Source organism: Pimephales promelas, chromosome 15 (genome assembly GCF_988280905.1).
Source record: "Pimephales promelas chromosome 15, fPimPro1.hap1.1, whole genome shotgun sequence".
Lineage (NCBI taxonomy): Eukaryota > Metazoa > Chordata > Actinopteri > Cypriniformes > Leuciscidae > Pimephales > Pimephales promelas.
The window spans coordinates 18,700,722-18,772,500 of NC_142783.1; the positions used below are offsets into that span (position 1 = coordinate 18,700,722).

At 39.6% G+C, this 71,779-nt stretch overlaps 2 protein-coding genes across 2 annotated transcripts in view; both read right to left on the reverse strand.

Annotated features, from left to right (window-relative positions):
- Nucleotides 1–24,890: 24,890 nt before the first annotated feature.
- On the reverse strand, nt 24,891–60,604 carry fmn2a (formin 2a). The gene is made up of 17 exons (XM_039670764.2): nt 58,540–60,604; nt 56,502–56,674; nt 53,679–53,777; nt 50,572–51,530; nt 50,264–50,408; nt 47,627–47,714; nt 42,669–42,730; nt 40,547–40,638; nt 40,320–40,449; nt 40,050–40,196; nt 38,651–38,710; nt 37,964–38,084; nt 35,246–35,338; nt 30,578–30,629; nt 29,921–30,070; nt 29,753–29,834; nt 24,891–25,789 (listed from the first exon to the last, which is right to left on the reverse strand). Exons 1-17 carry the CDS (start codon nt 60,602–60,604, stop codon nt 25,763–25,765), a joined length of 4,545 nt encoding a protein of 1,514 aa, XP_039526698.2. The 3' UTR covers nt 24,891–25,762.
- A 1,688-nt stretch (nt 60,605–62,292) lies between these two features.
- chrm3a (cholinergic receptor, muscarinic 3a) overlaps nt 62,293–71,779 on the reverse strand; it is a 113,413-nt gene continuing 103,926 nt past the window's right edge. Inside the window, exon 3 of the mRNA XM_039670739.2 lies at nt 62,293–65,899. Coding sequence (XP_039526673.2) covers nt 64,093–65,880 — 1,788 coding nt within the window. The 5' untranslated portion in view covers nt 65,881–65,899 and the 3' untranslated portion in view covers nt 62,293–64,092. The remainder of the gene's footprint in view (nt 65,900–71,779) is intronic.

Here is a 71,779-nt window from a genome sequence, read left to right on the forward strand (position 1 = left end):
CAATGAGACTTAGACCTGAGTGCAAAAATGGAGGCTCTAGCCCCTTCCAGAGCTGAGATATCGAAACTCAAAAATTCAGCCCGAAAAAAAAACGACAGTGGTACCCCTTACGTTTTTTTTTTTTCAGGCAAAAAATTAAGTTTCTCCAATCTTCCCAAAACTCCGGATTCTGATAGAGGGCCATGAGACTTAGACATGAGTGCAAAAATGGAGTCTCTAGCCCCTTCCAGAGCTGAGATATCGAAACTCAAAAATTCAGCCCGAAAAAAAAACGACAGTGGTACCCCTTACGTTTTTTTTTTCGGGCGAAAAATTAAGTTTCACCAATCTTCCCAAAACTCTGGATTCTGATAGAGGGGAATGAGACTTAGACCTGAGTGCAAAAATGGAGGCTCTAGCCCCTTCCAGAGCTGAGATATCGAAACTCAAAAATTCAGCCCGAAAAAAAACGACAGTGGTACCCCTTACGTTTTTTTTTTCAGGCGAAAAATTAAGTTTCTCCAATCTTCCCAAAACTCCGGATTCTGATAGAGGGCCATGAGACTTAGACATGAGTGCAAAAATGGAGGCTCTAGCCCCTTCCAGAGCTGAGATATCGAAACTCAAAAATTCAGCCCGAAAAAAAAACGACAGTGGTACCCCTTACGTTTTTTTTTTCAGGCGAAAAATTAAGTTTCACCAATCTTCCCAAATCTCTGGATTCTGATAGAGGGCCATGAGACTTAGACATGAGTGCAAAAATGGAGGCTCTAGCCCCTTCCAGAGCTGAGATATCGAAACTCAAAAATTCAGCCCGAAAAAAAAAAACGACAGTGGTACCCCTTACGTTTTTTTTTTTCGGCGAAAAAATTAAGTTTCACCAATCTTCCCAAAACTCTGGATTCTGATAGAGGGCAATGAGACTTAGACCTGAGTGCAAAAATGGAGGCTCTAGCCCCTTCCAGAGCTGAGATATCGAAACTCAAAAATTCAGCCCGAAAAAAAAACGACAGTGGTACCCCTTACGTTTTTTTTTTCGGGCAAAAAATTAAGTTTCACCAATCTTCCCAAAACTCTGGATTCTGATAGAGGGCAATGAGACTTAGACATGAGTGCAAAAATGGAGGCTCTAGCCCCTTCCAGAGCTGAGATATCGAAACTCAAAAATTCAGCCCAAAAAAAAAACGACAGTGGTACCCCTTACGTTTTTTTTTTTCGGGCGAAAAATTAAGTTTCACCAATCTTCCCAAAACTCTGGATTCTGATAGAGGGCCATGAGACTTAGACCTGAGTGCAAAAATGGAGGCTCTAGCCCCTTCCAGAGCTGAGATATCGAAACTCAAAAATTCAGCCCGAAAAAAAAACGACAGTGGTACCCCTTACGTTTTTTTTTTCAGGCGAAAAATTAAGTTTCACCAATCTTCCCAAATCTCTGGATTCTGATAGAGGGGAATGAGACTTAGACCTGAGTGCAAAAATGGAGGCTCTAGCCCCTTCCAGAGCTGAGATATCGAAACTCAAAAATTCAGCCCGAAAAAAAAAACGACAGTGGTACCCCTTACGTTTTTTTTTTTTCGGCGAAAAAATTAAGTTTCACCAATCTTCCCAAAACTCTGGATTCTGATAGAGGGCAATGAGACTTAGACCTGAGTGCAAAAATGGAGGCTCTAGCCCCTTCCAGAGCTGAGATATCGAAACTCAAAAATTCAGCCCGAAAAAAAACGACAGTGGTACCCCTTACGTTTTTTTTTTCGGGCAAAAAATTAAGTTTCTCCAATCTTCCCAAAACTCCGGATTCTGATAGAGGGCCATGAGACTTAGACATGAGTGCAAAAATGGAGGCTCTAGCCCCTTCCAGAGCTGAGATATCGAAACTCAAAAATTCAGCCCAAAAAAAAAAACGACAGTGGTACCCCTTACGTTTTTTTTTTTCGGGCGAAAAATTAAGTTTCACCAATCTTCCCAAAACTCTGGATTCTGATAGAGGGCCATGAGACTTAGACCTGAGTGCAAAAATGGAGGCTCTAGCCCCTTCCAGAGCTGAGATATCAAAACTCAAAAATTCAGCCCGAAAAAAAAACGACAGTGGTACCCCTTACGTTTTTTTTTTTCAGGCGAAAAATTAAGTTTCACCAATCTTCCCAAAACTCTGGATTCTGATAAAGGGCAATGAGACTTAGACCTGAGTGCAAAAATGGAGGCTCTAGCCCCTTCCAGAGCTGAGATATCGAAACTCAAAAATTCAGCCCGAAAAAAAAACAACAGTGGTACCCCTTACGTTTTTTTTTTTTCAGGCGAAAAATTAAGTTTCACCAATCTTCCCAAAACTCTGGATTCTGATAGAGGGCCATGAGACTTAGACATGAGTGCAAAAATGGAGGCTCTAGCCCCTTCCAGAGCTGAGATATCGAAACTCAAAAATTCAGCCCGAAAAAAAAACGACAGTGGTACCCCTTACGTTTTTTTTTTTTCAGGCGAAAAATTAAGTTTCACCAATCTTCCCAAAACTCTGGATTCTGATAGAGGGCAATGAGACTTAGACCTGAGTGCAAAAATGGAGCCTCTAGCCCCTTCCAGAGCTGAGATATCGAAACTCAAAAATTCAGCCCGAAAAAAAAAACGACAATGGTACCCCTTACGTTTTTTTTTTCAGGCGAAAAATTAAGTTTCTCCAATCTTCCCAAAACTCCGGATTCTGATATAGGGCCATGAGACTTAGACATGAGTGCAAAAATGGAGGCTCTAGCCCCTTCCAGAGCTGAGATATCGAAACTCAAAAATTCAGCCCGAAAAAAAAACGACAGTGGTACCCCTTACGTTTTTTTTTTTCGGGCGAAAAATTAAGTTTCACCAATCTTCCCAAAACTCTGGATTCTGATAGAGGGGAATGAGACTTAGACCTGAGTGCAAAAATGGAGGCTCTAGCCCTTTCCAGAGCTGAGATATCGAAACTCAAAAATTCAGCCCGAAAAAAAAACGACAGTGGTACCCCTTAAGTTTTTTTTTTCAGGCAAAAAATTAAGTTTCTCCAATCTTCCCAAAACTCCGGATTCTGATAGAGGGCCATGAGACTTAGACATGAGTGCAAAAATGGAGGCTCTAGCCCCTTCCAGAGCTGAGATATCGAAACTCAAAAATTCAGCCCGAAAAAAAAAACGACAGTGGTACCCCTTACGTTTTTTTTTTTCGGGCGAAAAAATTAAGTTTCACCAATCTTCCCAAAACTCTGGATTCTGATAGAGGGCAATGAGACTTAGACCTGAGTGCAAAAATGGAGGCTCTAGCCCCTTCCAGAGCTGAGATATCGAAACTCAAAAATTCAGCCCGAAAAAAAAACGACAGTGGTACCCCTTACGTTTTTTTTTTTCGGGCAAAAAATTAAGTTTCACCAATCTTCCCAAAACTCTGGATTCTGATAGAGGGCAATGAGACTTAGACATGAGTGCAAAAATGGAGGCTCTAGCCCCTTCCAGAGCTGAGATATCGAAACTCAAAAATTCAGCCCAAAAAAAAAACGACAGTGGTACCCCTTACGTTTTTTTTTTTCGGGCGAAAAATTAAGTTTCATCAATCTTCCCAAAACTCTGGATTCTGATAGAGGGCCATGAGACTTAGAACTGAGTGCAAAAATGGAGGCTCTAGCCCCTTCCAGAGCTGAGATATCGAAACTCAAAAATTCAGCCCGAAAAAAAAACGACAGTGGTACCCCTTACGTTTTTTTTTTCAGGCGAAAAATTAAGTTTCTCCAATCTTCCAAAAACTCCGGATTCTGATAGAGGGCCATGAGACTTAGACATGAGTGCAAAAATGGAGGCTCTAGCCCCTTCCAGAGCTGAGATATCGAAACTCAAAAATTCAGCCCGAAAAAAAAAACGACAGTGGTACCCCTTACGTTTTTTTTTTTCGGGCGAAAAATTAAGTTTCACCAATCTTCCCAAAACTCTGGATTCTGATAGAGGGCAATGAGACTTAGACCTGAGTGCAAAAATGGAGGCTCTAGCCCCTTCCAGAGCTGAGATATCGAAACTCAAAAATTCAGCCCGAAAAAAAAAACGACAATGGTACCCCTTACGTTTTTTTTTTCAGGCGAAAAATTAAGTTTCTTCAATCTTCCCAAAACTCCGGATTCTGATAGAGGGCCATGAGACTTAGACATGAGTGCAAAAATGGAGGCTCTAGCCCCTTCCAGAGCTGAGATATTGAAACTAAAAAATTCAGCCCGAAAAAAAAAACGACAGTGGTACCCCTAACGTTTTTTTTTTCAGGCGAAAAGTTAAGTTTCTCCAATCTTCCCAAAACTCCGGATTCTGATAGAGGGCCATGAGACTTAGACATGAGTGCAAAAATGGAGGCTCTAGCCCCTTCCAGAGCTGAGATATCGAAACTCAAAAATTCAGCCCGAAAAAAAAACGACAGTGGTACCCCTTACGTTTTTTTTTTTCGGGCGAAAAATTAAGTTTCACCAATCTTCCCAAAACTCTGGATTCTGATAGAGGGCCATGAGACTTAGACCTGAGTGCAAAAATGGAGGCTCTAGCCCCTTCCAGAGCTGAGATATCGAAACTCAAAAATTCAGCCCGAAAAAAAAACGACAGTGGTACCCCTTACGTTTTTTTTTTCAGGCGAAAAATTAAGTTTCACCAATCTTCCCAAATCTCTGGATTCTGATAGATGGCCATGAGACTTAGACATGAGTGCAAAAATGGAGGCTCTAGCCCCTTCCAGAGCTGAGATATCGAAACTCAAAAATTCAGCCCGAAAAAAAAAAACGACAGTGGTACCCCTTACGTTTTTTTTTTTCGGCGAAAAAATTAAGTTTCACCAATCTTCCCAAAACTCTGGATTCTGATAGAGGGCAATGAGACTTAGACCTGAGTGCAAAAATGGAGGCTCTAGCCCCTTCCAGAGCTGAGATATCGAAACTCAAAAATTCAGCCCGAAAAAAAAACGACAGTGGTACCCCTTACGTTTTTTTTTTCGGGCAAAAAATTAAGTTTCACCAATCTTCCCAAAACTCTGGATTCTGATAGAGGGCAATGAGACTTAGACCTGAGTGCAAAAATGGAGGTTCTAGCCCCTTCCAGAGCTGAGATATCGAAACACAAAAATTCAGCCCGAAAAAAAAACGACAGTGGTACCCCTTACGTTTTTTTTTTCAGGCGAAAAATTAAGTTTCTCCAATCTTCCCAAAACTCCGGATTCTGATAGAGGGCCATGAGACTTAGACATGAGTGCAAAAATGGAGGCTCTAGCCCCTTCCAGAGCTGAGATATCGAAACTCAAAAATTCAGCCCAAAAAAAAAACGACAGTGGTACCCCTTACGTTTTTTTTTTTCGGGCGAAAAATTAAGTTTCACCAATCTTCCCAAAACTCTGGATTCTGATAGAGGGCCATGAGACTTAGACCTGAGTGCAAAAATGGAGGCTCTAGCCCCTTCCAGAGCTGAGATATCGAAACTCAAAAATTCAGCCCGAAAAAAAAACGACAGTGGTACCCCTTACGTTTTTTTTTTCAGGCGAAAAATTAAGTTTCACCAATCTTCCCAAATCTCTGGATTCTGATAGAGGGGAATGAGACTTAGACCTGAGTGCAAAAATGGAGGCTCTAGCCCCTTCCAGAGCTGAGATATCGAAACTCAAAAATTCAGCCCGAAAAAAAAAACGACAGTGGTACCCCTTACGTTTTTTTTTTCGGCGAAAAAATTAAGTTTCACCAATCTTCCCAAAACTCTGGATTCTGATAGAGGGCAATGAGACTTAGACCTGAGTGCAAAAATGGAGGCTCTAGCCCCTTCCAGAGCTGAGATATCGAAACTCAAAAATTCAGCCCGAAAAAAAAACGACAGTGGTACCCCTTACGTTTTTTTTTTTCGGGCAAAAAATTAAGTTTCTCCAATCTTCCCAAAACTCCGGATTCTGATAGAGGGCCATGAGACTTAGACATGAGTGCAAAAATGGAGGCTCTAGCCCCTTCCAGAGCTGAGATATCGAAACTCAAAAATTCAGCCCAAAAAAAAAACGACAGTGGTACCCCTTACGTTTTTTTTTTTCGGGCGAAAAATTAAGTTTCACCAATCTTCCCAAAACTCTGGATTCTGATAGAGGGCCATGAGACTTAGACCTGAGTGCAAAAATGGAGGCTCTAGCCCCTTCCAGAGCTGAGATATCAAAACTCAAAAATTCAGCCCGAAAAAAAAACGACAGTGGTACCCCTTACGTTTTTTTTTTTCAGGCGAAAAATTAAGTTTCACCAATCTTCCCAAAACTCTGGATTCTGATAAAGGGCAATGAGACTTAGACCTGAGTGCAAAAATGGAGGCTCTAGCCCCTTCCAGAGCTGAGATATCGAAACTCAAAAATTCAGCCCGAAAAAAAAAACGACAATGGTACCCCTTACGTTTTTTTTTTCAGGCGAAAAATTAAGTTTCTCCAATCTTCCAAAAACTCCGGATTCTGATAGAGGGCCATGAGACTTAGACATGAGTGCAAAAATGGAGGCTCTAGCCCCTTCCAGAGCTGAGATATCGAAACTCAAAAATTCAGCCCGAAAAAAAAAACGACAATGGTACCCCTTACGTTTTTTTTTTCAGGCGAAAAATTAAGTTTCTCCAATCTTCCCAAAACTCCGGATGGATTCTGATAGAGGGCCATGAGACTTAGACATGAGTGCAAAAATGGAGGCTCTAGCCCCTTCCAGAGCTGAGATATCGAAACTCAAAAATTCAGCCCGAAAAAAAACGACAGTGGTACCCCTTACGTTTTTTTTTTCGGGCGAAAAATTAAGTTTCACCAATCTTCCCAAAACTCTGGATTCTGATAGAGGGCAATGAGACTTAGACCAGAGCGCAAAAATGGAGGCTCTAGCCCCTTCCAGAGCTGAGATATCGAAACTCAAAAATTCAGCCCGAAAAAAAAAAACGACAATGGTACCCCTTACGTTTTTTTTTTCAGGCGAAAAATTAAGTTTCTCCAATCTTCCCAAAACTCCGGATTCTGATAGAGGGCCATGAGACTTAGACATGAGTGCAAAAATGGAGGCTCTAGCCCCTTCCAGAGCTGAGATATCGAAACTCAAAAATTCAGCCCGAAAAAAAAAAACGACAGTGGTACCCCTTACGTTTTTTTTTTCGGGCGAAAAATTAAGTTTCACCAATCTTCCCAAAACTCTGGATTCTGATAGAGGGCAATGAGACTTAGACCTGATTGCAAAAATGGAGGCTCTAGCCCCTTCCAGAGCTGAGATATCGAAACTCAAAAATTCAGCCCGAAAAAAAAACGACAGTGGTACCCCTTACGTTTTTTTTTTTTCAGGCGAAAAATTAAGTTTCACCAATCTTCCCAAAACTCTGGATTCTGATAGAGGGCCATGAGACTTAGACATGAGTGCAAAAATGGAGGCTCTAGCCCCTTCCAGAGCTGAGATATCGAAACTCAAAAATTCAGCCCGAAAAAAAAACGACAGTGGTACCCCTTACGTTTTTTCTTTTTTCAGGCGAAAAATTAAGTTTCACCAATCTTCCCAAAACTCTGGATTCTGATAGAGGGCAATGAGACATAGACCTGAGTGCAAAAATGGAGGCTCTAGCCCCTTCCAGAGCTGAGATATCGAAACTCAAAAATTCAGCCCGAAAAAAAAAACGACAATGGTACCCCTTACGTTTTTTTTTTCAGGCGAAAAATTAAGTTTCACCAATCTTCCCAAAACTCTGGATTCTGATAGAGGGCAATGAGACTTAGACCTGAGTGCAAAAATGGAGGCTCTAGCCCCTTCCAGAGCTGAGATATCGAAACTCAAAAATTCAGCCCGAAAAAAAAACGACAGTGGTACCCCTTATGTTTTTTTTTTCAGGCCAAAAATTAAGTTTCACCAATCTTCCCAAAACTCTGGATTCTGATAGAGGGCAATGAGACTTAGACCTGAGTGCAAAAATGGAGGCTCTAGCCCCTTCCAGAGCTGAGATATCGAAACTCAAATATTCAGCCCGAAAAAAAAAAACGACAATGGTACCCCTTACGTTTTTTTTTTCAGGCGAAAAATTAAGTTTCTCCAATCTTCCCAAAACTCCGGATTCTGATAGAGGGCCATGAGACTTAGACATAAGTGCAAAAATGGAGGCTCTAGCCCCTTCCAGAGCTGAGATATCGAAACTCAAAAATTCAGCCCGAAAAAAAAAAACGACAGTGGTACCCCTTACGTTTTTTTTTTCGGGCGAAAAAATTAAGTTTCACCAATCTTCCCAAAACTCTGGATTCTGATAGAGGGCAATGAGACTTAGACCTGAGTGCAAAAATGGAGGCTCTAGCCCCTTCCAGAGCTGAGATATCGAAACTCAAAAATTCAGCCCGAAAAAAAAAACGACAGTGGTACCCCTTACGTTTTTTTTTTTCAGGCGAAAAATTAAGTTTCTCCAATCTTCCCAAAACTCCGGATTCTGATAGAGGGCCATGAGACTTAGACATGAGTGCAAAAATGGAGGCCCTAGCCCCTTCCAGAGCTAAGATATCGAAACTCAAAAATTCAGCCCAAAAAAAAACGACAGTGGTACCCCTTACGTTTTTTTTTTCGGGCGAAAAATTAAGTTTCACCAATCTTCCCAAAACTCTGGATTCTGATAGAGGGCAATGAGACTTAGACCTGAGTGCAAAAATGGAGGCTCTAGCCCCTTCCAGAGCTGAGATATCGAAACTCAAAAATTCAGCCCGAAAAAAAAACGACAGTGGTACCCCTTACGTTTTTTTTTTTCAGGCGAAAAATTAAGTTTCACCAATCTTCCCAAAACTCTGGATTCTGATAGAGGGCAATGAGACTTAGACCTGAGTGCAAAAATGGAGGCTCTAGCCCCTTCCAGAGCTGAGATATCGAAACTCAAAAATTCAGCCCGAAAAAAACAACAACAATGGTACCCCTTACGTTTTTTTTTTCAGGCGAAAAATTAAGTTTCTCCAATCTTCCCAAAACTCCGGATTCTGATAGAGGGCCATGAGACTTAGACATGAGTGCAAAAATGGAGGCTCTAGCCCCTTCCAGAGCTGAGATATCGAAACTCAAAAATTCAGCCCGAAAAAAAAAAACGACAGTGGTACCCCTTACGTTTTTTTTTTTCGGGCGAAAAAATTAAGTTTCACCAATCTTCCCAAAACTCTGGATTCTGATAGAGGGCAATGAGACTTAGACCTGAGTGCAAAAATGGAGGTTCTAGCCCCTTCCAGAGCTGAGATATCGAAACACAAAAATTCAGCCCGAAAAAAAAAACGACAGTGGTACCCCTTACGTTTTTTTTTTTCAGGCGAAAAATTAAGTTTCTCCAATCTTCCCAAAACTCCGGATTCTGATAGAGGGCCATGAGACTTAGACATGAGTGCAAAAATGGAGGCTCTAGCCCCTTCCAGAGCTGAGATATCGAAACTCAAAAATTCAGCCCGAAAAAAAAACGACAGTGGTACCCCTTACGTTTTTTTTTTCAGGCGAAAAATTAAGTTTCTCCAATCTTCCCAAAACTCCGTATTCTGATAGAGGGCCATGAGACTTAGACATGAGTGCAAAAATGGAGGCTCTAGCCCCTTCCAGAGCTGAGATATCGAAACTCAAAAATTCAGCCCGAAAAAAAAAACGACAGTGGTACCCCTTACGTTTTTTTTTTTCGGGCGAAAAATTAAGTTTCACCAATCTTCCCAAAACTCTGGATTCTGATAGAGGGCAATGAGACTTAGACCTGAGTGCAAAAATGGAGGCTCTAGCCCCTTCCAGAGCTGAGATATCGAAACTCAAAAATTCAGCCCGAAAAAAAAAACGACAATGGTACCCCTTACGTTTTTTTTTTCAGGCGAAAAATTAAGTTTCTTCAATCTTCCCAAAACTCCGGATTCTGATAGAGGGCCATGAGACTTAGACATGAGTGCAAAAATGGAGGCTCTAGCCCCTTCCAGAGCTGAGATATCGAAACTCAAAAATTCAGCCCGAAAAAAAAACGACAGTGGTACCCCTTACGTTTTTTTTTCAGGCGAAAAATTAAGTTTCACCAATCTTCCCAAAACTCTGGATTCTGATAGAGGGCAATGAGACTTAGACCTGAGTGCAAAAATGGAGGCTCTAGCCCCTTCCAGAGCTGAGATATCGAAACTCAAAAATTCAGCCCGAAAAAAAAAACGACAATGGTACCCCTTACGTTTTTTTTTTCAGGCGAAAAATTAAGTTTCTTCAATCTTCCCAAAACTCCGGATTCTGATAGAGGGCCATGAGACTTAGACATGAGTGCAAAAATGGAGGCTCTAGCCCCTTCCAGAGCTGAGATATCGAAACTCAAAAATTCAGCCCGAAAAAAAAACGACAGTGGTACCCCTTACGTTTTTTTTTCAGGCGAAAAATTAAGTTTCTCCAATCTTCCCAAAACTCCGGATTCTGATAGAGGGCCATGAGACTTAGACATGAGTGCAAAAATGGAGGCTCTAGCCCCTTCCAGAGCTGAGATATCGAAACTCAAAAATTCAGCCCGAAAAAAAAACGACAGTGGTACCCCTTACGTTTTTTTTTTCGGGCGAAAAATTAAGTTTCACCAATCTTCCCAAAACTCTGGATTCTGATAGAGGGCCATGAGACTTAGACCTGAGTGCAAAAATGGAGGCTCTAGCCCCTTCCAGAGCTGAGATATCGAAACTCAAAAATTCAGCCCGAAAAAAAAACGACAGTGGTACCCCTTACGTTTTTTTTTTCGGGCGAAAAATTAAGTTTCACCAATCTTCCCAAAACTCTGGATTCTGATAGAGGGCCATGAGACTTAGACCTGAGTGCAAAAATGGAGGCTCTAGCCCCTTCCAGAGCTGAGATATCAAAACTCAAAAATTCAGCCCGAAAAAAAAACGACAGTGGTACCCCTTATGTTTTTTTTTTCAGGCCAAAAATTAAGTTTCACCAATCTTCCCAAAACTCTGGATTCTGATAGAGGGCAATGAGACTTAGACCTGAGTGCAAAAATGGAGGCTCTAGCCCCTTCTAGAGCTGAGATATCGAAACTCAAAAATTCAGCCCGAAAAAAAAAAAACGACAATGGTACCCCTTACGTTTTTTTTTTTTTTTCAGGCGAAAAATTAAGTTTCTCCAATCTTCCCAAAACTCCGGATTCTGATAGAGGGCCATGAGACTTAGACATGAGTGCAAAAATGGAGGCTCTAGCCCCTTCCAGAGCTGAGATATCGAAACTCAAAAATTCAGCCCGAAAAAAAAAACGACAGTGGTACCCCTTACGTTTTTTTTTTTTCGGGCGAAAAAATTAAGTTTCACCAATCTTCCCAAAACTCTGGATTCTGATAGAGGGCAATGAGACTTAGACCTGAGTGCAAAAATGGAGGCTCTAGCCCCTTCCAGAGCTGAGATATCGAAACTCAAAAATTCAGCCCGAAAAAAAAACGACAGTGGTACCCCTTACGTTTTTTTTTTCGGGCGAAAAATTAAGTTTCACCAATCTTCCCAAAACTCTGGATTCTGATAGAGGGCAATGAGACTTAGACCTGAGTGCAAAAATGGAGGCTCTAGCCCCTTCCAGAGCTGAGATATCGAAACTCAAAAATTCAGCCCGAAAAAAAAACGACAGTGGTACCCCTTACGTTTTTTTTTTCAGGCGAAAAATTAAGTTTCTCCAATCTTCCCAAAACTCCGGATTCTGATAGAGGGCCATTAGACTTAGACATGAGTGCAAAAATGGAGGCTCTAGCCCCTTCCAGAGCTGAGATATCGAAACTCAAAAATTCAGCCCGAAAAAAAAAACGACAGTGGTACCCCTTACGTTTTTTTTTTCGGGCGAAAAATTAAGTTTCACCAATCTTCCCAAAACTCTGGATTCTGATAGAGGGCAATGAGACTTAGACCTGAGTGCAAAAATGGAGGCTCTAGCCCCTTCCAGAGCTGAGATATCGAAACTCAAAAATTCAGCCCGAAAAAAAAAACGACAGTGGTACCCCTTACGTTTTTTTTTTCAGGCGAAAAATTAAGTTTCTCCAATCTTCCCAAAACTCCGGATTCTGATAGAGGGCCATGAGACTTAGACATGAGTGCAAAAATGGAGGCTCTAGCCCCTTCCAGAGCTGAGATATCGAAACTCAAAAATTCAGCCCGAAAAAAAAACGACAGTGGTACCCCTTACGTTTTTTTTTTCGGGCGAAAAATTAAGTTTCACCAATCTTCCCAAAACTCTGGATTCTGATAGAGGGCCATGAGACTTAGACCTGAGTGCAAAAATGGAGGCTCTAGCCCCTTCCAGAGCTGAGATATCGAAACTCAAAAATTCAGCCCGAAAAAAAAAAACGACAGTGGTACCCCTTATGTTTTTTTTTTTCAGGCCAAAAATTAAGTTTCACCAATCTTCCCAAAACTCTGGATTCTGATAGAGGGCAATGAGACTTAGACCTGAGTGCAAAAATGGAGGCTCTAGCCCCTTCCAGAGCTGAGATATCGAAACTCAAAAATTCAGCCCGAAAAAAAAAAACGACAATGGTACCCCTTACGTTTTTTTTTTTCAGGCGAAAAATTAAGTTTCTCCAATCTTCCCAAAACTCCGGATTCTGATAGAGGGCCATGAGACTTAGACATGAGTGCAAAAATGGAGGCTCTAGCCCCTTCCAGAGCTGAGATATTGAAACTCAAAAATTCAGCCCGAAAAAAAAAACGACAATGGTACCTCTTACGTTTTTTTTTTCAGGCGAAAAATTAAGTTTCTCCAATCTTCCCAAAACTCCAGATTCTGATAGAGGGCCATGAGACTTAGACATGAGTGCAAAAATGGAGTCTCTAGCCCCTTCCAGAGCTGAGATATCGAAACTCAAAAATTCAGCCCGAAAAAAAAACGACAGTGGTACCCCTTATGTTTTTTTTTTCGGGCGAAAAATTAAGTTTCACCAATCTTCCCAAAACTCTGGATTCTGATAGAGGGCAATGAGACTTAGACCTGAGTGCAAAAATGGAGGCTCTAGCCCCTTCCAGAGCTGAGATATCGAAACTCAAAAATTCAGCCCGAAAAAAAAACGACAGTGGTACCCCTTACGTTTTTTTTTTTCGGGCGAAAAATTAAGTTTCACCAATCTTCCCAAAAATCTGGATTCTGATAGAGGGCAATGAGACTTAGACCTGAGTGCAAAAATGGAGGCTCTAGCCCCTTCCAGAGCTGAGATATCGAAACTCAAAAATTCAGCCCGAAAAAAAAAACGACAATGGTACCCCTTACGTTTTTTTTTTCAGGCGAAAAATTAAGTTTCTCCAATCTTCCCAAAACTCCGGATTCTGATAGAGGGCCATGAGACTTAGACATGAGTGCAAAAATGGAGGCTCTAGCCCCTTCCAGAGCTGAGATATCGAAACTCAAAAATTCAGCCCGAAAAAAAAAACGACAGTGGTACCCCTTACGTTTTTTTTTTTCGGGCGAAAAATTAAGTTTCACCAATCTTCCCAAAACTCTGGATTCTGATAGAGGGCAATGAGACTTAGACCTGAGTGCAAAAATGGAGGCTCTAGCCCCTTCCAGAGCTGAGATATCGAAACTCAAAAATTCAGCCCGAAAAAAAAAACGACAATGGTACCCCTTACGTTTTTTTTTTCAGGCGAAAAATTAAGTTTCTTCAATCTTCCCAAAACTCCGGATTCTGATAGAGGGCCATGAGACTTAGACATGAGTGCAAAAATGGAGGCTCTAGCCCCTTCCAGAGCTGAGATATCGAAACTCAAAAATTCAGCCCGAAAAAAAAACGACAGTGGTACCCCTTACGTTTTTTTTTCAGGCGAAAAATTAAGTTTCACCAATCTTCCCAAAACTCTGGATTCTGATAGAGGGCAATGAGACTTAGACCTGAGTGCAAAAATGGAGGCTCTAGCCCCTTCCAGAGCTGAGATATCGAAACTCAAAAATTCAGCCCGAAAAAAAAACCGACAATGGTACCCCTTACGTTTTTTTTTTCAGGCGAAAAATTAAGTTTCTTCAATCTTCCCAAAACTTCGGATTCTGATAGAGGGCCATGAGACTTAGACATGAGTGCAAAAATGGAGGCTCTAGCCCCTTCCAGAGCTGAGATATCGAAACTCAAAAATTCAGCCCGAAAAAAAAACGACAGTGGTACCCCTTACGTTTTTTTTTCAGGCGAAAAATTAAGTTTCTCCAATCTTCCCAAAACTCCGGATTCTAATAGAGGGCCATGAGACTTAGACATGAGTGCAAAAATGGAGGCTCTAGCCCCTTCCAGAGCTGAGATATCGAAACTCAAAAATTCAGCCCGAAAAAAAAACGACAGTGGTACCCCTTACGTTTTTTTTTTCGGGCGAAAAATTAAGTTTCACCAATCTTCCCAAAACTCTGGATTCTGATAGAGGGCCATGAGACTTAGACCTGAGTGCAAAAATGGAGGCTCTAGCCCCTTCCAGAGCTGAGATATCGAAACTCAAAAATTCAGCCCGAAAAAAAAACGACAGTGGTACCCCTTACGTTTTTTTTTTCGGGCGAAAAATTAAGTTTCACCAATCTTCCCAAAACTCTGGATTCTGATAGAGGGCCATGAGACTTAGACCTGAGTGCAAAAATGGAGGCTCTAGCCCCTTCCAGAGATGAGATATCGAAACTCAAAAATTCAGCCCGAAAAAAAAACGACAATGGTACCCCTTACGTTTTTTTTTTTCAGGCGAAAAATTAAGTTTCTCCAATCTTCCCAAAACTCTGGATTCTGATAGAGGGCAATGAGACTTAGACATGAGTGCAAAAATGGAGGCTCTAGCCCCTTCTAGAGCTTAGATATCGAAACTCAAAAATTCAGCCCGAAAAAAAAAACGACAGTGGTACCCCTTACGTTTTTTTTCAGGCGAAAAATTAAGTTTCACCAATCTTCCCAAAACTCTGGATTCTGATAGAGGGCAATGAGACTTGGACCGAGTGCAAAAATGGAGGCTCTAACCCCTTCCAGAGCTGAGATATCGAAACTCAAAAATTTAGCCCGAAAAAAAAACGACAGTGGTACCCCTTACGTTTTTTTTTTCAGGCGAAAAATTACTTTTCTCCAATCTTCCCAAAACTCCGGATTCTGATAGAGGGCCATGAGACTTAGACCTGAGTGCAAAAATGGAGGCTCTAGCCCCTTCCAGAGCTGAGATATCGAAACTCAAAAATTCAGCCCGAAAAAAAAACGACAGTGGTACCCCTTACATTTTTTTTTTTTTTTCGGGCGAAAAATTAAGTTTCACCAATCTTCCCAAAACTCTGGATTCTGATAGAGGGCAATGAGACTTAGACATGAGTGCAAAAATGGAGGCTCTAGCCTCTCCCAGAGCTTAGATATCGAAACTCAAAAATTCGGCCCGAAAAAAAAAACGACAGTGGTACCCCTTACGTTTTTTTTTTCAGGCGAAAAATTTAGTTTCTCCAATCTTCCCAAAACTCCGGATTCTGATAGAGGGCCATGAAACTTAGACATGAGTGCAAAAATGGAGGCTCTAGCCCCTTCTAGAGCTTAGATATCGAAACTCAATAATTCAGCCCGAAAAAAAAAAACGACAGTGGTACCCCTTACGTTTTTTTTTTTCGGGCGAAAAATTAAGTTTCACCAATCTTCCCAAAACTCTGGATTCTGATAGAGGGCAATTAGACTTAGACCTGAGTGCAAAAATGGAGGCTCTAGCCCCTTCCAGAGCTAAGATATCGAAACTCAAAAATTCAGCCCGAAAAAAAAAACGACAGTGGTACCCCTTACGTTTTTTTTTTTTCAGGCAAAAAATTAAGTTTCTCCAATCTTCCCAAAACTCCGGATTCTGATAGAGGGCCTAGAGACTTAGACCTGAGTGCAAAAATGGAGGCTCTAGCCCCTTCCAGAGCTGAGATATCGAAACTCAAAAATTCAGCCCGAAAAAAAAAACGACAGTGGTACCCCTTACGTTTTTTTTTTTCGGGCAAAAAATTAAGTTTCACCAATTTTCCCAAAACTCTGGATTCTGATAGAGGGCAATGAGACTTAGACCTGAGTGCAAAAATGGAGGCTCTAGCCCCTTCTAGAGCTTAGATATCGAAACTCAAAAAATCAGCCCGAAGAAAAAAAAACGACAGTGGTACCCCTTACGTTTTTTTTCGGGCGAAAAATTAAGTTTCACCAATCTTCCCAAAACTCTGGATTCTGATAGAGGGCAATGAGACTTAGACCTGAGTGCAAAAATGGAGGCTCTATCCCCTTCCAGAGCTGAGATATCGAAACTCAAAAATTTAGCCCGAAAAAAAAAACGACTGTGGTACCCCTTACGTTTTTTTTTCAGGCGAAAAATTACGTTTCTCCAATCTTCCCAAAACTACGGATTCTGATAGAGGGCCATGAGACTTAGACCTGAGTGCAAAAATGGTGGCTCTAGCCCCTTCCAGAGCTGAGATATCGAAACTCAAAAATTCAGCCCCTGAAAAAAAAAACGACAGTGGTACCCCTTACGTTTTTTTTTTTTCCGGGCAAAAAATTAAGTTTCACCAATCTTCCCAAAACTCCTGACTCTGATGGAGGGCCATGAGATTTAGACCTGAGTGCAAAAATGGAGGCTCTAGCCCCTTCCAGAGCTGAGATATCGAAACTCAAAAATTCGGCCCGAAAAAAAAAAAAAAACGACAGTGGTACCCCTTACGTTTTGTTTTTTTTTCGGGCGAAAAATTAAGTTTCACCAATCTTCCCAAAACTCTGGATTCTGATAGAGGGCCACGAGACTTAGACCTGAGTGCAAAAATGGAGGCTCTAGGCCCTTCCAGAGCTGAGATATCGAAACTCAAAAATTCAGCCCGAAAAAAAAAATGACAGTGCTACCCCTTACGTTTTTTTTTTTCAGGCGAAAAATTAAGTTCCTCCAATCTTCCCAAAAACTCCGGATTCTGATAGAGGGCAATGAGACTTAGACCTGAGTGCAAAAATGGAGGCTCTAGCCCCTTCCAGAGCTGAGATATCGAAACTCAAAAATACAGCCCGAAAAAAAACGACAGTGGTACCCCTTACGTTTTTTTTTTTTTTTCGGGCGAAAAATTAAGTTTCACCAATCTTCCCAAAACTCTGGATTCTGATAGAGGGCAATGAGACTTAGACCTGAGTGCAAAAATGGAGGCTCTATCCCCTTCCAGAGCTGAGATATCGAAACTCAAAAATTTAGCCCGAAAAAAAAAACGACAGTGGTACCCCTTACGTTTTTTTTTCAGGCGAAAAATTACGTTTCTCCAATCTTCCCAAAACTACGGATTCTGATAGAGGGCCATGAGACTTAGACCTGAGTGCAAAAATGGAGGCTCTAGCCCCTTCCAGAGCTGAGATATCGAAACTCAAAAATTCAGCCCGAAAAAAAAAAACGACAGTGGTACCCCTTACGTTTTTTTTTTTTCCGGGCAAAAAATTAAGTTTCACCAATCTTCCCAAAACTCCTGACTCTGATGGAGGGCCATGAGATTTAGACCTGAGTGCAAAAATGGAGGCTCTAGCCCCTTCCAGAGCTGAGATATCGAAACTCAAAAATTCGGCCCGAAAAAAAAAAAAAAACGACAGTGGTACCCCTTACGTTTTGTTTTTTTTTCGGGCGAAAAATTAAGTTTCACCAATCTTCCCAAAACTCTGGATTCTGATAGAGGGCCACGAGACTTAGACCTGAGTGCAAAAATGGAGGCTCTAGGCCCTTCCAGAGCTGAGATATCGAAACTCAAAAATTCAGCCCGAAAAAAAAAATGACAGTGCTACCCCTTACGTTTTTTTTTTTCAGGCGAAAAATTAAGTTCCTCCAATCTTCCCAAAAATTCCGGATTCTGATAGAGGGCAATGAGACTTAGACCTGAGTGCAAAAATGGAGGCTCAAGCCCCTTCCAGAGCTGAGATATCGAAACTCAAAAATCAGCCCCCCAAAAAAACGACAGTGGTACCCCTTACGTTTTTTTTTTTCAGGCGAAAAATTACGTTTCTCCAATCTTCCCAAAAACTCCGGATTCTGATAGAGGGCCATGAGACTTAGACATGAGTGCAAAAATGGAGGCTCTAGCCCCTTCCAGAGCTGAGATATCGAAACTCAAAAATCAGCCCCCCAAAAAAACGACAGTGGTACCCCTTACGTTTTTTTTTTCAGGCGAAAAATTAAGTTCTTCCAATCTTCCCAAAAACTCCGGATTCTGATAGAGGGCCATGAGACTTAGACATGAGTGCAAAAATGGAGGCTCTAGCCCCCTCCAGAGCTGAGATATCGAAACTCAAAAAATTCGGCCCGAAAAATAAAAACGACAGTGGTACGGTGAAACTTAATTTTTCGCCTGAAAAAAAAATTGTAAGGGGTATTTTCCATTTTTGCACTCAGGTCTAAGTCTCATTGCCCTCTATCAGAATCCAGAGTTTTGGGAAGATTGGTGAAACTTAATTTTTCGCCCGAAAAAAAAAAACGTAAGGGGTACCACTGTCGTTTTTTTTTCGGGCCGAATTTGTGAGTTTCGATATCTAAGCTCTGGAAGGGACTAGAGCCTCCATTTTTGCACTCAGGTCTAAGTCTCATGGCCCTCTATCAGAATCCAGAGTTTTGGGAAGATTGGAGAAACTTAATTTTTCGCCCGAAAAAAAAAAACGTAAGGGGTACCACTGTCGTTTTTTTTTTTTTTTCGGGCTGAATTTTTTAGTTTCGATATCTAAGCTCTGGAAGGGGCTAGAGCCTCCATTTTTGCACTCATGTCTAAGTCTCATGGCCCTCTATCAGAATCCGGAGTTTTGGGAGGATTGGGGAACCTAATTTTTCGCCTGAAAAAAAAAAACGTAAGGGGTACCCCTTACGTTTTTTTTTTTCAGGCGAAAAATTAAGTTTCACCAATCTTCCCAAAACTCTGGATTCTGATAGAGGGCCATGAGAAATTCGGCCCGAAAAAAAAAAAAAAACGACAGTGGTACCCCTTACGTTTTTTTTTTCGGGCGAAAAATTAATTTTTCGCCCGAAAAAAAAACAAAACGTAAGGGGTACCACTGTCGTTTTTTTTTTTTTTTTCGGGCCGAATTTGTGAGTTTCGATATCTAAGCTCTGGAAGGGACTAGAGCCTCCATTTTTGCACTCAGGTCTAAGTCTCATGGCCCTCTATCAGAATCCAGAGTTTTGGGAAGATTGGAGAAACTTAATTTTTCGCCCGAAAAAAAAAAACGTAAGGGGTACCACTGTCGTTTTTTTTTTTTTTCGGGCTGAATTTTTTAGTTTCGATATCTAAGCTCTGGAAGGGGCTAGAGCCTCCATTTTTGCACTCATGTCTAAGTCTCATGGCCCTCTATCAGAATCCGGAGTTTTGGGAGGATTGGGGAACCTAATTTTTCGCCTGAAAAAAAAAAAACGTAAGGGGTACCACTGTAGTTTTTTTTTTCGGGCTGAATTTTTGAGTTTCGACATCTCAGCTCTGAAAGGGGCTAGAGCCTCCATTTTTGCACTCAGGTCTAAGTCTCATTGCCCTCTATCAGAATCCAGAGTTTTGGGAAGATTGGTGAAACTTAATTTTTCGCCTGAAAAAAAAAAAAACCGTAAGGGGTACCACTGTAGTTTTTTTTTCGGGCTGAATTTTTGAGTTTCGACATCTCAGCTCTGAAAGGGGCTAGAGCCTCCATTTTTGCACTCAGGTCTAAGTCTCATTGCCCTCTATCAGAATCCAGAGTTTTGGGAAGATTGGTGAAACTTAATTTTTCGCCTGAAAAAAAAAACGTAAGGGGTACCACTGTCGGTTTTTTTTTTTCGGGCTGAATTTTTGAGTTTCGATATCTCAGCTCTGGAAGGGGCTAGAGCCTCCATTTTTGCACTCAGGTCTAAGTCTCATAGACCTCCATCAGAATCCAGAGTTTTGGGAAGATTGGTGAAACGTAATTTTTCGCCTGAAAAAAAAAAACCTAAGGGGTACCACTGTCGTTTTTTTTTCGGGCTGAATTTTTGAGTTTCGATATCTCAGCTCTGGAAGGGGCTACAGCCTCCATTTTTGCACTCAGGTCTAAGTCTCATTGCCCTCTATCAGAATCCAGAGTTTTGGGAAGATTGGTGAAACGTAATTTTTCGCCTGAAAAAAAAAACGTAAGGGGTACCACTGTCGGTTTTTTTTTCGGGCTGAATTTTTCAGTTTCGATATCTCAGCTCTGGAAGGGGCTAGAGCCTCCATTTTACACTCATATCTAAGTTTCATGGCCCTCTATCAGAATCCGGAGTTTTGGGAAGATTGGAGAAACTTAATTTTTCGCCCGAAAAAAAAAAAACGTAAGGGGTACCACTGTCGTTTTTTTTTTTCGGGCCGAATTTTTGAGTTTTGATATCTAAGCTCTGGAAGGCCCTAGAGCCTCCATTTTTGCACTCATGTCTAAGTCTCATGGCCCTCTATCAGATTCCGGAGTTTTGGGAAGATTGGAGAAACTTAATTTTTTCGCCTGAAAAAAAAACGTAAGGGGTACCACTGTCGTTTTTTTTTTTCGGGCTGAATTTTTGAGTTTCGATATCTCAGCTCTGGAAGGGGCTAGAGCCTCCATTTTTGCACTCAGGTCTAAGTCTCATTACCCTCTATCAGAATCCAGAGTTTTGGGAAGATTGGTGAAACTTAATTTTTCGCCCGAAAAAAAAAAAACGTAAGGGGTACCACTGTCGTTTTTTTTTCGAGCTGAATTTTTGAGTTTCGATATCTCACCTCTGGAAGGGGCTAGAGCCTCCATTTTTGCACTCAGGTCTAAGTCTCATTGCCCTCTATCAGAATCCAGAGTTTTGGGAAGATTGGTGAAACTTAATTTTTCGCCCGAAAAAAAAAAACGTAAGGGGTACCACTGTCGTTTTTTTTTCGGGCTGAATTTTTGAGTTTCGATATCTCAGCTCTGGAAGGGGCTAGAGCCTCCATTTTTGCACTCAGGTCTAAGTCTCATTGCCCTCTATCAGAATCCAGAGTTTTGGGAAGATTGGTGAAACTTAATTTTTCGCCTGAAAAAAAACGTAAGGGGTACCACTGTCGTTTTTTTTTTCAGGCTGAATTTTTGAGTTTCGATATCTAAGCTCTAGAAGGGGCTAGAGCCTCCATTTTTGCACTCATGTCTAAGTCTCATGGCCCTCTATCAGAATCCGGAGCTTTGGGAAGATTGGAGAAACTTAATTTTTCGCCTTAAAAAAAACCCCGTAAGGGGTACCACTGTCGTTTTTTTTTTTCGGGCCGACTTTTTGAGTTTCAATATCTAAGCTCTGGAAGGGGCTAGAGCCTCCATTTTTGCACTCATGTCTAAGTCTCATGGCCCTCTATCAGAATCCGGAGTTTTGGGAAGATTGGAGAAACTTAATTTTTCGCCTGAAAAAAAAAAACGTAAGGGGTACCACTGTCGTTTTTTTTTCGGGCTGAATTTTTGAGTTTCGATATCTCAGCTCTGGAAGGGGCTAGAGCCTCCATTTTTGCACTCAGGTCTAAGTCTCATTGCCCTCTATCAGAATCCAGAGTTTTGGGAAGATTGGTGAAACTTAATTTTTCGCCCGAAAAAAAAAAAAAAAAAAAAACGTAAGGGGTACCACTGTCGTTTTTTTTCGGGCTGAATTTTTGAGTTTCGATATCTCAGCTCTGGAAGGGGCTAGAGCCTCCATGTTTGCACTCAGATCTAAGTCTCATTGCCCTCTATCAGAATCCAGAGTTTTGGGAAGATTGGTGAAACTTAATTTTTCGCCTGAAAAAAAAAAACGTAAGGGGTACCACTGTCGTTTTTTTTTTCGGGCTGAATTTTTGAGTTTCGATATCTCAGCTCTGGAAGGGGCTAGAGCCTCCATTTTTGCACTCAGGTCTAAGTCTCGTTGCCCTCTATCAGAATCCAGAGTTTTGGGAAGATTGGTGAAACTTAATTTTTCGCCCGAAAAAAAAAACGTAAGGGGTACCACTGTCGTTTTTTTTTTCGGGCCGAATTTTTGAGTTTCGATATCTAAGCTCTGGAAGGGGCTAGCCCTCTATCAGAATCCAGAGTTTTGGGAAGATTGGTGAAACTTAATTTTTCGGCTGAAAAAAAAAAACCTAAGGGGTACCACTGTCGTTTTTTTTTTTTTTTTTGGGCCGAATATTTGAGTTTCGATATCTCAGCTCTGGAGGGGGCTAGAGCCTCCATTTTTGCACTCAGGTATAAGTCTCATTACCCTCTATCAGAATCCAGACTTTTGGGAAGATTGGTGAAACTTAATTTTTCGCCTGAAAAAAAAACGTAAGGGGTACCACTGTCGTTTTTTTTTTTCGGGCTGAATTTTTTAATTTCGATATCTCCGCTCTGGAAGGGGCTAGAGCCTCTATTTTTGCACTCAGGTCTAAGTCTCATTGCCCTCTATCAGAATCCAGAGTTTTGGGAAGATTGGTGAAACTAAATTTTTTGCCCGAAAAAAAAAAAAAACGTAAGTGGTACCACTGTCGTTTTTTTTTCGGGCCGAATTTTTGAGTTTCGATATCTAAGCTCTGGAAGGGGCTAGAGCCTCCATTTTTGCTCTCAGGTCTAAGTCTCTTGGCCCTCCATCAGAATCCAGAGTTTTGGGAAGATTGGAGTAACTTAATTTTTCGCCCGAAAAAAAAAAAAACGTAAGGGGTACCACTGTGGGGTTTTTTCGGGCCGAATTTTTGAGTTTCGATATCTCAGCTCTGGAAGGGGCTAGAGCCTCCATTTTTGCACTCAGGTCTAAGTCTCATTGCCCTCTATCAGAATCCAGAGTTTTGGGAAGATTGGTGAAACTTAATTTTTCGCCCGAAAAAAAAAACGTAAGGGGTACCACTGTCGTTTTTTTTTTCGGGCCGAATTTTTGAGTTTCGATATCTAAGCTCTGGAAGGGGCTAGCCCTCTATCAGAATCCAGAGTTTTGGGAAGATTGGTGAAACTTAATTTTTCGGCTGAAAAAAAAAAACCTAAGGGGTACCACTGTCGTTTTTTTTTTTTTTTTTGGGCCGAATATTTGAGTTTCGATATCTCAGCTCTGGAGGGGGCTAGAGCCTCCATTTTTGCACTCAGGTATAAGTCTCATTGCCCTCTATCAGAATCCAGACTTTTGGGAAGATTGGTGAAACTTAATTTTTCGCCTGAAAAAAAAAACGTAAGGGGTACCACTGTCGTTTTTTTTTTTCGGGCTGAATTTTTTAATTTCGATATCTCCGCTCTGGAAGGGGCTAGAGCCTCTATTTTTGCACTCAGGTCTAAGTCTCATTGCCCTCTATCAGAATCCAGAGTTTTGGGAAGATTGGTGAAACTAAATTTTTTGCCCGAAAAAAAAAAAAAACGTAAGTGGTACCACTGTCGTTTTTTTTTCGGGCCGAATTTTTGAGTTTCGATATCTAAGCTCTGGAAGGGGCTAGAGCCTCCATTTTTGCTCTCAGGTCTAAGTCTCTTGGCCCTCCATCAGAATCCAGAGTTTTGGGAAGATTGGAGTAACTTAATTTTTCGCCCGAAAAAAAAAAAAAAACGTAAGGGGTACCACTGTGGGGTTTTTTCGGGCCGAATTTTTGAGTTTCGATATCTCAGCTCTGGAAGGGGCTAGAGCCTCCATTTTTGCACTCAGGTCTAAGTCTCATTGCCCTCTATCAGAATCCAGAGTTTTGGGAAGATTGGTAAAACGTAATTTTTCACCTGAAAAAAAAAAACGTAAGGGGTACCACTGTCGTTTTTTTTTTCGGGCTGATTTTTTGAGTTTCGATATCTCAGCTCTGGAAGGGGCTAGAGCCTCAATTTTTGCACTCAGGTCTAAGTCTCATTGCCCTCTATCAGAATCCAGAGTTTTGGGAAGATTGGTGAAACTTAATTTTTCACCCGAAAAAAAAAAATGTAAGGGGTACCACTGTCGTTTTTTTTTTTTTTTTCGGGCCGAATATTTGAGTTTCGATATCTCAGCTCTGGAAGGGGCTAGAGCCTCCATTTTTGCACTCAGGTCTAAGTCTCATGGCCCTCCATCAGAATCCGGAGTTTTGGGAAGATTGGAGAAACTTATTTTTTTGCCCGGAAAAAAAAAAAACGTAAGGGGTACCACTGTCATTTTTTTTTTTCGGGCCGAATATTTGAGTTTCGATATCTCAGCTCTGGAAGGGTCTAGAGCCTCCATTTTTGCACTCAGGTCTAAGTCCCTTGGCCCTCTATCAGAATCCAGAGTTTCAAGAAGATTGGAAAAACTTATTTTTTCGCACAAAAAACAAAAAAACAACAACAACAACAACAACAAAAAAAAGACGAAAGGGGTACCACTGTCATTTTTTTTTTTTCGGGTCGAAATTTTGAGTTGCTCTGATTTTCTTGAAACTCTGGATTCTGATACCTTCATTATCTTGTTTTACCTACCCAGCTGTTGTGTGTATAAGCAATAATGAAGGACAGTTGAAAACATGCAAGAATGCTGTGGGACTGTGGACCTTATCGACGGGAAATTAGAGGGGGTTCATCATATTTTGACTAAGCAGGAAAACATGGTGGAAAAACTATATTTTGACTTGGTGCTACCATTGGCTTTGCTGTATACAATAGAATGATGCTGTTGGTTTCAGTTCATCCAATATGGGCTGACTTTGATCAAGTCTGTGAAGAGTTTGAGCCTTGCCGGTGTTATGATAATTCACAATGTGCACAACATAAACTGAGCTTAAAGTTGAAAAGACACACTCATTAATGACAATATTTAACAAAATAGCAAAAATGTTTAGATAAAGGAATTTATGACAAATCAACCATAGAAAATCTATGAATATATATAAATATATATGTAAAATATAAAATGAACATCTTCTACAAAAATAAATCTATTATTTCACATTACAATACAACTTTTGTGTTGTTTGTGTTGTTCTGTGTTGTTTGTAATTATCTTCTACAAATTCCTCCATAAGGAAACGACATCACATAATTCACATGCAGCTGCTCCATTTCATTTCTTAACCATGTAGCACATACATAAATAACAACGAAATGATCACACATGAAATACAAAGCTGTCAGCTTTAATTTAAAATACATTTTGGTAAATCTGAAAGGTTATTGCACACAGTGAACTGATAACAGCTACACACACACACACACACACACACACACACACGCACACACACACACACACACACACACACACACACACACACACACAATAAAGAATGGCATTTGCATATGTTTTCAGCAACTTTTCATTAAACACCTCACAGTTCAGTCGTGACCGAGAAATTCACTACAAATCATACAATGGTGTGCAAATTTCATAGGTTGAAGTAAGTAAACGCATTTAGAGGGAACTATGGACACAGAATATTATCCAATTATAAATAGGTTGGTTTCTTCTGATGGCTCTTTCTCCTCCTGTATGATTTAAACCAAGACACACTGTTTAAGACTTTACACAGGTCAAAGTCGAACATTATATCTGAGAATTGGCATTTCTTTATGTATTTAGTTATTCCATTTTATTAAATGACAACAAAGTCAGCATTTCTTCATTGGTTGACCTGTATAAAATCTGCGATTTATCTGCTCTAGTTTATTAAATATTGTGGCTTTCTCCTAAAAATATGAGTGAAGTACGTATTTTATGGTATTTAAATACAGAGGGTAGATCTTTCAGTGCACTATATCATGGCCTAAAATATGACAATAAATGTGCATATTCATGTGTGGGCTTGATTTTCTAAGCATTTCTTTCATTAAGTTTATAAATAAATAGATACAATTCCGACCATATAATGCAAAGCCTTCAAATTGGCTCATGGCTATTACGTTTATGCAGAAGTAATTGTAAAATAAAAAAGAAAGGAGGAATAAAATAACGGGAAACAATGAGTTTTGTTCGAGTCGCCACAGCAGAATTTCACATCTTCTGTCCCAGCTTGGCTTTCTGAGTGAGAGAAGAAACAGAATAAGATCCTGGGGCTCATTCTTCGTACATTGCTTAAAACATCCGAGATCAAATGAGACATCTAAGATGATATCATCGTGCTAATCATGATCCGGCGAATTGGGTTCTTCAAACACTCCTGCCGGTTATGATTAGTATAGATGGATTGAGTTATCTGAGATAAATCAACTAGCTTGTCGCGACTGTTTCCCGAAACCAATTGTCGCAAAGTATCGTTCAACCACGTTGGTTTCGCACGTGGTGGAGTAATAACTACTTTTAATGAAACTGTTTGAGATCCAATTAACGCTAGATTTGTTAATATAAATTATTTTTAAAAGGCACTGTTAAATAAATGATTGTCTGTTTTTAAAAGCAACCAGGAAAAAGGCTGAGAAAAAAAATAACGATATTTCTGCGCAACCCGGTATCACAACAAGACGTGAAATAATCACGTTGGTCCACTTTGGAAAACGTGTAGATGTCACGGTTTAACCCCCTCAAACGTGAAACTTTCACGTTTGCGTTAGACCCTTCCAGAGCTGAGATATTTAGATATTAACGGCATAAATGCTATGTGAGATCGCAATATCTCAGCTCTGGAAGGGTCTAGAGCATTGATCATCAACTGGCGGCCCGCCAAGCGGTTCGATCCGGCCCGCGACTGGATTCCAAAATTGTGAGGATCAAAGAGAGAATACGAAGAGTTTGATTCCAAAACGCGATAAACGCCATTTAAAAAAAAAAACAAAAACAATGAGTTAATCTGACTTTTCAATACCGACCAGATACAAAACAATGTTTAATTTAAATGTTTTATTTCCAAACCGCGACAAACATCAGTCTCCCTTTTCTGCAAATTGCAACATATCCGCTTGCCCAATCACAATGCACCATTCCACGCAATGTAAACAGTAACGGCAGCGCTTTAACTACACCCGGCTTCCTAGGTTTTCTCTATTTTGTCCTTTCGATCAACAAACAAAAAAATGAATAATTTTGACAGCATTGGTGAACCTGCGGAGGGTAGGCTAAGCCATTCTGCAAGGGTGAACGTGACATCGCAATCGAATCATTTACGTGAGGAGAAGAATTCATCGTAAGAAGATGAGGCACTCGGGAGGAGGAAATACCGGCTGTTGCTTGTTCTCACACGACAGCATCAAACGTCTGTCACGCTGACACACTGACCCCAGGGATCTTTTGAAAAACTTTCAGTTGTTTTATTCAAAGTCAACAAAAACCGAGCAGGACCAAGCCATTTTACAGCTGATCCCCGTCAAAAAAGCTCAGCGGCGACATCCCAAGGTTGACAAAAGCGAGATGCAGAAGTAACGTTAGATCATGGTTAATAAATCATAATTCATGATGATGTGCTCATCTTAGTTAATGTTTTAATTAAGGTGTTGTTCATCCATGAAGTCATGAATGAAAAAAGTTGAACTGTTAAAAAAACGTTGTTAGTTGATGATATTAATGTATGAATGAATGCATAATTCATGCATGATTCATTTATCCATGAATTCATGATAATTTATGACACATACACTTAAAGAGTTACCGAATATTGTTATATTAAAGCAATGGATTTCTAGTGTGCACAAAGAAATTCAATGTGTATAAAATTTTATTTTGATTAATTGCATTTTGAAAAAAAAATGGATTTATTGCATTTTGGGGAAAAAACAATCTGTTTTTATGATAAATCTTTGAAAATCAAAACCTGGATTTAATTTTTTATTGATATTATAACCTACAAATGCTATGTGAAATTTTGAAACAGAAAATAGTGGTTTTCATCTTCCCATTTTCTAGCTAAAGAAAACACAGTTTTATTCATCAAAATGGATTTAAAGCGTTTTGGAACCAAACTCTTCATATGTAGGCCTATTCTAGGTGAGAGGAACCTGACTCATAAAGGCCTTCAGTTTTGTAATGAAAAGGAAAAAGTATTAACAATAAACATAAATTATAATGTTATACCAAAAATTGATTTTTTTAAATTTAATTTTTATTTAAGGGTCTGGCCCCCAGGAAGACTGTCTGGTAAAATTCTGGCCCTCTGACAAATATAGTTGATGACCCCTGGTCTAGAGCCATTTTTGCACTCAGATTGGAGAAACTTACTTTTTCGCACAAAAAAAAAAACAAACAAAAAAAAAAACAACAAAAAAAACGAAAGGGGTACCACTGTCATTTTTTTTTTTCGGGTCGAAATTTTGAGTTGCTCTGTTCTTCTTGAAACTCTGGATTATGACAGAGGGCCATGGGACTTAGACCTAAGTGCTAAAATGGAGGCTCTAGACCCTTCCAGAGCTGAGATATTGAGATCCCACGTAGCATTTATGCCACTATAAATATCTCAATATCTCAGCTCTGGAAGGGTCTAGAGCCTCCATTTTTGCACTCAGTTCTAAGTCCCATGGCCCTCTATCGGAATCCAGAGTTTCAAGAAGATTGGAGAAACTTATTTTTTCGCACAAAAAAAACAAACAAACAACAACAAAAAAAAACAAAAAACGAAAGGGTCGAAATGAGGCTCTAACACATTCCAGTGGAGAGATACCCGGATGTTAACCTATTTTAAAAGTACATTACAAATGCAGTGAACACATGTCTCCTAATCTGTAAGTAGTAAGGTGCTAACCTATGGCTCTGAAGTTAGAGTTTCTTCCCGTTGCTAAGCAACTAGGTCGAGTATTTAAAAGGTTATGGTTATCACGGTTAACGTGGTTTAATGTCGATGTAATACATTGTTTTAGCGTACCTTTTGCCTAAACGAGGAGCTGGGGGACGCCGGAAAAATAGACGTTTTACTCATTAGGCTACTTCATTGAAAACGTGACATTTAAGGCCTCATTATGCTGCGTCAACTCCACGGCGTAGCTACGTCGTCACTGTTACGGCGTTGTGGCCGTTTTATACTTCTGCGTTAGGTTGTGGTGCATCGCGGTGCATTTCGCCGCCAGAACGCTAGGGGGGTTCGCGAATCTCTTTGGTTCCGTGCGCCGCGAGCGAAAGAGAGAGAATGTTGTTGTTTTTGCAGCTGCCAGCTGGAGCTAATCGACGTTGAATAAAAAGACGACACAAACTTTATCCCCACAGAATCAACACGGATGTCCAGGGCCCGTTCCACCCATAGACAATAAAATAAAGGTTCCACCCGAGCTGCCATAACGATACCTGTTCGAAATGACTTGAAGGATTTTTTTCAGTCTCCACATGGAACTGTGCTATGCAGGAAAATGTGTCCCGTGGCAGACTTGGTTAGTACTGTATTATCAATGATGTAACCGTGAACATTGTATTGAAAATAAACAACAAACTGTTTTTCAAAACAAACGTTGATTTATTGATTGATTGAAGTTTATTGCGAGCAAAAAAGAAAGAAAAGAATATAGACATATATATTCACAATGAAATAAAAAAAACAGTTTATTTTTAGATTAATTCTTTATTTACTTTCTTTATAAGAGTATTATAATTATCAGAACAAGGGTGCAAATGTTAAAAATAGCGCTAATAGCGGGAGGGGCAAATCGGAAAAGCTACACTCCTGAAATTATGTATAATCTGACGCAAACATGTAAGTTTCACGTTTGAGGGGGTTAAACCGTGACATCTACACCTTTTGCATAGTGGACCAACGTGATTATTTCACGTCTTGTCGTGATACCGGGTTGCGCGCTGCACTAAAGGACTTCCTGTATCAGCCGCGATCTAATCCAGCTAACATGAAATAAGCTGCTCGCGAGCTTTTTCAAGCTGACAGACCAGTTGCTATGACAGCAAGTCCAAGAACCAAACAATCCAAGATCATGGCAAATCGCCAACAATCAAATCCAGCTAACTGAGTTAGCGACGCACCAAGAACGGGCCTCAGGTTGCAATTAAAATTTACACTGTTAGTACCTATGTTATTCATTCTTTGTGATGTGAATTGAGGGATTTTGAAAGACTTACTATTCCTGATGCATGTTTAGGTTTTATGTTGTAGTTAGCCTTCTCTCGTGCTTGTTTGAAGGTCTCTTCTGCGGCTTTCAACCTAAAATAATATGCCAGTGAAATTCAATATATTACAGTGAAGCAATTAAGCAAACACAACGACAAAAGAGGCATAATATTCCTCACCGCTCCTGCAGTAGGTATTTATTCTCTCTCTTCCACAGCTCCTTAAAATCTGATGAAAACTCGTGCCACACTGTGAAGAATGTGCTCGGTGAAACCTCTTTCTCTCCCGCCTTAGGCTTGACCGAGAAAAACACGCTCAGCTCCACAAAACTGGAAAGTATACAAGGAAAAGCATGACACTATGAACAAAATATTACAAAATAAGATTAGAAAGTTTACACTGAGGAATTGTGAAATTGATCGGCTTACTTCAAGCATGTGAAATGTGAAATTTTAGCTTATAAAAATAATGCTCTTACATAAAGAATGACAAGTGTAATTTCTTTTCGCCCACAGCAATCTTTTGGTATGCATAAGTCTAGTACTTGGAAGAAACTGCAACATTCAGACAATGAACACCAAGTCCTTTAAAATTAATTGATGTGTCAAATTTGCTCTCTTTTTTTCCACTCCTAGATCCAAGTTTTTAAAGGAGACAATCTACTAACTGTCAATCAATCTCAGTGGATTGCACTATTAGTACGAGGGGTATGGGAAAAGCAGAGTTTGTAAAAGAGAGCGACAGAGAGGTGGATGATAAACACACACTCCAATATGACACACAATAAGTGAACAAGACACTTGGCACGATAAACTTAAAAAAGTATGATAACTTACATTCTCTGCGTGTCAGCGAGATGTTTTTCCTGGAGCTCCAGCTCTGTTTTGGCTATGGGAATAAAAATTGGACAGAGACATTGTAAATGCGACACTGTCTATTGTAAAGTACTGCTTGTCACTGAATGACACAGCTTATCATAAGAAGGTTATCAGAGATTTGTTCCAGTTTTAAACACACATACTCCAACATGATTTTATTTCAGTCAAAGTGAGAGCTGATTTACGTGAGATTGAGCACATACATGTATGTATAGGTCCTTGCAAGTTAGGAACTTTATGACAAGCATAAACCCTCAAAATCTGATTACACATAAGCCAGTCCAACGCATTCTCATCCTAGGGCATCATCTGGCTGACACTTTTGACAATGCACATGGCACCCTTTAGCGTCAATATAACACGCTTCGATTATGGGTAGGTTTAGGTCTGGGGTAGTGTTAGGGTTAGACCACTAGGAGGCGCCTTCTGGCCTATATATATCTGTGTCTCATATTGATGCTAAAGAGTGCCATGTGCGTCGGATGTTGACACATTGTCAAAAGCGTCAGTTAGATGTTAGAGACTGGGCTGGCCAGTTATAATTCGCGGACATCAAATTTCAAGGAGCAAATTGATGTTAAATCAGATTTGCAAATGTTCTCAGCATTTCATGAGGTATAGTTTGACTGCAGATGGAGAAGCTGGTCTCTGAAGGAGTTACCGTTGTAATGCCAATGACACTTCATTTACTTCTGCTTGGAGAGTCTCCTGGGATCCACTAATAAATTGAATGACGAGCCCATGGTGTTCTTACACATTTTCATACCACTCACCACTACAGTTCTGAGGAACAAGAGTATCCCCAAAACACAGATCACTTCAGTTTCCACCTCTTCTGTCCCCAACATGAGATCTACAATTCATTAAACTGACTTAAAATATTGCATCTGTGCTTCAAAAAACGTCAGTAATTATTATTAGTAGTAGTGGTGATCGTTAGGTCAATTTCAACTATTACTGCTGCTCATACTTGCGGGTTGAAGATACAGAATGATCAGACACATTCAAAGTGTCACCTTTTGGTGTGCAACTCTTCCAACACAGTTTGTGTTATGGACATAAAACAAAAAGATACCTGAAATTGAGTTGTTGAGGAAATAACAAAATTACTTTTACTAAGCGATTTATTGTCTAGTAGAGAATTAAACTGGTAAACAATTTATTAGAACTACATGTACATTGAGAAGGGACTCGAGCCATATCTTGGTACCAGAATATTATACAGGTTTGGGCCATAAGCAATCATCCAGAATACTCTTGCAAACACCTGTAAGTACCCTAGCAAATGGGAACACCCTAGAATCCAAATAGCAACACCCTGGCAACTACCCAGACCAACTAGAAATCTCTAACAACCACATCAGAAGCATCTAACAATCACATAACAACATCCTGCAACTATGTAGAAATCCCTATCAACCACTTGGTAACCCCTTAGAAACCACATAGCAACTACCCAGATCAACTAGAAAGCCCAAACAGCCACTTCAGAAGCATCTAACAACCACATAACAACATCCTGCAACTAAGTAGAATCCTTATGACATCAACCACTTGGTAAACCTTTAAAAACCACATAGCAACACCCTGGCAACCACCCACACCACCTTTTCATTGAAATTTTAGCATGGACCACTTCAGCATGGACCCCTTTTTCTTACAAAAAAGATACCATGGTATCACCATGTTTTTTTGCACAAGAACCATATAAAAAAAACTTGCAATCTCACACCATAACTGTACCATGCTAATCCCAGTACTTCTTTTGTAAAGAAGCATGGTCTAATTATACTAAAATAGTTCGTTTAGCTATTGTACAATTGTGCTGTGCAAATCTGCTGTACCTTTAAATGCATTATCACATTGCTTCTCAGTGACCAGGGCAGCGGAAATGGTACAGAATTAAACATGGTATCAGTAGAACGAGCGTAGACCAAACAGCACAGAGACAGTCTCTATCGCTCATTCACATATACGCACTCGTGTCTCGCTCAGTTTTTTCTTCCTCTCCTCCTTTCTGTAGTTAATTTCATGCTCTGAAAAATAAACAGTAGTGGTTGAAGCGCTGGAGCCAGAGACTGTTATGTACTCTCCTGGAGTTTCAAAATCACACAAATAACAAAAAATAAGACCAGGTCTTTTTCTCCCCCCGATCCCCGTTCTGTCTGTTTCCCTTACTGGAGGCAGTATGGAGGGTTGAAGGGGGTCTTTCCGTGGTCATGTCACCCACCTAAGAGCTCAGTGAAGGAGACCCATGAGTCTCCAGATCAAACGGGTAGAGATGAGAAGGGGGACGTTCAGCGAGGACCCCACCCTGCTACCCCTGCCGCCAGAGCACATGTGGTTTTGTTACCATGACCAATTTGAATACAAAGAAAGAGAGACGGCAACATTTTTAGCATTTACTAAAGCCTGTATTGAAGCAGAGAATGAAAAATAGAGTTATAGAGAGACGTCGACCAAGTTGAGCGATGGAAAAAGGAGGTTTTGCCATGGCAATTGAAACGATTGGATTGTGAAAGAAGAAAAGAGGCCAGTGTAACGTTGATGGGAATAAAGTGCCGACAGAAACATTCTTCAGTGCTACACACAGATCAGGCAGGTTGACTCAGACACGCTTAGAAGAAATAAACAAGAGAACAGAAACCACTTCAAATAGAGAAGGATCGAAGCCGGGATGGAGAATAGAGAAGGCAAATAAACAAGATGGAGAGATAATAACCATAATAAAACACAATTGCCAGATTGTTCAGCTCTTCTTCATCAGAGAAACAAAATACTGAAAGGGTTGAATCAGAGATTAACACGTTGGGGCGTTGAAAATAATAAAATTAAGGACTCTCGCTTTTCTTGTCATTAGCTTTACACAAATAATGCTGGAGTGGTCGGGTCTAGGTTAGGTCAGATGTATTTCCCAGAATCCTTGTCGGCTCCCAGAGGCCGTCACAGAGCCTCAGTCACATTTATTTCTCAGTACCTCATCTGTCCTCTCACACAGGGTCATTGTACATACATCCCATCATCATTCACAAAACACTTTAATTGTTTCCCAGGGTGATGTCTGTAAAAGAATATTTGCATGACTCCTCTGTAATAAAACTGACACATTCGGACGAGGGAGTCGTGACACTTTATTTAAACAGGCAATGAAAAACAAAATATCGCAATGTCAGTAGTATGCCCTAGGGAAGGGGAAATTAAGCCTCATGAAGCAATGAGGCTTTCCCCTGACGGTTCCGGGAAAAGATTCAAAGCTTTGCGAATGTCGAGAACAGCGTCATCTGGTGCTTATTTAAAATAAAGCAGCCAGAAGCCTGTGTAAGAAGCTCTCAGATGAAGCAACCACAACATACTCCTAGTTTCAAGGTTAAGTGGACAAATAAAAGCCTTACATGTTTCTGTTTGATTTGCCAATTAAAAAAAATCCTTTACCCATTAAAGTGTGACAATGAAATATAGAATGGGCTTATATGATTCAATAATATCTACAGTAGGCCTACTATCTCTCTCTCTCTTCACACACACACACACACACATATAGTGAATAAGGGCATTGTGTGATTGGATCATCTGTTATTAAATGTGCTTATGACACTCGGCAGTGAAAGTGCTTATGTAACTAGGAATGACAGAAAGGTGATAAAGTTTTTAATTATTTTTTATAAAGAAATAACAGCTGTTTCACAGTGTTGGAGTCTATTTCTCCTCTTAGACAGTACTTCCCCAGCCTTAGAGAACACTCTTTCACATGACCCAGAGGAGGCCAGGGTACAAGGAAACGATATCAGAAGTGGCATTTGAGCTTTGTTTGTGTTGGTTTACAGGACTGTCCAACAGACTGTCCAAAGGTTTCCACTTCAGAAGTGTGAGGAGAAAAAAAAAATGATTGGATGTGACTGAACATAAGACACACCAATGGCCAACAATTATAAAATACAACAATAAAATAGACCTATAAGTCAAATTTTAAATAATAAATAATTTTTTTTTTTTTTTTTTTAGAAATGCATAGGCTACATACATTGGAAGCTATTAGCTCAAAATATTCCCAAAGAGGGAAAGTCTTCCTTTTTTTTTTTTTGGTCTGTTGCCAAACAAACCCTTCACCAAACACCAACACCCTATCCCCTCACCCCTAAGTCCACCCTATCCCCAGAAAACAATAATAATACCTAAAAAAAAAAAAAAAAAACACCAAAAATGTAACGATTTTAGAAAAACAAAATGACACAACAACAAAAAAGAATAAGTAGTTTTGGTTATTTAAATGTAATGTATTGATTAACTTTCAAAGTGCAGCACTCTCCTCACAAACCCATCAACCAGACTGAGCCAAAATGACTCATTAATTATTGTAAGATCTGTGGTTCGAGCCTTCTAACACCCAAAGCGAAAAACGCACGGGATTGGCCAGAAACTGAGGGTTCATTTGTCATCGATCACATGACTTTGGAAACCAATACACACCCCGATAGAGGCTTCAATAGAAATTGCGAAATTTGTCATAGTCATAGACATAGTCATAGTTACAACAAACTGTTACAAAAGTCATACTTGATTCAAATGGCACATCCTCAAAACAATAGCCGTCTGTATAGGGCCTATGTTTGCTGTTGTGTTTTTTACCTCTAGTGAGAAATTCTTCCATTTTGTCCTTAAAGGGCTGCAGGTGCTCCTCAGACGAGACATTACACACCTTTTCTGTTTCTGCTGAACAGGCTGTAAAATAAAGTAGAGCAGGAAGACAGATGTGAGAAAGAAACAAACAAAACCAATCATGGAACTGAAGAACAGCTTATTTTAAACACGGAAAACATCTTGTTAGGCTACACCACTACTAGCCACTTAAATAACTCTCATAAAACACATTTTTGAAATGCACTAATGACCTCAAGTATTTGTATACAAACTGTAATATACAGTAGTAAACCTTGTTAAAAAAAGCTAACAGGGAACGTTCTCAGAACTTTGGCTAACGTTGTGGAAAGTTTCTCTTAAAACACATTTTCTTCCAGAATGTGCGCTCACTGTTACATGGTCTTTAATGAAGTTCTCAAAACGTTAACATTATTTATACATGGAACGTTTTAGTTGGACATTCGTCTAAACAGTAAAAAGTAAAATTCTCAAAATGTTTGCAAAATGATTAAATGTAATGTTCCCTTAATGTTTGCATAACCAAGAAAAAAGTTTTTAAAACATTGAAAAAAAAAACTGCAAATGTTATAACATTTAGAGAACATTCAGAAAACAGTGTTTTCATAGCCTAATGGGAACCTTAGTAAAACGTTCTTAGAACATATATTTGTTAGCATTGAGCACATCAATGGTCCCAGCATATGGCCAACATTTTCTGGACAATTAGTCTTCACCGATTAAACTGCTAAGACCAGAAACAAACTAGCATTAAAAGCAGCTACCATTGATTTTAATTAGCATGATGTTACATTCCAGCCTTCTGCTTCATCTTCCTGTACTTCACAGATCAGAAAAAAAGAAAAATGTGCTATTTGTGACCTGTGCTTAAAGATGCTAATGAATCCCATTTCATTAACCTTTCCTTCGCTTCAGTTCTGTACACCTAGAGTCTTACAACAGCCTGATGAAAGGCTTCACCGTGTCACACTCCATCACTACATTCGGTGATGGATCACAGGCTTGCATGCCAATCAGTGCAATGCAAACACACACATGCTAATGTCCCTGCCAGCTGGATCACGGGCTTTGTGAAAGCGAAGACCTGCCGGGCCGCCTGCATAACTCTGTGCCCCTTCCAGCTGTCAGTGTCGCACATCTGCTGTAGCGCTTAGCTTAGCTTGCTAATGTAGTGATGATCCATTTATTGTATGAACCTGGCGTAAGAGAGAAGCCATGCTTATTGGGCCATGGGGAGATTTCAGGGACGTGAACTGTTAAGGAAGCACAGAACATTGCCAGAGGAGAAATATTTGCCTGCGTTAAACAAATGTAGGCTTAATCTGTTCACCAGGTGTACGCCAAAACCATTTAGCTAAGCATACAAGCTCTGGAAAAGTACATTTAAAATTTATCAACCACATGTATAGTGGGCCTAACTAATAAGCTTTTGAAAGATTAACAATGCAAATTGCTGACTAGGGATTCAAGCTAAGACACGCAAAAATATGGCTAACAGCAGGGGCGAAGTTAATCGGATGTATAGCAATGCATCAAAGCGGCCATCCTTCAATCGAAATTTCCATGAGCCAAATGCAAATCCATCAGATATGTTTGCTCAAGTGCAACTCAAAATACTCGGACATTATTATTTGTGTGAGGTAGACAATCTCACTCCGGATTAATGATTGATTGTAAATGTGTTTTTGATGTGTTTCAGTGTTCTATTTTGACCACATCAACATCCACCAGTGTTTTTTCAAACCAACAAGCCAAACATGCCAACAGTGGAATGTGAGTACTTCCACATCTGTGTGTGTGTGTGTGTGTGTTTGGGTTGGCAATGAAAATGTTTGCAGGGATTTAAACGCAGCTTTGAGCATGTAATCGGATTCTTACACCTCATTCACACTCGGTCGTGCACTTAAGCTGGGTCATGCAACCTTTGACTTGCGGCACAAAGCTGAACCAATCTCACTAACCTCCTGAAGACCCTGGTAAATTGCTTTACTGATCAGGGAGCAAAGCAGACAGTTCTTAAGTGGCAGTTTAAGCCCTCTACCTGCCCTCAAGTTTCTTTTTAAAAGCACCAGAACATATCCTAAAAATAGGGAACGAAAGAGGATCTGAAATGTATTTATACAGTTACTGAGTAATTCAAAGTAATTTAGTTTATTTAAACAAATATCTTGATCAAAATCTTGAGCTGATTTATATTGTAATCACTAACTTTTAATTCTGTTACCAGAACATTTTGCTAAATGTTTTGAACTGTAGTGTATACATAGGTTTGTTCACCTGCAGAAACCTGGAGTTAAGTGCTTTAGGCCTGTAAGAACAGGTAAGACCCCTAGGAAAAGTGCTGTAAATGACCCCTCTCTCATTTTATTTACTTTAACAAACCACATTTGCAGTATTGATCATTGTGGCAGCCAGCTGGGGGCTCAATAAAAACAGCCATTGGAAAATCAATGAGCCTTCTAAAGGAGAACACGGGTCACTGGTGCTGATGTACTGTATACAAACTAAACATGTCTCTGTGTTTTTGTATATGCACACTTGTATGCGAGTTCTTGTTTGTCTGTATGCCCATGTGTTGTGTCCACATGTGTTTGCATGTATTGTATGTGATCTCATGTATATGAATGGAAGTGTGTGTAAAAGCATATGTGTATTCATTTGTTTACTCTGTGCGTGTCCACGTCTCACCATTCAGATCTTTCCGTAGCTTGCGGAGGTCACGTTGAAAATCCTCAAACTTCATCTGCGACGCCTGAAACAGATCCTGAGGCTCTGGAAGTGGGTACACGCATGTTTCTTTACCTGCATCCTGACACACAAACAATGGAAACAAGCACAATCATACAGATGTTGTGTTTATGAGATCATATCTGTATACCGTTAGGTTGATTTGAAAAATAATTGAATGCGAAATCTGTCCAAATGGTTTGGAGTGTAAAGATCATTTTGATTCCAAAAACAATGAAAACATCAAACACAACAAATCAATCTCAATAGTGCTCCGTCTGTCAGAGATCACAGCCACTCGCGTAGACATGCACACATATGCGCTCTTGTTATTCGCCTGAACGCCAGAAGGACTTCAACAACCTGTGGATCATATTTTGTCAATTTGGACATGGCAATCACAACATCTGGACTGACTGCTGACGGTATTTACAATACAGCCCTTTTAATCTGCGTCCAAAAAGGGCATCAAGCAATCAAAGGGCTCTGCTCGTTCAGAGCAGCCGTTTGTCTATATGGTGAACGGAAAGAAAGGCAAATCAAAGTGATGAAACCAAAAACAAAGGCACATTTTTGTCTAATGTGATTCTAAGGGACCAGGGGGGTCTGTTAGTCGAGCCAATGAAATAAACAGCTGGTCGAACCTACCTCATCAAAATGTCGCAGATAGTAAGCAACTATGTAGGACAGGAGGCTCTGAGAATTATCCTGATGGAGCGAGAGGAGACGAGAGATGGAAATAAACACAGGAGAATAATCATTTTTCATGTTTTGGGATTGTATACACTCGTTTAGCTCAAAGCGGTTGTGAATAAGAGGCCAGACCTGGTTGGCCATAATGTGAGCGCTTGCTCACGTGCACATGTGTGCAGACACACAGAACACATGAAATGTGGATATAGGCTATTGCAATACTTGACACTACTGTATAGACTGCTCATTTGTGAGTGATATTGCCAAATATCCAAATATGCACAGCCATGATGTTGACCAGCAAAATTGTAACTTAAAGTGATAGTTCACCTAAGATTAAAATTCTTTCATCATTGAATCATCCGCATTACCTTGAAACCTGTATTACTGACATATCTATGTAGTTAGTGGTGGCCAAAATGATTAGAATACCTGACAGATCTGAAAACATTGACCTTTTTTGCCTCCAAAACATGACTTCATTTCATAATGTTAATGAAATATGAAAATGGTTGCTCTGAGCACAACAAATATCAGATGAAGTGAGTCGTACTGTTTTTATCCACTTTAAACTTTAATATTTGGTATGTCCAATTTTTGCAGCAATTAAAGCAGCACATCTCTCTTGCACAGTGTCAATATGAAGAGTTCAGATGCAAAAGCCTCTAAGTGCCATTTGAAATTTTCTTCTAAAATGATCATTTTTATCAAGCTTGTATATTTAAGTTCAGTAATTTCACTTAAATGGCAAAGTGAAATTACTGAACTTAAATATACAAGCTTGATAAAAATTACCATTCTAGAAGAAAATTTCAAATGGCATTTAGAGGCTTTTGTATCTGAATTCTTCATATATTTCCTGAGAACTTCAACACTAATGTTATCCCATGCCTTCTGCAACTGAGGCCAAAAGGTATCCTTTGAATGTACAATAGATATGTCCAGTTTATTTTCCAACTCGCCACAAATTTGCTCGTTGGGGTTGAGGTCTGGACTTTAGTGGAGCCAGTCCATCATTTTTAATGTTCCAGCAGATTCCTTCTGTCGCAGGTAGTTTCGGCAATAGTAAGAAGAATGTTTAGGGTCATTGTCCTCTTGGAAAATAACAACTGAAACCTCTTAAATATGCCAAGAGTTCTAATAATTTTGGCCACCACTGCATAATATAGTATATATAAATATATTTATTTTTTTCCATACAATGAAAGTCAATGGGATCCAATATTAAAACCCTAATGATTTTCATCATATGGGCAAAAACAGACAGAAACATTCTTCTTTTGTGTGCCACAGAAGCAAGTCATACACATGTTTGGAATGACATCAGGGTGAGTAAGTGGTGATATTTACTCACACTGCTCTTGACATCTTTTAACTTGGGCAGAATGTCAAGGGTAAATCCGTCTGCTTGTCCTCTGCTTCGGTTGCCCCCGTTCATAATGTTCCCGAATGCTAGAACCAAACCTAGAATTTGCAGGACGGCTTGGCCTGACTGTAGAGCCTGTAAACAGAGAAGAGAACGATGATGAAGCACATGTGTTTTCTTCACTGCTTTCCATCTGACCTTTCAACTTGAAATATATGTAAGTGCAATCTGACTAGTGTGCTTCACGTTCTTTCTCACCATACAGACTCTTAGCAGTGTTTCTAGTTTACGCCGAACTGATGTAACACACTCCGTGAAGCTGGCCTGGAAGAGAATACAGAACACCCTCTCTGAGAACTGAGGAACCTCTGACAACTGCAGAAGAAACCTGATAGAGACAAACACAAAGAGACAGGGAGGCAAATTAATGATACAAGGAGAATAAGTGGATGGATGGATGGATAGATAGACTGATTTATACATACTGTTCAGGCTTGTCCAGTGGTTTTGCATTTTCTTTGTTTTTTGAAGACTTGAAATGTTTCTCAATCTGATCCATCTCTTCTTTTTGAGCTCTCTGTCAGGTTGACAAAAGGATATAATGAAAGTACACTGAGAGAGGGAAAATGTGATTTCAAAATGGGAAAATACATGTACAGTATATACTTCACAGTCACACATGTGTGTTGCTTTGAACCCAACATACAAAGTGTGATCCTCACAGCAGACAGTGAAAAAGAGAATAGAGAGAAAAAGCAGGAGAGAGGAAAGTGGGGATATACTGTGTGTGTGTGTGTGTGTGTGTGTGTGTGTGTGTGTGTGTGTGTGTGTGTGTGTGTGTGTGTGTGTGTGTGTGTGTGTGTGTGTGTGTGTGTGTGTGTGTGTGTGTGTGTGTGTGTGTGTGTGTGTGAGTGAGTGAGGGGGTGTTCTGTGGTTTCGGTTGAAGGAGTCAGAGACAGCGTGGAGTCTCGCACACTAAAGAGAAACAACCTCAACATTTAAACTCAACAATACTGCCTCAAGCTACAGAGGGAACGGGTGGGTGGGTTAGAGGAAAAACATAGGGATGGATGGAAGGAAAGATAGTTTTCAGCAGAAAGTTACTGCACAAAACAATTCTACACAAACACATAACTTCATTGTTATTTGTTATTGCTACACTAAGAGACTTTTGGCCCTCTAGTGGTTGAAAATGAAAGTGCATACGTCTTGTGGAAGAACATTGTTTTGGTCCTGCTTATACACATGAATACAGGATGTCATATCAGAGCAGATGGACAAAAAAAAAAAGTTTTTTTGTAAGTTTTACAACCAGTTATTCCACGGAGGCTTGCCATTTTTATCTTCACATTACACACATCCGGAACTACTTTACACCCTCTACGCGGTAAATGACGTGTGTGCAATTTCCCGCAAAATCCATCCCAACATTATTATAGATTTATCAAAGTGTATTTAGGTAAAAATATAAAAAAAAATAAAGATATTATTATTTATCTATAAAATAAGATAATAAAATAAATCAAATAAAGTTACATACTATACAGCCTACTTACAACTTACTTTTTTAAAGAGAAAATGATCTTGAAGATTTAATTAGTGGCTAGTAATTAATAATATCTAACTTAAAATCTAAAAGGCACTTAACCAACAATGTGAACTAATCTGCGAATCACATGCATGTGCCGAAATATTAGTAAGAAACGTATGATACAATGGCTTATGAATGAAAGCCATATTTCCAAAATGATACACAGAGAAAAACAGTAAGAATAGTGCCAAGATATCATCATCAGACTTGTGTAAGAAATGTTGTCATGATGTGTGGTTATGACTCCCGTCGCACGGTCTTTATCTCGTCATAATGAAGTGCAGCTCAAGCTCACACTCACACTTCCACACTGAAAACATGTAAAAGACCTCTCGTGTCGACAGCAAGATTTATGACTGTTGCTGCAATACTCATGGCGAATCATGGTGTGCAAACTCATCAGCGCTCACACACTTAAAGAATTAGAGAAAATCAGCATTTGGTAGCAGCCAATCATCTAAGAGCGATTCATGGATCTTCCAAGAAAGAGTTTTGATTTATGCCGCCATGTCAAACTGACATAGTTGCAATTGCCAATAGTTACATAAGCTGCAATTCTGTTGCTCAATCTTTTTCTCCTGAGTTTTTGAACTGTCATTTTTTTATTCTTTGAGAGGGAAAACCTCATCCTCTCCATTTGTCTTGCTGTCTGTTGTCAGTTCCATGTCTGCATGTCTGTCTTTATACAGTCGTCTCGTTTCCTCTCTCTCTCTCTCTTTCCCTCAGACAGTGACACGCACCCTGGCTCCATGGTAAACCTTACTCATTCCAGCGGTGTTTGTGGCTTGAATGTTTGTTTTGGTATTTAACACACATTTCTGCAGCTCTCTTTTTGGAGTGGACCGCGTCAAGGCGAGCTCCAAGATCTCAGGGTATATCCTGTCCAGTTCTGAGAGGTTTAAGAGTTTAATGATATGATAAATGATCACTTATGAAATTCATACTACATAAGGATCGCCAGGATTCATCACATCTGCTTATCTGGACTGTCACATCCTGTCATGTTGTGGGCTTACGTTTTCATACAGCGCCTGGAGCGTCTCCAGATCCACCACTGTGCAGTCCATGTTCAAGATAGCTGTCAGAGAGAGAAAGAGAGATTAAAGATGAGAGAATCCATCACTGACTGACCAATTAAGAATACAGATTTATTTAAATGATTTTTCAGACAGAGGGACACTATGAGGAATACTGGTCGACAACTGTCTGCGAATTGAAATTAACCTATTTTCCAAAGAACTAAAATACCAAACACATTTTCTTTTTTCAATAATGTCAAAATAAAAGAATTTCATATACTTTCAAAAATCCATAACATGTCTAGTAAAAAAAAACCAATAAGTTCTACAATTTATAAACAAAAAATTCATTTAATATCTAATATATAAAAACCATATATTTTTTTTTTAATTAATACATTTTCTTGAAAGAAGTGAATACTTTTTATTTAGGATTAAATTTATGAAAAGTTACAGTGAAGACATTTTTAATGTTACAAAAGATTTCCATGTCAAATAAATGCTGTTCTTTCGAAATTTCTATCTATTAAATAATCATGGTCTCCACAAAAATATTAAGCAGCACAACTGTTTTCAACATTAATAATAATAACTGCTTATTGAGCACTAAATCATCATATTAGAATGATTTCTGAAGGATCACGGGACACTGAAGACTGGAGGAATGATGCTGAAAATTCAGCTTTATCACAGGACTAAATTACATTGTAATTAAAAATAATAATACAACTATTTTAAATTGTAATAATATTTCACTATTGGTGTATTGTGTTTTTACTGTATGTTTGATTAAAAAAATCCAGCCTTAGTAAGTATAAGAGACTTATTTCATTAGAATTAAAAAATCTTACCAAACCCAAACTTATGTAGCATAGTATGGCATGATCGATTATATGATTTAACAATCAAAATGTGTTTACTCAGCGTCAAACATTTATTTCCCCGAGTTCTTTTTACATAATAAAAGCATTTGAATCTCTAGCAGGGCTGCAATTGAGCTGGCTTGACTGAACACTTTTTTGTCTGTGCTAAATAGAGCTATTATGTGTTCAGTCATTTGGGGAATTGAGAAACTGATCATTGTCGTGTTCCAGAAACCACACAAGAAAAAGTACCAAAAACATCCATATCTGGCCAATGCTCAGATGTATAAAACGGAGACAGAAAAAGTATTCCTTCTGTTATGGAAGAAAGATAACAAAGAGAACAACTGCAGCCTTTGGGAAGACATAACAGAGGGAGTGAGACAAAAAAGAGAGAGTGAAAAAAGTACGCTCAATCCATGAATCCATGAGTAGTTTAACCTGTCATCAACCTGACAACACCAACTCCCACCAGATCTACACCCCAATCACCACATACACAAACAACAACAGTGTAATCCCCACAACCCCACAACAATGTCTCCAAACAAAGAATCTGTCTCTTGAAGTCCAGGGATGTGGTCTGTACTTTCTCAAAACACTGATGCAGTAGTTTAGCGTGCTCGTCTTGATTTAAAATCTGAGGAAGAAATGGTTATGAAAGCTTTCTAAAGTTTATTAGCTGAAAAAAAAATTGATCAACTCAAAGCTTTCAAACTGTATAGTCAGTTATCATCCCTGCATTAGAGATACTAAGAATTTCATATTTGAACGTGTTTGTAATTATTATTATTAATAGTTATTATTATTTTGTAATAAATATGAAGTGTGAGTCACTGAAGAAACAAGCAAATCGTACGGAGGGGGTCGGCATGACACAAATAACAATACAAATAATACAATTATTATAACTGAAATTATTATTATTATTATACAACAGAGATTTTATGGTAAAGTAAGATGAGTTTAGCATGTGTTTGTCAATATTAAATAAGAATTTCAATTGAAATTTTAACACTTATATTCTATAAAACATAAACATGAAATATATGCTGCAGAACAAGTGAGTGTGAGTCACTAAAGGAAACAAATCGTAGGGGGTCGGCATCACACACACAAAAAAAAGAATAAAATTATTATTATTGTAAAACTGTGCTATAAAAATTGTGCTAAATTAAGACATTTATTTATTAATAGAAATGTAAATTTTATACTATTATTATGAAATATGATAATGTAATAAATATATTAAATAGAATGCACAGCAGAACAAGTGAGTATGATACACAAAACGTCTGGAGGGGTTGGTGTCACACATATTAATGATAATAATCCTACTACTAATAATAATATCTTGCCCCATTTATAGGGACTTTAATTAAGATATAACCAGACAAGCTCAGTGGAAATTGTAGGAGTATATGTGAAACTATAAATGCAATTATATGGTTTACTCGACGATGACTATAATCACTTGAAATTCGTGCACTTTTACTGTTATACAGCTCATCATTTAGCTGACGTTCTTATCCAAATAACACCTATTACATGAGGAATCCCCCTAGAGCAACATTGGATTAAATGCCTTGTTTAAGTGAACAATACTAGCTCAGGTTTATACCTCTAGCTACACTACTCTACGTTTCTGTTCTATTTCAAAAGCCATACATTTAAAGAAGTTTCTTAGTACTTAGCAGGTTTACAAAGTTCAGTTGGTGCCAAACATCCATAATTACTATCTTCCAAATGTCGGGCGAATGCTACCATGTTTGCAATTCTTCAGCTGTACAGACACATACCACCTTCTCTCTCTAAACACCACTAACTATAAAACAGAACAATGTTTGGCTAACAAAGAGAAGGGAAGGATTTTATAAAAGGGCATGATCATACACATATGTTTCCTTGTTGCTTTCTTTGTGATCGCTGCCATGATTCAGAATGTTTCCACAAAACAATGTCCTGCGACAGCTTAGAAGATCCAAACAGACGGCACTGCAGAACAAGTGTGCAAGTCACTAAAGAAACATAACAAACAAAAGGTCCGGAGAGGGTCGGCGTCACACGTCTCACATACGCAGTAAACACCGAGCTGACTTGTGAAACTCTGAGACTGTTATGGGTAGAATTCAAAGACTTGTCACCAAGTGTGTTGATGCAAGAGCAGCCTATATGTTCTAGTCAGTCATGCGGGAGTGTTTTTCAGCTTGTGAAGGGCTCAAACATGAGATCTTATGAAAACCAGCTGAGGGAAACTGACACAAAGGGAGCGATTCAGTGGAAATCCACAGAGGAGTTGCACCAGATTAGGTTTAGGTTCCCCAACAACAAGTCCTAATCTTGAGAAGAGGGTTTGTTCATGTTGTTTGATGGCTGATAATTGAATAATGAAAGAAAAGAGAGACATACGGGTAACGTTTCTCCTGACTGTAAAAATTGCCTCATAACTTTGCATGAACCTTTAAACTCTGCAATTAAACCAACTCACTGCATTCATGATCCAGGTCAGTGTGGTGAAGTGTGATGTTGAGGATTGTATTGATTCTGGGTAAATAGCTCTGTCAGAGAAACTGTTTGTTTCTATTTGGTGGTTTACACTCACCTCTGCATTGGGCGGAATTGCTGCGAGACCCAATGAGACTCGACCAGTGCTGAATTGTGGGTACTGAGCTGCATAATAGATGGGGACTGTGCCCATAAATTCTCAAAGAGCCAGTAAAAATTTCTTCAAATACCGCCGGTTTAAAGGATGTGTGCATATGTGTGTGTGTAAAATATTAGGTATCCGTTCTCATAATGTGATGTGGTTTTTAAAAGTGCATCCAGCCTTTGCTGATTCATTAAAACGAAGAAAGAAAAATAGAATAAAAAAAAAGGGTTGTTGTTACAGTGGATTAGACTGGAGGGAAATTATGCATGGAAAAATGTTACTGAAAGAAAACAGAATTCAGCTTGTCTGCCGCCTGTTAACCAATGAATGACTAAAAAAATAAAAAAAACAGTGTCTAATGTTCCTGAAGAATACACTATTTATCCATCCAGGACTAAAAAGTAGCAACACATTGGTCTATTTTTGCACAGACTCCAAATTCAAAGCAGAATCGACCGTTGAACGTGTTCCTGAATAAACCAGTGACTACAAATTAATGGTTTGAGTAAATAATTCATTGACTAACTCAAGAAGACTAGTTGTGTGTGACCATACTGTCATACGGATGTAACCTGTACAATGATTAACTGAAAAAATATCATTAATATCATATCATATTTAACAATAATTACCGTTTCACTTCTTTCTCTTTGCTTTTCGCAGGTAATCGTATTAATTTAATCTGAAGAATAAATGCACAGATGATCATCTGGATGATAAAAGGAACAAAAGATAAGCGATAAGCGACAGTTTGAAGATATTTGTGTGAAATAATCAACCTTTCTAAAAGATTTTCCTACTTTTACTAATTAATTGTCTTAGTATTTGGCCTTTTTCCTTTGTATTCTATTTCAGTAACTCATTCACCACATTAAAATCCACAATCAAGAGGTCTGGATTGCTCTGGGCGCTACGAGACAGGACTAACATTCCCGAACGTGATGAGAAGAAATTGCATTATTTCCTTTATAGTCCATTCAAGAGGATGAATGAGCAGACAGAGTGATGACAGCAATAAGAGAGATATAGAGAGACGAGTTAGAGAGAAAAATACTCCAGAGAGATTCGGAAATATCTTAAACAGAGAAATAGGACATCGAGGGTTTATCCAAAAACAGATTAAAACTGTAACTACAGTAAACGAATAAAACAGAATGAGAAAGAGGATGCGACTCTAATCATCATGTTCATTAAGATCTACAGTATCAACCTATTCTTGAACCCTGAGACTCAACTAACCCTCTCTCTCTCCAGCTTTCAAACACAATCAGTAACTGTATAAACAGCAAGAACAATGTGTCTTAATTGACTGTGACATCATATTTCTCCCCTTAGAGAGGTCACATGCGGGCAGGAGGCTGAGCACAATCTCAGGTGGTTTAGGCAAAAACACACACACACCTATATATATATAGAACTTTTGGGTTCTTTGGGTTGCTCACCGTTCTGGATATCTTTCATATCCAAATGAAGACTGGACATTAGAATCCCCACCGCCTGAGAACGTTTGTTATTCAGCAGCTTGACAACCTGAGAGAGACAGAGGGTATTATTTCATTACTGTAGTAAAACATCAGCCACATTATACTATAAAAAATACAAAAAAAACATAAACACAGTATTTCATCTGGCTGCTCTCATAAATTGAATAGCACAGAGAGGTACTTTGGCCTAAAAAGGAAACCAAAAACAAAGCCAAAGTATGAGTATTTATGACTGTTTCCTCATATGGCATTATGGCTAGGTCTCGTCTCATTCTTTCATGCATTGCATCCACATATATCAAAAGAACTTTAGTTTCTCCCGTTTCCGGCTCTGCCAAAGAACACCACAGTAATTATGCAAATGACAGACCTGTCTGGTCCAATTAAACAGAGTTTGATTTTGACGCTTTCGAACGGCCCCTTCAAATCAGGCATTTCTAAACAAGTGGATGCGTGCGTGGATGCATGGAATACCTCACATACTCTGTATAAATTTTCGCTGTTTTTTGAAAGACAAAACATTCCCTGAGCTCTGCCCTCTGCCAGTTCACTGCGTCTTCTGTTCATTAACACGTGTACATTGAGTGCCATCGTAAACATGTCTTCTTTCATTGTCGTACGTTAACAACATGCTAATTCTGATTGTTGGAAAGAATTTGGAGTCATGAAAACCTTCTAGTACAGGCCACACTTGAAAGTGTGTGATGGCGGCTCAGTGTGATTATCAGGAAGCCACTGGCTCCCATTATCTCCACGGGGCTCATGACCACTAAACACAGCCCGACTGCAGAGTGGTGTGCTACGTTAATGATGTGGGAAACACACTCATGCCTGTGATGAGCTGGATCTCAAACCAGACGCTTACCAACCAATGAGAATTGATTCCATACTTTAGCACCGGTCTTGGTGGGAACCGGGGATGTCGCTGTACGAGGGAGGATGGAGGTTCGGTGGTCGTACAGTAACTACCAGCTAAAGAACCAGATAACTACTGCCAAAGCAATGGGCCATAAAATGAATATGATTCATAAAATTAACATGATAATGTTGGCTCAAATGGAGCTTCGGGCAGCTGTTTTTAATTGATACATCAAATTCATGTAAAAGGTTTGATTTGATTAGATAAGCAAAGTCATTTTGACTGATATGAGCTAACTGTAACCATGGGCCTAAATCAACTCTTCTGTGAACAATGCTACACACACCCACTCTCTCTTTCTCTTACACACACACACATATAAAGTGTGGCATGACCACACTAGGCTGACTGGAGTCGCTGGGTTGGCTGGTGGTTTGAGGGTTGTGGGTTTTAACTCAATACAGACCCCCCCCTCCCATTCCTCAGATCTTACAGACCACAGATAGAGAGAGAGGGGGAGAGAGAGAAAGAGCATACAGAACACTTTCATAAGTCTTATGAATTTCTCAATATTTACATGGATAAACATCCAGTTCGTCATTTATCCTATTTGTAGGCAATGCCACGGAGTATTCTCAAAACGTGTTCATAAAAACCTTGTTTACCCACATTTATATAAAAAAGTGGTGGTACCATGGCACAAAGAGGGCATTGGATGGGAATACCAATGATTTTGGGAATTCATAATTCATACACCATTGTATTTTAGTGGCAACTTCAGGAAACTTCAAAGAAAAACATTTTAGTGCCAAAGTACATGTACAAAAACATGCACAAAAATACTTCCTTGGTATTCTTGAAAGTGTAGTATTTACTGTAAACACCATGGTACATGAATTTCAGTACCATGGTATATTTTAAAGTATGATAGTACTACCATCTGTTACAATTACTATACTATGGTAGCGGCACATTACTCTTTATTAAGGATGATATAAATATATTTGGAAATTATCTTAATGATAACAACACTAAATATGTACGTAATTCATAGTTGATAAACACAGCTGCAGAAAAATGAAATAAAATAGTTTTTTTATGATGGAGATTATAATGTGCTTGTTGTGGAGCTATGTGTTGTTATCAGAAATCTGTTCGACTCCAGACTAGGACCCAAAAAACTCTCACCAGTGACTAATTTTCACACCACTACCAGAGCGGAAGAGAGAGAGAGAGAGAGAGAGAGAGAGAGAGAGAGAGAGAGAGAGAGAGAGAGAGAGAGAGAGAGAGAGAGAGAGAGAGAGAGAGAGAGAGAGAGAGAGAGAGAGAGAGAGAGAGAGAGAGAGAGAGAGAGAGAGAGAGAGAGAGAGAGAGAGAGAGAGAGAGAAAGAAAGAGAGAGAGAGAGAGAGATTAGCTTCAGATGTGGTAGATGCCTGGATCGTTTCTGATGGTAAACAGTCTTATCAAAGAGTCTCACAGTCACACTTTGGTTGATGGAACATTAAGTAGAGCTTATAACATTTACTGAATGTCTGCAAGGCTCTGATTCACAAGCTGTGCGTGTGAAATCACTGTTAATGGTTTTGTGTGTGGTGAGGTGTGGGCAGAGCTATCTTCAGGGGCAGACAACCGGGAATGTTGTGATGAAGTGGACATACTAAGGTCCACTAGAGTATGGCCTATTTGTTGGGCTCCAGTGATCTCAATCAGTGTGGGTGTAGTAAAGTCTTCTTACCTGTTTGGCCTTTGATTTAGTTATGGTATCTGAGATGGGTTTCTTCTTTTCCTTAATGGCGCTTTTGGCAAACTTCTCAACAAATTCGCCAAAGTCTACAGATGGCTCTTCAACCTTCTCCCACACCAGAGCACTGTTGGTATCCCTATGAGCAAGGAGAAAAAAAATATATATATATATATCAATTTGTCTTATTGTACGTGTGATCATAATTAAACCTTGGCTGAATGTAAATAAGTTGAAACACAAACATTCAAAATACATATTGCAAATTCATGTAGCATCCAGTCAATGAGGCATAAGTTTACTTTTTGGCATGTAGCTGAATCCGGGTCCAGTAGAGTGGTTTCATTGGTCTTGGAGGCTCGATGACAGCTTTCAGAGGGGCGGACTCCTGAGCCATGCTGGGCGGCACAAACCCCGTGAAGGGTGGAGGGGGACCAAAGGGTGGTGGGGGCCCAAAACCAGGAGGAGGAGGGGGAGGTGGAGGTCCACAGCCAGGAGGTGGAGGGGGTGGAGGAGGTCCACAGCCAGGAGGCATGCCTGGCAGGGGAGGAGGGGGTGGAGCCATGCCCACAAGTGGAGATAGTGGAACAATACCAGGAAGTGGAGGTGGTGGAGGGGGTGGAGCCATTCCTGGGAGTTGCGGTGGAGGTGGTGGAGACATACCTGGGAGTGGAGGAGGGGGTGGAACCATACCTGGGAGTGGAGGTGGTGGAGGGGGTGGAGCCATTCCTGGGAGTTGCGGTGGAGGTGGTGGAGACATACCTGGGAGTGGAGGAGGGGGTGGAACCATACCTGGGAGTGGAGGTGGAGGAGGTGGAGGTTTTGATACATCTAGTGCTGAAGGTGTCGATACAGCTGAAACAACAGGAAGTAGGGATGGTGCAGGGGGACTGATTTCTTGTTTTCTTTGGCAGCTGCAGGAATAGGGCAGTCCAATTGGTGAAGTGGCGCTGTCACTTAATTTGGGAGTCTGTGATTGGTCTGAAAAAGGCACTGGAATTTTAAAGGCTTCCTCAACAGGTGAGGTCTGAATGGCTTTCACGTGGCGCAGAACTCCTTGTTCATTTACTTTAGACCGTGTGACAGGTTGAATATCACCCACTTCTTGATCTCTTTTTCTAAGCTTTGTGCCATCCAGTAAATTATTGTCTTTTTCCATATCTGATATTTTCGTAAGTAATTCTTCAATTGTTCGCTCTAGCTCCTGAATGGAAACGGAAGTCCCTTCTGGAACAATCCCAGATTGCCCCGTGGATCCATCCTGGAGAGCAAGATACAGAAAAGAGAGACTTCATGTCTTTAAAAAGAAACAGCAGCATGGAATGAAAAACACAGACACCTCCTGTCACATGCGATCGTACAAGCATGAGTTAGTGCCTTGTTTTAGCGGATGTTAGTTTCTCCTCCGAGACTACGTTTTTTGAGGAATGGTATGAGTGAGTGTATGTTTGTAAGTTAGGGGCTGTGTTTCTTAATAGCAAAGACCAGGCACGCATGTGGCATCCCACAAGTCAATAAAAGCACTTTGGCTGATCATGGAAAACGTAGCGGTGCTTCCTGGATGAAGGGAAGAGAGTGAACAACCACAGCCAGCATGTAAAAATCGGCACACAGCACACAAGGGATGCACTTGGCCAACACACAAACATGGTGATAAACACACACAACATAGAGAGACACACATACAATCTGGCAGCGAGGGTCAAGGAAGTCCAACAAGTCTAGACTCCAGAAGTCGTCTCTGAGGACTCCTAAAAGGCGAGCCGCAGAGTCTCTGGGAATGAGGAGGGAAGGGTTTGTGCCTTTCTTTTACACAGCTTCAAACGGCTTCAAAGAGTTTGTGTGGGTCTGTGTGAAGTATTGGGGGGGACAGAGAACATATCACACACATGGAGTCTGGTTACATTTCGGGCCCTGTCAGACTGACATAGGTTTGGGGAGACGCTTTCATTCACAAAACCCTTTTCCACAGCCAGGGAGCTTTGGTTGGCTCCAGACCTTCAAGCCCCTTAGGAATTCTGGAGTCAGTGCTAGCCAAAGAAGTTCCTTCATGCGATTTGATGTGATCACGTGTACCAGGGCATTATACAGTATGTTGAGTATTACAAGTATTAATGTAATTAAAAAAGACATATTCCCCAAAAGATCTGCATTCCGGATCACATTCAGGAATATTCCTACAAGAAACATGAGGAGCAAACTGTAATATAAGGTGTTGCGTGTGTGTGTGTGTGTGTGTGTGCTTTGAACGTTGGAATGCAAGTGTGGCCATTTATCATTTCAAAACTCAAACATGGTGGATCTTAAAACGCAACGGCAGGCACTGCGCCTGCTGGACAGATGTTTAGATCAGGATAAGATGCTGTTAGGATGCTGTTTACAGAAGGTCTCATAGCAACGTTAAAGACACGTATGGCTAGTGAGTTGTAAATGTGTAACATGAGGGTGTTGAACCTATTGGGGAAATATTTAAAACAATTTAAGAGTTTGCACACATGAACACACACAGACAATAGACAAAAGCAAATGCGTGTTTGATTTCACAGTGAACGTGATTTTACCATGTAACACATGTTTCTGGATCAACATCGTTGTTGATCCTGGATCAACTTTCCAATCAACCAATCATATGTGTACAGCATAATTTGATATTATGAGAATCAAAGGATAATTTGAGGGACACGTTTACAGTTTATGTCAACTTTAGGCTGAGAACCAGGGTGAAGTACTTACACATCAGTGTCATTACCCTCTGATTTTAGGTAAAAGTTATGGGTAGGGTTAGGGTTAGGTTTAGGGATTGGGTAAGGACTATTTTGGGACAGGAATGTTGATTCAGGACCATGTCTTACTTGGCAAAATCATGGTGACCTTGATGACACATGACATAAAATGTACTGTGGTACAGTAATGGAATTAAATACCAAGGTGCGTTGATATTTATCATGTCACTGAATAATTACCATTATTAGTATATGATTAAAAAAAATAAAAATATATAAAAACATGGCATTACCATGGAACCATTTCCAAAAACATCACAGTACCACCAAAACATCCAAAAAGCATGGCGTTACCATGGTAACTTTGGAGGTTTTTTTTGCTACCCTTATAAAAAGTACTGGGGTGGTGTTTTGTGTACCATATGCACCATATATGTAAGAGTAGCAGCATGATATTAACTTTGGACATGGTACCATGGTAAAACTATATACTTTTTGATGTAAGATAGCAATTCCATGGCTTTCTTTGACATATTTTAGCAAAGTGTTGTCCCTAAATTATATCCTAGCATTTGAATATGGTAATCATACATATTATGGTGTGTTTATCAAATACATAATGGGAATAATAACTGCACAATCCTTAATATGGGCATACAAATCCATATTGGAAGACATTCTCACACCTGTACAGAAGTGGGGGTCGGAGGCCACATTGTTTGGAGCCGTCCAGGTGTTCTGATCTCATTCTGTCCCACTGGAGCCCAGGTATACAGCTGCTCATTCTGTAAGTGTGCAAACGAATGAGAGAGCTGGCGTTAAAAAAGCTGATTATGGCAAGAAATGTTTTAAATGGCATACAGGAATCTAAAATTAGCCTTCTGTTCCTGGGACTGCTCCTGATTAGACAGCAAGAAAAGCGTATGATTTTGTGGCAGCACTGTGTGAAGGGCGACCTCTGCTGGAAAACTGAAAAAAAAAAAAACCTGCCACTGACCAGAGCAGAACAAATACATGGCATTTGTTTGGCTGACCCTGCCAGCATGTTCACACATACAAATTGAAAGACTGTTCAAGGCTGTCCATTCACATCAGTGGGGGGTTGCGCAAGCATGCAGTGAACATGTCATTCGATCAAGACGTGCTGCAGAGTTGGACTGCATGATTACACCATTTAAAAGTAAACCTTAAAAGCTGGGTATAAGTATAACATACTGTTTTTTAAAACCCATTTTACTGGTTAATACAATTATTGGTGTGCATGTGTGTTTATACAGTGGTCCCAAATCAAAAAGTGTCCATAAATAGAATATAATTGAATAATAGAATATAATTGAGTGTCGGCACAGTATCTCACCGAAATGGGCCAGAACTGAACAGAACAGAAAATATTGAAATGAGTTCCATTACATGGAAAGGGAGAAATTAAAACATGACTGCCGATTGGACAAGGGTCAAGAGAAACACTTGTCTGAACAGATTCAGAGAAATAACATTGCTCTGGGATAAGTATAATACAATAAAAAGTGGTCATTAAATTAATTACCAGAGGAGTGTGTTTAAGTGTCTTTGGAATGAAACTTTGGAACAGAAATATATTTTGAACTTAATTCAAATTTAGCAAATGATGCATAATGAAAATTGAATGTGTCATTAGTGGATGATTATGAATACAGAACCTCCTCATTTACATTCTCGTTTACACAATAAAAAGGTCTCATTTCTAATGCCATTAAGAAACATTAAGGTGTATTTGGCTGCCAGCCTGAGTAGGCTGAATAGCCCGAGCCAAACACTGAATCCTATGATATTGTTTTTGATCAAAAACCTACTGTAACTAAAGAAATAATAAAAATAAAAAATAGGTGTAAAAATACACAAATAGGCAGCTGGATAGATGATAAATGGATAATGAATATGTTTTCTATATAGAGAGATGAACACAAAGATGGAGCAGCAACAGAGGGCATGTGACCCATCTTATGTAACCTGGTCAGATGGCTTATTCATGCACATGTGTCCATTTAAGTGCACCAGCACCAGATTCACATATTTACGCATATTTGTGAAAGCGTGTCGTGCACGTCTATAAATATACACTCACACATGATATGTGTTCATACTGCTGCTAAAGGGGGTTTGAAGGTGTGTATATGTATGTGGTGAAATAGAAAGGGGGAAGGGCAAGCCCCAGAAGCAGTGTTAAATGTTCATCTGTTTAGACACAAATCTGCTTTGACTGGCGGAGCAAAAGAGTAAAGAGAGAGATTCGTTCTATTCAGGTCACATGGGGTGGCCGAGCAGAAAAAACATGACAACATTTTTGCAATGTTCCAGCATACTACTCTCACATACAGTACTGTATTACAACATTAAACTGAGAATCTCAACATACCTTGTGTAACCTACTGTAGCAGGACAAAAAAAAAATATATTCTCATGCATAAGATAATAAATACATAGCCTTTCTTCCTCTGTATCAAACAATGGCACAAAGTTACCCTGCTCATCCAACATCTGTGTTCAGGGAAAATCAACTCTCTGGGTTGTTCAACGAAGTGATATATGATGTGTGAAATCTGGCACATTTTTAGTAACACTCATCAACAGCTTTCTGCTTCTTACTAATGCAATTCAGTACTGAGCTCACAGACAAAACCTGTGCTGAACGATGTATGAATCGTCGTCAAAATCATCATTAAAATCAGGAGGGGTAGTTATTAAATTTGTGTCATAATTTACTCACCCAACATGTATGAATTTCATTCTTCTGCCGAGCACAAACGATGAAATTTTACAGAACCAGACAGTTGACAGAAGCCATTGATTTCTATAGTATTTTTTTTTATACTATTGAGAATACTGGTCAACTGGTTACCAACATTCTTCAAAATATCTCTTTTTTTTTAGTTAGTTAAACAGAAGAAAGAAACTTATACAGGTTTGGAACTACACGAGTAACTGATGACAGAATTTTCCTTTTTGGGTGAACTATCCCTTTCATTGAAATATGGCATAACCAAAATGTTCTAATACATGTTTTAAATCTAAACTTAAACCAATGTAACATGAACAAGTGGACAACACATTGGCCTGAAAAAACATCTGGTACACTGTTAAAAAAAAAAAAGAAAAAAAGAAAAAAAAGAAGGTGATTTGGAATAAATTATACATTAAATATCACTTCAAGTGGGTCAAATGGACCTGTGTGAATTCATATCAGTCCATGCCTCACTTGCACTACTGGCAGCAAGAAAAACACACACGACACTCCACCACTTTCTACACATGCATTTAAGTAATTTCAGCACTTGAAAACTGCGTTTAAATGTGGTTTATGTTTCATAGAGATCCCATGACTGATGTCAATGCAGGCAAATAATACATGGCCGATTAATCTCAGATGCTTTAATATAAAACAATCAGGATTTTTTTGTGAAATTTGCATGATAAAATGTGGAAGAGTGTCCTTATACGTAAAGCAAGAGACAAGAATTAGATGGTCATACGCTGAAATTGGGCTTATCTGTGACATCACTTCCTGTCGGTAGTTCCCTGATGCAGTCACTGAAGGGTTGTAGAATCCCCATAGCCAGAATCCGGGAACAGAATCTCTCAGCATCCTCTGTGTCATCTTCAGAACAACCCCACTGTACCAAACACCTCTCCAACAGAGAACGACCTGTAAGAGAGTGAAAGAGAGAAGATTCGTATTGAAAGTACAGAAGCTGAAAATACTGCATTTGAATGTAACTGTTAAGTTCTTCAATTATCGACTTGAGTGTTTGACGCTTTGAGTCAAGCAGAAAAATTGTGCCATTTCATTTGGTGAACTGAAGCATTTGTGTGTGTGTGCATGTTCCTGAAAGGAATATTTCTCCACCCCAAGCACAAAACTACACTTGAACTTCAACTCTCTAAAATATCAGGTGGACACAAACTCAATAGCTCATCCTGTTTCATATCACACCCTGGTAGAGAGGCTGATTTGTGCAACATCAATAAGCAGCAAAAATAAGCAGCGCGTGTGTGTTGGGGGGTGGTTTTGTTTGAGGCAGTCAGCAGCAAGTGTTGAGTGCACTATATAAAAAAAAAAAGTATGCAAGACTACATACACATCTGTTCAAACATGAATGTATGTATAGCATTTAATGAATATGCCAAAGTTTTAATGAGAATAAAAATGTTCAAAGCAGGTTATGAAACATTATATTTACATTATGTAAACAGCAGGTTTACCATTATATTCAGATCGTCATCGTGGACAATGCTTTAGTGTGCACAATTAGTGCTTTTGAGTTTCAAAGACATGTAGCCTTTGGCTCAATTAGCATTTGGTGCTTCAATATCTTAAACAGATTCAGATAATGGATGCTAGCTTTGTATCTAGACAGGAAGTGAACAGGCAAAAATTGGAGGGAAAAAAATGTCACCCTTTTTAAATCTCATCTTTTTTTAAAAAATCGTTTTCTCTTCTTTGTATCTGATCAGTCCTGGTGTAACCATCATGAATGGTTTGTCAAGAGCAGTCTATGCATAAACCACTTTAAAACAGTGTGTGCGTGTGCTTTTGTACAAGTGTGTATTTGAGTAACTTCCTGTGGCACTCTGACTCAATGAGGCAGAAGCCAGAGCTTTCCTAGCCAGCAGCTAATGTGTGTCTGTGTGTTTCTGTGGGATTGTGTGTGTATCATACATATTTGAGAGCCATGTTTTATATTTTTTTGACTGCTCACTGAGCATGGAGGGGAATGAACCAGAATAAAGTACAGAAAAAAGAAAAGGAGATTTACATCATGCCCAGGCTATTATAATAGTTCAGAGAATCACTGATTTGGAAGAAAAAAAAAAGTCTGTGACAACATTTTTACCTCGCATTTGTTCTGAAATATATTCCACCATCTTTTTTTTTTTGGCTGGTCTGGGCACAACATTCCAGTCAAACAAACAGTAAAAATCCTCTCTAACCCTATCAACCCTGACCCTAACCCTACACCTAAAATCAGAGTATAATTATAATGTACATGACCCAGCCCTAAACCCAGGTCGGACTGGTTGATATGAATGTTGTTCCACAACCAATAAGGATATTGATCAAGGAACATGAATCTCACTCGAAACAAAATCACAATTTAAACGGCATCTGACTAAGGGCTGAAACACACTAGATTTAAACACTGTACATTAAATGTAATGTACAATAAATGCACATGAAACACTGAACAGATTTTAAAACACTTGGGAACTTAAATGTTAGAGAAGAAATGCATCATGACTGAGGATCACACCCAACTTTTACAGAAACATGCTCCTGATTTCTAGGATATGTGTGAGAAATGAATGTTTGAAAGTCAGCTTAAAATATAAAGCATGTTTGATGTCCCATGTTTGATGGCCTGGGCCTATCATACAATATGTGATTGTCAATGAAAACAGCCGACTCTGTTAGAGTTGACCATTTTTACAAACAATTGTGTAGTATACAGTATGATGGGCAGCCTCGGGGCAAATTCTGGGTATACACATATATAAGACACACTGACTCACCTGAAAACACATCTGGAAAGGCGGAGGGTGAGTACCTCGAACTGACGGTCTGGAGGCCACTCTCAATAAGCTCTGATTGAGCATGTATGGATTCACACCATTCATCATGGCAACCCACTGGACCGGCAATGCTACAGGACCGCTGTCTCTGTGCTCTCCAGCTCCCTGCTCTGGATGACCCTTGACCTAAGCCTAACTCTAAGACAGCCCTGCGAGGACACATAGGGCTTGGGGAAGGAGATATTATGGGTGAAGTGAGCTGTCTGGTGGTTGTTTTAACGTAAGAAGGGTGTATTGTGGGATAAGGTTTAACCCCAAGGTTTGCACTGGCAGTTCTACGAGGTCTTGACCCTGAGCCTAAAAAGTTCTCGGATGCCCACTGTGTGATAGCTGCGGCACTGCTTTTCCTTCTCTGTTGGTTGGAACATGCCCCCTCTACCTCCTCTACACCACCATCACCCTCTACGTTCAGTTCTACACTACTAATGCTCTTCTGTGGTATGAAAATGACCCGGCTGATTTTGGATGTTGAGCTGGTCTGATTATTTGCATTGAGACCAACTTCTAGGCTTTGGGTCAGGCTGTTGCTGCCATAATGGCACTCTTCAAGAGGAGATGATAAAGATGAACTCTCCAAGACCTCTTCAGCGCTCTCGTAGGAAGTGGATGTTTCTGTAGTATTCTGAAAACTGTTGTTACTTGTTGATCTGGTAACAGCTAAGATATCCTGGACACTACTTGTCTCAGTAAAAGTATCCTGAATGCTATAGTCATTGGCCAAATTGGTCAAGTGTACAGCTTTATTTGCAATATCAGTCACTTCGCCACCTTGCTCAACCTTTAATGTCGTAATCACTCCTCCTTCTGTATCCCTACTGCATTTAAGATCTTGTTCTTTGCTGTCAGAAGCAGATACTCCTCCTACCTTCTCTGGTTCACCCATACAAGCAAAGCTACTACTAATAAGACCCGGAGTGACCTGGCCTTCGGGGCCTACTAGTTCTTCCCTGACCACATCGCCACAGTTTTGACCCTCAGCAACTCCCTCCATTTGCTGCTGTTGTCTGATGGTCCTCTGAATATCCAACAGCAGATCCTGAGCCTCGGTGGCTGAGTGGTAGCTGTAGAGATCTGTATCTGACCCCGATCCCTCAGTCTCTTTCTTAAAATCGTCAGTCATGTCCAGGCTTGACTGCCTGCTTTCTGATATGATTTGTTTGCTGTCTGGAGTGAGACCCTCCAGCTCATCACCAGATATTCCACCATTGCTGCTGTCGTTGGCATCCACGCTCTTAATCCTAATCCCACCATCCAGTACATCCTCTTTGGACAACACTTTCCGGGATAGGCCCTTGCGGATACGGATGTTGGAGAATACAGAACTTTTGGAGCCCTCCGATTTGGATTTCTTCTTGCCGGAGTCGCTCGGTAATTTACTTTTCTTAATCTTCTTAAGATGCTCATGGTCTCGGTCCTCAGTTCTCGCCCAATTCCCAGCATCTTCCACTCCAGTTGTGATGGTAGTCTTCTTTTGCTTGGCCTCCTGGTTTCCCATGTTCCTCAGAAGGCGAACACCTTTAGCAATCAGGCCATGGTGGGAATGTGTGTGCTCAGACTGACTTTCTCGTTCTCTCTGCTGCTCTCTCTTCTCTCCTATTTCCCTCTCCCCCTCCTTTCCTAATCCCTCTCTCTCTCTCTTCACCGCCGAGAGCAGCTGCCGTGATGATGCTGGCTGTGACGCTGTAGCTGAGGACTGTCTGAGAGACAGCTCCCTCTGCCTCCCAATCTCTTCCACTTTCTCTTGCTCATCTATTTGCTCCGCTGGGCTACTGGAGGAGCGGACCAACTGAGCATGTCCAGTGTGTTGCTGTGTGGTTGGGGACAGCTGCTGCTTCTGATGCAATTCTGATTGTTGTTGCTGGCGTAATAACTGTTGCTGTTGTCTCCTGATAAGATTTGTCAGGCTGCTCTTCCTCCGTTCTTTCACTCTCTCTCTGAAGGGAGAAGAGTGGAAACTCTCTCGCAGGACAGGTAGCTGCATCTCTATCGTCTGAATGTTTTGCATCTTGTTTCTTGCTATATTGACCTGGGAGGATGAAACAAATAGATTAAAAATAGGCAAAACAAAGTAAAAAAAGAGACATTTCTATTGTAAAGAGCAGAATTTCGGATTTACTTTAGCATGTTATGTTATTGTACATCACCTTAAAAAGTAAGTATACAACATTGTTACTTTTTATGGAAAGTAAGACGTTTGTGTTTGTTTTGTATTAGAAAAGCAAATTAAAGGATTAGTTCACTTCAAAATGAAAATTCTGTCATCAACTTTCTTCTGCTGAACATAAAATAAGATATTTTGGATAATGTCGATAACCAAACAGTTGTTGTACCCTTATTAACTTCCTTAGTATTTTTTTCCAGCCCGGTCTCATCCCAAGTCATCATTTACTGATGCTTTTGACATTTCGTCTACGTCCAACACCAACGCAGGGTCAATATGAGACACAGATATATATGGGCCAGAAGGCGCCTCCTAGTGGTATAACCCTAACCCTACCCCAGACCTAAATCTACCCATAACCGAACAAAGCTTTGTGCGTGTTATATTGACGCTAAAGGGTGCCATGTGTGTTGGATTTAGATGGGCTCATTAACTGTCTGGTTACCAACATTCTTCAAAATATCTTCCTTTGTGTTCAGCAGAAGAAAGAAATTCACACAGGTTTGAAACAACTTGATGGAAATGATGACATAATTTTCATTTTGAAGTCAACTATTTCTTTAAGTAAGGTGCTAACTACAACTTAAAAAAAGCACAACATACTGATTTTAAAACACTTTCTAATATACTGGTAAATATTTGCTTTACATGAACAAAATCAATAAAAAAAACTGATATTATAAAAAATTATGATTTTTTTTTCTTTTGTCTATATAGTTTATACTGAATGTCTGAAAATAGCACAGAAATTTCATCTGTGTGTGCGCCAGAGCAGTGTCATGTGAGCTAGACTGATCTCATAAACTGATGTATGACTGTGGCCAGCAGGCCTGAAATCAGTGTTGTCCTCCAGCCTTGTAGTGTCAGACACTTTCCTGTTAGCTCTCAATAGGTTTATATAATAATATTTTAATCCAGAACATAGCTTTTATCTGTGCCTGGAGAAAATGTGACATTTTCATATAAAAAAAATAAACATGAACAAAATTTCAGAGATCATAGTCAAGTTGTACAACTTTACTAATGTATACACACACACTTCACTAAAACACATACACTATCGTTACAAAAAATTGAACCTTGTCATATACGGCATGAACCTATAAGCCTTGTAACATAGTGATACATCTCTCTCAGATTAATTTCACACATCATTCAGTGTACGAGCTTAGTTTTACTTCTGTACGATTAGTCTAGAATATCACTGCTAATCCGAAATGATCTAACCCGACATCAAGAATGAACCGGAAACCTGTTGCTGTGAATTAATCTAACAAGATAGAATAAGCATAAAAAGAGAAGTACTAAAAGAAAATGCAAACTTGCCTCGATGGAGTCTCCAGTAAATTGAGGGATCAACTAAGTGTTTGTGACATTGGCTGTGCTGCTCCTCTTCCTAGATCACATGAGTACTGTCATCACATGCCGCCAATAGCAATTGGTGCATCTTCTTTCATAAACAGACAGTGTTAGGTCTTTATGCCTTAAAAAGTTTCCACAAATATGTTGTGTAATTACCAAGAGCAACGATGCATGTTTAAAATGTTACATTTATTTTGAGAAACAATCTGAGGATAAAAATGCATTTTGAACTGGGCTGTATTTTTGAAACATTCAACAGTTATTACAAATTTGACAGTAACTCTATCATTAAACTTTGACTTGTACACAGCCAATTTGAAACAAAACGCAAACACAATCACAAACAACACCGCACAGAAGCTCAATTTTAACTTTGATCTTACATGGCCTTACAAAATGTACAGCTTTTTTTGCAATGTAAAACATAAAAACATATCAAAAAGTTAGTTTAATTACTCTAATACAAATGACAGCTAAGTTACAAATCAGGTAATTATTTATAATTCCTCAAAACACCAGGGTTGGAAATGAATGGTAAATGTAAAATGTGTCTAAACTCCAAAGAATATTTAATTTTTGTTTTCAACTAATTTTGACAAAAAGTATGAAATATGTTATTAAAGTGTGTATTTTTAGGATACATAAAAAGCTATGAAATTAGCCTTAGCAAGAACAATTTCATAAATGTTTAAAATATGACTTCCATCACAGAAGGTAATTAAAAACAACACATCAGTTGAGATGTGATGGAACTGACATTGTGTTTACATGACATTTTAAACATGAAAATGCATGTACTGTAAGTCCTCTGTTGGACATTGTTAGTGGGTCATTTAAATAATCTGAGTGTTTTTTAAATATTTTATTTTCTCCACAGGGCCAATAGAGCCCATAGTTGAAAAAAAAAAAAAAAAAAAAAAAACATGCATGTTTGATTGATAGGTCTAAATTTGGTGTGCTTTTTATGCAGCAAATATGCAGCTACTGTGGCTAACAAATTTGGCTTGTTATTCAAACCTGGCACTCCAAAATAAGGTGATGATAAAGCAAACAGTTTGGTTGTAAATGGAATTACATCCCAGGACACTACTGTCAAAATCTGAATGTTGATTAAACAGAGTTAAAAACATTCTTTAGGTTTCATAAATGATTTCACAGCTAGCCCAGTATAATCAGTGCACAATCTCAAAGTTCAAACATAAGCCATTCCAAACATATTCAATGTGCACTGAAAATGTACATAATAGCTATTGGAATACTTGTAGCAAAACAAATGTAAACAATCACGCATTATACAACTGCAGCTTACGGAAGAGCTGTTTATGAATAACCAACAGGAGAGAAAAACCTATTAAGTGTTCAACTGTGGCTCACATGTTGCAGAAGAAAACTTACACTTACCAAGACAGCAAAGATACTGAACCTCTGTGTGGGACGCTTTCACAGAAATCAGAAAATTTCACTTACAAAAAAATGTATTATTAATTACCGTAAATACTTTGATATACATTACCTCATTTGAAGAAAATAATAATCACATTTTAGTTTCTGTTCATTGACAAGAATGAGATATCTAATATTCAACCCTAAAATATTCAAACAAACAATTGCGAGTATCGGATCCAAACGACTCTCTAAAGTTCGAGATACACAGTTTCCATTTGAAATGTACTGTTTTATATGTTGCTGCTGAACTCCTGAAAGTTGGCACTGCCATTTTAAAGGCATAAAGTATAAAAGTCACAGGACATATTTATGGCAATTGCACTTGCTCAGGTGTGAAGCACTTTGTACACTAAACCACAGTGCCTTAATGTTAAAATCTAGTGACCAGGGATCCTAAGAGACTGAACTACACATCCACATTGACACTCACACATTAACGCTTCAGTATATAGTACAGATACTTGAGGAATCTCCCCTTGCAACTTACATTTTAGCATTAGCAATTTAGCCTCAACACTGAGCTGCTATGTAGAGTCTGTTGGTATACCTCTGTGAAACCTCACAGCCTGTCTTTGTGGAAAGCTTGGCTTGCTTTTTTTCTGATCCCAGCGACATAGCAGGATCATCTTAAAAGTGGTACGAAAAGTCTTGTTGCAAAGTGCATAGCACATAGGATTTACTGTACTGTTAACATAGCATAGCCAATAGCCTAGCGCCCAGAGGTTCTCAGGTATGCAGCCATTGCAGAAAGTGTTTACTAGCACCATGATGTTATAAGGCGTCCACGTTATAATGAAGGCGAAAAGGATGGCGCTTAGAGTTTGTGCCGCTTTCTTTTCCTTTATTAGCGACATGCGCTTCCGCTTGGTGATTTGAGTCCTTGCGCGAACTGCGAAACGCTTTGCTAGAGCTGCCTCTTTGAAAGTTATGGGTGCTGAGGCAGATTTGATGGTGGTGTTCCCACCATCTACACTTGGATCCATTGAAGGCTGTATGGAGGACATTGAGGGAACTTTACCCATACTCGCGACAAAACGCTTGTTGCCGTTGGTGACGGAGCACGAGATGCTGCCACCCCTGCCGTCCTTCTCTTCAGGCGACTGTAACAGATCTTCCCCTGTGTTCAAATCCTCACAAGAAGTAACTTGGGAGCTTACAGCTGCCCTCATGCCGGGCAGATTGAGAACAATGGAGAAGATCGCCCGTGTGGTGGATGGCGCGCTCTCGTCCTCATCAGATGAGCCCGAGTGGTCGGCTGAAAGTCCAGTGTCATTGTTGTTCCAGCTGTCACTGCTGCTCTGATCCACCTCCTGGTGTGGGCCACCTTTATCCCTGCCACCCAACTTCCACCCCCAGCAGTGGAAGCGGCCGCTCAGACCGCGAAAGGAGCTTTGTTTGTGGCCAGGTTGGCCCAGTTCGAAGCTGCTGCAGCTTCTAGAGCTCCCCCCAGTAGCGCGGAGGTGGAAACGCGGTCGTTCGACACCCACAAACCGTGCGCCCGAGCCTTGTAATCCTGCAAGTTCCCGAGAACGGTTCTCTGTCTCTTTGTATATTCGCCAGTACAGAACACTCATTATTGTCACTGGCAGGTAGAAGGCCGCCATTGCGGTGCAAAATGTTATAATGGGCTCGGAGAGAAACTGGATGTAGCATTTATCCGGTGGAACGGTCCTTTCTCCAACAAAATACTGCCAAAACAAAATAGCAGGTGCCCAAAGTATGAGCGACACAAACCATGCCAGGCCGATCATCACTCCTGCCCGCCTGGTGGTACGTTTGGCACGGTACGTCAGAGGCCTCGTAATAGAAAAATAGCGGTCAAAGCTAATGACTAGCAAATTCATGACAGATGCATTGCTGGCTACATAGTCTATGGCTAGCCAGAAGTCACACGCCCAGTTTCCCATCGCCCACTGGCCCATGATTATGTAGGCAGTGTACAAGTTCATGGAGATGACTCCAATGATGAGATCTGCAACGGCTAAACTCAGTAGAAAGTAATTGTTAACTGTTTTAAGCTGCCTGTTGACTTTAAACGACACCATGACCAGGATGTTGCCGATAATAGTAATAAGGGACAGCAGTCCTGTAAAGATAACGATGAGAATGACCTGCCAGAGTGAGTGGCCGCCCAGAGGATCATAGGATTGACCTTCAGCCTCAACATTACTTCCATTGAGCTTGAATACAGAACTGAGGTTGATGAGGCTTGTGTTCTGGAGCAGTGGCCACAGAGTGGATTCCAGGGAGATTCCCACTCCCAGGGCGTCGGATGCCGAGTACAGGCCCCACTCTGTGTTGTTGGAGTCCATTGTGCAGCCTGGGCATATTCTGAGAAACAAGAGAAAATATTCAGTTTGTTTATTCATCACACACTTATGTCAAAGCTTTGCAGTGAAACTGCTCTCTACACAAAGTAGGAGTACTTCTTAAATTATGTAAGATTAATGCTTTATATCTACACTAGAGGGCGATGTTGATCTATTAAATCAACAAATCTATATTTTCATAAAATTTGGAAAGAAATCCATTTTCAAATATGGCATAAGATATATTCTGTGAATCTTACTGCATCCAAAAGTGTGGATGTTTTAAACATCATCTTTTTTTTTTTGTTTGTTGTGGAAAATAAATGAAATATTAATCCATTATGTTCTTTTACTGAAAAAAACCCCCACATTCATTCAAATAACTAATTTCATCAAGCCTTACATTTTTTAATCTCGAAGAAATCATTTATTTTTATGAGAATACATCTGATAAAGAATTGAATGTATTGTACCATACTAAATAAAGGAAGTTTTTTAAACTGTCAAAACTTGTCAAACACAAACAAGCTCAGGTAGGCTACCTCATTTTAATAGAGAAAAAAAAAGCTACTTGGTGATTTTTTTATTTCAAACGTTTGTAATAATGAATGACCATTTTAATACTATTAATGATAATGTTATATAATATTATGTACAAAGTCAAAACCGATGCATTTTTGATGTTTACACATGTCAATGAAATGGCACCAGAGACTGATGGGGCTGTGGAGGTAAACACACACAAAAAGGTTTGGAAACACTTGTCTAAAGATCATCATTCAAAGAGAGAATGGACATCAAGTTTATTATAAAAATGTAACACATTTTAGCACGAATTGTTTTCTGATTAATTGAGTTCATTTGCTAAAGCACAACCTCTGTACTGACAACAAGCAGATCAAACTGTGCAGTGTTTTCTAAAGAACATTTTCAAAATAGCTATTATGTTCCATTGAAAAGCAGGACCGTCTGTGAAACACATGCAGTCTCTGAGCTAGCAGGCACGTGAACCGCAGGAGAAAATGTTGACATTGAGAAAAATGGATGAGGTGGGGGAAGTTTCTGCAGAGATTTCCCAAAATGCCTGATCTGATCGGTCTGTTTCTGTCTTACTTGTTTCAATGATTTCTTGTTTGCTTTGTGCTTGAGCACATGGCTCTGTCTCTGTTTGTGTTGGCCACGTGTTCCTCTCGTTCAGCTTCCTTGTTTTCATGTTACCATGATGCCCCCTTGTTTAAGCCCTTGTAAAGTCTTAATTTTCTGAGTGTGCTCACCTCATGTTCTCTGATTACTACTTGTGTTCTCTTTTCTCCATGGTTTGCCAGTTCGTTGTAATTAAGTTTGTTGTGCTACCTGTGTTACCCAGTGCCTCATTTTCTATCTTGCTCATAGTTTCAAGTTGTGGATTTTGTCATATGTTGTTCCTGCCTACGTTTCCTGTTGTGTGGGTCAAGCCAATGTCAAATTCAAGTCAAGTTGGTATTTATGCTTCATTCCTTGCCTTCTGTTGGATTGTGTTAACCTCCTCCCACTCCCAGCATCTCTTGTCCCGCCTGCTGTGCGTCTCAATAAACTGTTTTAAAACTCATTCTGCATTGAGTCCTCTCTCACTGTTCCAGCCTCATTCAAACACACAGTTAATCTCATTGATAGAGGCAGACGATAAAATGTAACTAGCTCATGGCCAAAGATGGCTGAACGTCTCATCTATTCAGATGAAAATGATATGTAGTTCTTGCACACAAATACACACTTTCTTTCTGATGAAAAAAAAAGACCTTACGAAGTGACAATCTAACATCAGGAATAAGTCAAAAAAGGCCGCTGACCGCTGCTCTGAAAGGAAGGATGACAATCACAAAGCATCATTCAGCAGAACAGGCCTATGTAATTATAGTCATCATAAACTTAAAAAGAAATGGGATGATTTTGAACTGAGAACATCTGTCTCTCTCTCAGAAACTCTTTTTTTGTCTTGATTTGGCAGTGATGAAATACAAAGATGAGAGTGAAAAGTAGGCGAGATGCAAGCTGGAACAACAACCTGATCACACGGTAATCACATTGTCGCTAAGATACCATTTATGGGCTTGAATATTTAAAACTGCGAAATGAACAAATGAATATGACCACTGTTACACACACTCGCACACACACAGCCCAAAGCTAGAGGTAATTAGCTATTGAATTCAATCGCGGTTCTACTACAGCGGAAACGAAAGCATAATTACTTTTAATTAGGCAGAGCAAGAATACATATATAGAGACTGTTCAAAACGGAGGGAATAAAGCTGTCACAGAATCTGGTTTGTTAAAAATCAGTGTTGTCTGACACGAAAATAAACGTGAGACTATTATGAGGGTGTTTAAAACAGGCATTGTGAGAGGAAATATCTGTGAACTAATCGGAAAATAGATTAGTTCTGTAACTTTTGGAACATTTCTTATTATCATCCATGTTGAAAACAGTTTTGCTGCTTAACATTTTTGTGGAAAACATGATTCGGGATTCAGGATTATTTGATGAATGAAGAGAACAGAATTCATTTGAAATAGAAACCTTTTTTTCTAACATTATAAATTACATAACTGTCACTTCTAGTCAATTTAATCCATCCTTGCATACTGACCTGAAAAAAAAAAAAAAAAAAAAACCTTTTGAAACTCAAAAATGAACACACAAGGTTTAGGAGAGATGTGTGATGATTTGATTCATGTCTAAAAGAAATATCAGACCTGATACAAGTCAAAAAAATAAACAATGCAGTGAATAGAACAAATTAAACACAGGCTTTGCACGTAAAGACTCAAACACACAGCATCCAATGTAATGATTGAAACCTTAAAGAGAGTTTGATGTTAAATACAGGATACTTGTTCATCTGAGTGAGATATCAATGGCAGAGAGGGAATCAAATAAAAGATGGAGTCAGAGAAAAATCTAATTGGCATTGTGCTCTGATTCGGGCCCCTGCTCTCCTGCGTTCAGCTCTGTGCTTTTATCCTATTAGATTTGTGCTATGACCTGAAACACACAAGCTCAGATGGAGGATTGCAAACATATTTTGTACAAAACTAGTGACATGCATACCGGTAGTCGTAATTCCATTAAGTCATGGAATTTGGGAATTGTCTTAATTTCGGTTGATCCGCCAACAGCAGCTGATAAACGGGCTGTTGTCATGGTGACCATGGTGGATGTGGAGGGAAGCGTGAGGGGCACACAATGGCAAATGCAGTTAGAACCAACTGTATGAACACATAAACATACACCTATACGACAATTCACCATGACGTCACAACAATAAAAGACGTTCTTCCGGGTGGCAAAAGCCGAAGCGTCCCTATGGCAACACTAGTAAATTGCATGGAGGGAGACACACCGCCGGCAGAAGCCTAATCTACATTTCAACAGTTGATTCAAGAACAGACGTGGTGCAAATTCAGACATAGTTAACATGATCATTAAAGCTTAGATTCTTTGATCTAGAGACGTGCACTCCCAACACACTAGACCGCGGCGCGGGACTAGATCTTATGGCCGAGTGCGGGCGGTAATGCACTCTGTGTGTGCGGATTGCAGGAGAATAAAACGATTCGCGGGACTCCCGCAAACTAGAAATATCTATGAATAAAGCAAATAAAAACGAATACATTTGTATTCATCTGTTGCAGAAAAGCAACAAGAACAACTAAAACAAAATAGAAATGACTTACATGGCAGAGTTTCATTTTATAACGTGACTGCAGCGATGAGCGATGTAGCCAATCACAGACATATGTGTTGATTTATTGAACGCATTGGCCAATCAGAAGCATTTACGATGAAGAAGCATTTACTCACCGCTCAAAAGAAAGTAACATAGAAAGTAATAGAAATAACTAAGTTAGTTGAGAACGTCAGTTATATAACGACCCACGTATTAAAATGGTTGGGTTTAAATCGGGCTCAGGCTCATAATTAGTAGATGACATGCACTTTTGACGACGACCACTCGCTTTTACCTCCTCACCCACAGGTTCTGCTGGATAGATTTACTTTTTTCTGAAGGAAATCGATAAAAAAAACTACACCTTTTGCTGTATATCTGGTGGCGCAACCCCAAACACAACATATTTTCGCCATAGATTCAACTTTGATCAACAAAAATTGATTTTAACTGTGTAACTGTTCAGTTGACGGCTGGATCTCTTCAGTTAGTCAATGGAAGCCGCTCGCGTTCTGCCACCCGGAAGTATCGCGGTGCCTATTGTTTACAAACATTCTGAAATGCCCTATAGTTAATGTCAACTGTGAAATTCCTGAAAAAATTAAACTGTAACTGTCACTGTAATTCAAATGTAAATGTCAGGGGGCAGGATAAGAGAAATAGATTTCCATTTTTTAAGCCCGCCTTTTTTTCTCGCCACACAGAGCATACGTACAAAAGCACAACAGCATGCACTCACACACCACACACAGCTTGAAGCCTTTGATGACAGACCTGAGAATCAAATCAACATCTGGAGTTTACATGCATGGCTTCAAACACCAAACATAGTTTTTGTGTGTAAAACCACTCCTCTGCGCAAGAAAAAGACACAAGCAATACTTAATATTCAGAAGTGAAATGCGTCTGTAAAGATAAGACTGAAAACCGCAATGGCTGCTTTTGTTTTCACGTCTTTTGTGGGAAAACAACACTTTTCAGTAAAACAGACTGACGTGTCTGGTGCTGGTCCCCCGTGGCGAGGTGGTTAAGTGTGAGGAGAGTGTGTGTAGTAAGAGGTGTGCGTGTTGTGTATTTCAGTGTAAGGCATGTGCTCTGAATGAGGATTTCTGAAGAATGATGATTAAATGTCAACAAGTTCTTTTCGAGGGATATCAGTGATTACCTCACACAGCCTTTAGCCGACAGAAATGTCAGTGGCGAACGCATGCAGAATCTTGATCAAAATGCCTGATTGGAATTGGACTTAGTATAATAATTATAGCAAAGCCATAATTATCTCTTAATATTGGAAACTCAATGGAGATCAGTAAAGTATTAGAGACTGCACGTTCTCTTACAGATTATTTACTGATCTCTTATGATTAAAAGTGTTGGTAAAGGATTCGTCCTTGAGCCACTCATTTTCCTGCTGCTATCTAAAACTCTACCCATTTTTTTGTCCTTTTCAGTTCAGTTGAAGTGATTTGTGTAATTTCAGGAAATGACTTATGTATATTATTTACACGAATACAATAAACAATAATATCAGATATTATTATATAAGAATTATTTTAGATTCTGCACTATTTCTAGATTAACCAAATAATTAAATTTGTGACACTGTACAGACAATCAGATGTTCTTTCTTCCACTGAAACTCAAGATGCTCTTTGGATACTTTAAAATCATGCTGAAGAACATGATCATCAGGTTTTATCCAAACTTTTGTAGTTCATGCAGCTCAAGTGTTTCTGTCATTAAAGCAAGAGAGACAAAAGAAACAAAAAATAAGACATTCAAAAATGACTGATAATATAATTTATTAATAAATAAAACAATTAAAAGCATTTTCACCAGTGGTTGAACATTTGCTTATATTGTTTATTAATTGGTACTTTCAGTATCAGTGTTGCTCATTTTAGTTAATGTACAGTATTTACTATAACTGATACTCTGGTTCTCATCTTGTCCATCTAATTTTTGTTTTCCCTTTTCCCTCAATCACACTGTCCGTATTTCATTTTCTAGAAGTGTTTATTTCCTGTTCCTGGCATTTCTAGTAGTGTTTACTACCTATTTTTAGACAAACGTTCTGGTTGGTTGGTTATCAGGAAGCAGAAATTCTCTGCTCGTCTGTTCTCAGTATAAACACCTCATTTCTGCCTCCGAGCCAGATCACCTGAGGGATGCTTGTATACATCACTAGTGAT

Bases quoted from the DNA above. Each gene is read 5' to 3' on its own strand.
- fmn2a (XM_039670764.2), bottom strand. From the start codon at position 60,604: ATGCAAAACATTCAGACGATAGAGATGCAGCTACCTGTCCTGCGAGAG. The intron at 29,835-29,920 runs GTGAGGAATATT...ATATTATTTTAG, and splicing joins AAATACCTACTGCAGGAGCG to GTTGAAAGCCGCAGAAGAGA. The intron at 25,790-29,752 runs GTAAGTCTTTCA...TCTCTCACTCAG, and splicing joins CTAAACATGCATCAGGAATA to AAAGCCAAGCTGGGACAGAA.